Source organism: Diceros bicornis, chromosome 1 (assembly GCF_020826845.1).
Source record: "Diceros bicornis minor isolate mBicDic1 chromosome 1, mDicBic1.mat.cur, whole genome shotgun sequence".
Classification (NCBI taxonomy): Eukaryota; Metazoa; Chordata; class Mammalia; order Perissodactyla; family Rhinocerotidae; genus Diceros; species Diceros bicornis.
Genome location: NC_080740.1, coordinates 1,954,796 through 2,026,884, shown reverse-complemented (window position 1 = coordinate 2,026,884; position 72,089 = coordinate 1,954,796).

The window sequence follows — 72,089 nt, the reverse complement described above, 5'->3', positions numbered from 1 at the left end:
CTGTGTATATATCTGACCTCAGAACCTGGAATTAGCCATTTCTCTAAGGAACCCTGTTTCCTTAGGTGGGAAATGGTATTTAGAGACCATAATCTGGATACAAGGGGGGACTTGTTGTTACTATCTTGGTCGTTGTTTCTAGATATTTTCAGTAGGCAGAAATAGAAAATAAATTTTTTTCAAGATGAAATACGTAATGAGTTCATACTGATATTGCCAACTCAGGATCAGGACTATAGGGATTTTGCTTAACCCTCAATCTTACATCGTATTTCCTTTGTCTTACACCAAGAATTCCAGTTCTCAAAGCCACCAAGGGTGATAGAACAAGAAGAGCAGATAATTTCTCATTTTTTTAATCCAACGATGTATATGAATTATACTCACAGTAATCTCAGGTAAAAATACAGCACTTTTGCCAACAATATGATTACTAACAGCAATTTAAATGTTTTGTGCAGTTATTTGTGTTCTTCCAATGCAGTACACTAGAGAACCAAAATTCCCAGTTGCCAGAGACACCAAAATGATCATGTTTTGTTTTACCCGCAATTCATACATGATACTCAGAACAGCAATAAAAATACTGCTGGTATCAATAGAATTACTGAAAGCAGTTTAGGAATTTTTTTTTTTTTTTGCAATTTTCCTTATTATTAAATGTATCCCAAAGGGATGCAGGTTTTTTGTTGTTTTTTTAGTCTGTTTTTTTTTGTGAGGAAGATCAGCCCTGAGCTAACATCAGTGCTAATCCTCCTGTTTTTGCTGAGGAAGACCGGCTCTGAGCTAACATCCATTGCCAATCATCTTCCCCTCTTTTTTTTTCTCCTCCAAAGCCCCAGTAGATAGTTGTATGTCATAGTTGCACATCCTTCTAGTTGCTGTATGTGGGACGCGGCCTCAGCATGGCCGGAGAAGGGGTGCGACGGTGCGCGCCCGGGATCCGAACGCAGGCAGCCAGTAGCAGAGCGCGCGCACTTAACCGCTAAGCCACCGGGCCTGCCTGTGGGATGCAGTTTTAAAGGCACTTGAATTAATTCCTTTTTATATGATTATGCCACTAACTCAATACAAAATTGGGTTTATTTGTTTTATTTTGTTTTCAGTTTTTATGAATTGATTTTTTATACTTAATTTTGCTTTATAACTATGTAAAATGTTCAGTTTCAAAGTCAAATCTATGAAATAATTTGTATTCAGGGAACTTGAGCCTCTATCCCTTTCTTCTCCCCCCTGCTGCCTCTCTCTCCCTATAAATAACTCTTTTTTCCTTGGTTTAACTTTCCATTTTCAAAATATATGTATATCTCCCCCTCCTACCTCTTTTAGATAAACAGTAGCATATATACACAATTTTTCCGCTTTGCTTTTTTCACTTAACTGGAGTTGACTCCAGTTATATATATATATCCTGGAGATGACTCCATAACAGTACATATGAATATTCCTCCTTCCTTTTTATAGCTGCATAGTAACCCATTATCTTTATTTACTATGATTTATTTAGCCAGTCCATTACTGATTGGCATTACTGAGTTATTTACGGTTTAACTTAGGTTACAAGCAGTAGCTATAACTATTATTTTCCTGAGCAGCAGCAGTAGTCACCTGAGTGGCACTGGCATATCCACTGGACCCTCATCCAGTCCCTGCTTCATACCACTCGCAGGGTGATCTTTTCCGATCTGACCATGTGGCCGCCCCTCCCCCCCTTGAGACCCTTGACTGGCCCCCCCTTGGCTTTAGGGTAAAGATCATTCTCCTTAGCATGGCCTGCACACATGGTCCTGCAAAGCCTGGTTCCTGTTCACCCCACAGCTTTACCGAGCCCCTACCCACCCTTGCTTTCCAGCATCAGCCACGCTGGCCTTGTATCAGGCCGTGCTTCCTTCCTGCAGGACCTTTTCCCTTGCTCTTCCCCTGCCGAGAGCACTTACCGGCTAACGTCACCTAGTTAATGTCTACGTGTCCTGCAGGTGGCATCTCAGCCTTCACTTCCTTCCGGCAGCCCTCTGACCTCTCTCACTAGGTCAGTTGACCTTATGCACCTTTAGCTCGGTGCCTCACTTCTTTGTAACACCTGTCGTCATGGTGATCTTACATTTTTATATGTAATTTTTAGAATTTGTCTGTCTTCGCCACTGGACTCTCTGCTCTATGGAGGCCAGAGCCGTGTCTGTCCCGAACACTGGCACAGATCTGCCAGCTTCCCTGAGGACTTCCCGTGCCCTACACAGAGCGCGTGCTCAGGAAAGCGTGTCCATGACTGCGGGCGTGGCTTCTGTAAGCCGTGTGACGTGCCGGGTGTTATTGCTTCAGTGAAGTCCCGCAAGCTTCTCGAGAAGTTGTATTGTTAATCATCATTTTGATGGCTTTAAGGTCTCTTTTACATTTCTGATCTTGGTAATTTGTATTTTCTGTCTTTTCTTCTTGTTCAGTCTTGCTAGGGGCTTATTAATTTTGATAATCTTTATAAAAAACTACATTCGGCATTACTAATAGTTTTCTGTTGTTTGTAAGTGTATCTTGTCGTTGATTCTCTTCTTATCTACACTATTTCACTGCTAATTTCTTTGGGTTTTTTTCTTACTTCTCATTTTAGCTCCTTGAGAACTCAGGTCGTTGATGTTCAGTTTTCCTTCTTTTCTGGTCTATTCGTCCCCGAGTCCTGCTGGAGCTGCACGCTGCACGTCTTCATGTGTTGTATTTTCATTATCATTCACTTCATAACATTTGCTAATTTCATCGTGATTTCTTCTTTTGCCGTGCTATTTGACAGATGAAAAACTGACATGCAGAAAAGTTAGGCAGTTAGTTTCAAATCACTGAAAACCTGTGAACACTCGAGTGTGTCCAAGTTCACGACCTTCTCTGTATGACACTCTCCCTCCGCACCGTAGGAATGGGAGCAAACAAAGGAAGCACAGCAAACGTGTTGGTTGGGCCTAAAAGTCAGAGTACATTTCACATCGGAGGAGCCTCTAATATTGTGTTATTATTAAAATTAAAGTGATTCTAGAACATAGTTTAAGGCAATATGTCATTTAAGGGTCAAGAAATAGTCTTTCTTTTACTCTGCATTGGTTAGTCTTTTCAAATTTTAAGTTAACTAAACTATATATATCATATTATATGTATGTTATGTATATAGTTTTTTATATAATATATAGTTTGTGTATAATTATATAGCTTATATACTATATATAGTTATAGTTAATACATGTATTCTGTATGCATATGTGTGTATACATACATGCATATATAGTCTGTGTATATGCACACACATACATAGCCCCCCACATATGTATATTTGTACATATAGCTTTTCCCTCATAAATGGAGTAACATTTTACATACTGTACTTCAATGGTGTTTCCCCTTTGGAGCGCCCTTCATGCAAATATGTAAAAATCTACCTTATTTCTTAACTACTGCACAGCAGCCCATAGAAGGAATTTACCTTTCACGTGCACTGTCTTCTATTGGTGGTCCTTTAGGAAGTCTTCATTTTTTCCTATTATAAATAATGTTGCAATGATCATCCTTGAAAATGTTTCTATGTGCAAATGTGTATCTCTGAGCACAGATGCCTAAAAGTCAAGTAGATGAGTTGAAGTTGATACAAAATATTAACATATAATGACCCCTGGCACATTACCCTACAAAAAGAATTTAGCAATTTATACTCCCACCACATCATTGCCTGTTTCCCTACGCCATAGTATAAATCTTTTTAATTTTTGCTCATCAAAGGGAGAAAAATATTTATTATTTAAAATTGAGCATCTTATTTATTTGCCTTTCTTTTTTTTTTTTTAACTAACTGCATTTGTCCTTAAAGTTTGCCCTTTTTTCCTATTGGACTGTTGGTTTTATCTTTATTGGTTTGTAGGAGCTCTTTATATAATTTGGATAATAAGCCTTTGTCATCAATATGTGTTGCAAATATTTCCTCTCAGTCTGTTAGCTTTTGTGTGTAAGTCCATTTATGATGTCTTTAATCATGGGAACTATTCAATTTCTTATAAGGTTAAACCAATCTTCTTCCTTTATAAACTATTGGAGGTTGTCTTGCTTAAGAAGGATCCCTCACCCACAACCTTAAAACTGTTCTTCTAATAATTTTACAGTTTTGTTCGGTTGAGAGAGTATTTCATTCAGGAGATCAATAATAGTTCACAGAAGAAGAAATATTTGAAATTGTCCTGGAAGAATAATTTCTTTTTCAATAGACGGAGATGGAGAAAGGGCAATCTACATGAAGAGAACAGCATGAGCAAAAACGACCAGTGGACCTATAGTGAACATCTTGTTGGAGACAGCTCGTAGCTTTCTCCTCCCTTCTTTAGACACAGTGTAGCTCACTGAACACTCTGTTCTGCACCTCACTTTTATCACTTAGCACAGCTTTGAAATATTTCCATAGTCATCATGAAGAGCATCCCCATTCCTTTTGACCGATGAGGAGCATCTCATTGTGTGTGAGTATCGTAATTTGTCACTCTTCTATTTTTTTCTCATCCTCTATTGATGATTGTTTCCAGTCTTGTGCTAATATAAGTGCTGCAGCAAATCAGTTTCTATTGTTATTTCCCATAGGTTAGAAGCTACCCATAGGAAAATTCCTGGCAGAACTGCTGAGCCAAAGGATACACATGTTTGTAATGATAGCAGAGGTTGAAAATTTGCCCCCTGTTGCTGTTGTCCCCACATGTACTTCTTCTACCAGCTGATTCCTCACAACACAAGTGTTTTCAAATTTTTTGCTTTTTGCCAACTTTTAGGCAAAAAAAAAATACTATCTTTCTGTGATTTTAGTTGCATTTCTCTGATTCTCAGTGAGGCAGACCATCTTTTCACATGTTTGGGGCCATCTAGGGTTCCTTTTCAATGAACTCTCTGCCCATGTCCTTCGCCCATTTCTCTATTGGGTGGTTAGTGTTCTTCTTATTGATTTGTATGTATTCTTTATACACTAGGGAACTTAGCCTTTTTCTGTAATATGATTTACAAATATTTTTTCTTGGTTTGGCAATTGTTTTTTGACTTTACGCACCGTAGATTTTGCCATGGGGAATATTTTTTATGTAGTTATATTTAACTATTGTTTCATTTGTGGTTTTATAGGTCCTATGTTATATTTAGACAGGTCTTTGCCAATCTGAGATTATATAACAAAAACTCTCCTGGGGTTTTTTCTGGTACTTTTAAGGCTCCATGTTGAACATTTGGGACTCATCCAGATGACTACTGAGACACAGATCTGCTTGTTTCTCCCCAGCTCCACAGCACTTCGCTGATAGGAAACTGCAGAATTTTGTAATGACTTGGTAACTTATCTTTCTCCCCAACTGATTTGGAAGCGTGTCAGAGCAGAAGCTTTGATTCCACGTTCTTATTCCCTAACCCACTCTGCCCTGTATTTAATCCACTTCCCCCTCTGCCCCAGCTTCACCCAGTGTCTGGCGATTGAACGGTTCTGCCTTCTGCGTGTCTTGACTGCTTGGCGGTAAGAGCCCCCTGGGTTAAGCCAGGCCTAGCCAGGGAGTGGCTGAAAATGAGGCTGGACATTCCGGGCCTTCTCGTTACACTCAGGCTCTTACCAACTACCAGCGCCCATGAGTCATGCCGACACGTGGAGAGGAGGGCATCCCGATGGGCAGAGAATTATAGTGGAAGTAGCCGAGCCTGCCTGGAGACAGAGCTTCTCAGCTGGCACTGCAGAGAAGCAGCTGCTGCCACAGCAAATAGCAGAGCAAGAACGAGCCCGGCTTGCGCAAGATGGGAAGCTGCAGGTGTAAATGCAGTCTCCCTTCCCGGGCTACCGGCAGCCGCCCGGGGACAATGCATTCTAAACAGGCAGTGTAGGTGGAGTCCAACCAGCTCACAGGCAGGGAAGCCATCACTTGCCAGCAGAGGCGCTCTGGGGTGGGGTGAAGGGTGCTGTCTCAGACTCTGGGGGAAGCATCTGGAGGGCACCCAGCCCAGGGAGAAGTGGCTCCCGCGTCATCTGCCGAGCACTGGCAGCCATAGTAGAACACCTGCCCTCAGCGACACTGTCCTAGGCCCCAGGAGGTCACAGAGTTGGCTCCTGGCTCGGGTTAGTCATATGAAATATGCACATACAAACATGGTGTAAGGCAGCAGAAAGGATCCCTGAGAGGTCCAGGTTGCTCAAAAGAGTGTGTGAAAAGCAGCAGGTGAGGAGGATCAGGAAAATTCAGGAGGAAGCGGCACAGAAGCCCCCAGCCTGGGGGAGGGAGGAGATGAAGGCCACTTTATGAGGCCATTAGGAAGAAAGCAGATGGGGTGGTGTGGCAGGCAAAATAATGGCCCCCGCAAATGTTCATGTCGTGATCCCCAGGATCTGTGAATATGTTACTTTACCTGGCAAAGGGGACTTAGCATGGGTGATGAGGTTACAGATTTTGAGAGGGGGAGATGATCCTGGATTGTCTAGGTGGGCCCAGTATAATCACAGGGGTCCTCATAAGAAGGAGACAGGAGGGTCTGAGTTAGAGAAGGAGATGTGATGATGGAAGAGAGATGTGGTGAGGTGAGAGGGAGAGAGAAACAGAGACAGAGACAGACACAGAGATAGAGATTGAGATTTGAAGGTACATTGCTGGCTTTGAAGATGGAGGAAGGGGCTATGAGCCAAGGAATGCAGGCGCCTCTAGAAGCTGGAAAAGACCAGGAAGTAGATTCTCTCCTTAGGCCTCCAGAAGGAAAAACTCTGCTGACGCTGTGATTTAGGACTTCTGACCTCTAGAACTATAAAATAATAAATTTGTGTTGTTTTAGGTCTCTAAATTTGTAGCAATCTGTTAACACAGGTGGCTTGGATGCTTTGGGAGACATAATTCCTTCTGAGCAGCTCCCATGTAGCCTGGCATTCTGGGTGGCTGTGGCCCACCCCACCCCACATCGTGGGCTGGGGACAGACGGAAGGATGGCGCTGCTTGTGGAGCTGCCTGACTGGCGTTTCCGTTTTTGTGCTTCTCAGAGAGCATGGTCAGCGTGCACGGTGTTCACCCTCTAAGTAGGTGGGAGCTGGGCAGGAACGTCTGAAAACCACTGGGATTTCAAATAGCGATACTTTAGAAAACTGGGCAATCTCTCTCCAATCCCATGGTCAGCAAGTACTTGATTTCCCACAAGATGGTGTTTCAAGTTTTGCCATTTCTGAAAGGAGCTTGGTTCTGTTTAGAATGGTAGTTGCTTATGGATTAGTTACTTCAGACATGGACTCCTCCTGTGTGTATGTGGGAGAGCTTTTTAAAAGTGATAGGAAAAAGGGAAATCGGGTACAGATGACCGGACAAAGGGAGAGTCTCCTGAGCTGTGATGTCAGCGCACAGAGACGGCCGTTCTTGCAGTCACTTATGCATTCATCCAGCCAATGCGTCTTCAGTGAGCATCTGCCGGGTACCAGGCGCTGTTGTAGTTCCTGAAGACGCAGTGACGAGAGAGACAAGCGTGGTCCCCACCCTCACAGGGCTTCCTTTGCAGAGGGGAAAGTGCAGATATGGGAAAGTGGAGAAATGGCATTTTAAACATTCTTTAGAGGAGAATAGAGGAAGGTTCGCTGGACAAAATGCTGCTGAAAGAACTGAGAAGTGGCACGGACTCCCCATGGGAGGAGGCAGCATCTTGAATGCCCTTGAACTGCCCCTCCTCCATCCACACCGGGGAGTGAGAAGCTGGCCGCTAGTGGACATGACATGAGAAAGATTCGATGGCGGTAGAGTGTGGAGAACCTGCAGAACTAAAGGAGCGTGGGATGCTGGCCAGACTCAGCAGTCTCCGTGTGAGGGGGCACCTGGACTGCCTTCCCAGTTCACAGCAGCTTCAGAAACGTTGTTGCCCTGAATCTCCGTGCTTCCGTTTCCTGGATCACAAAACCAGCCCAGGAAGGTTCTTATGACTACCGCTGACTGGTGTTATTACCACCTTGAGCACACTTGACTAAATTACCGTTTCCCGACCTTTTAAACTGTGTGCCCTCCTGTGTAAATACAAAAATCAACTGCCTTTTAAGCATTTGAAACTTCAGAATACATTAATCATCAAGATTAAAACCAAACCAAACCAAACCAAAGGGTTATTGTAAAAGAAGGTTCTGATTTGATCTGAAAAGCATTTTACTTGAGTGGTGACAGCAGAGTGAAGCAATGGCATGCAGGGTGGAGTGTGGAAGAGGGTGCGCTTAGGCCGTTTTGACATGAAGGCCACTGGGCTCGTCTGAGCCACACGTGACCTCCCCGAGACTGTGACCCACATGCCCCTCACTGCCACCAGTGAGATGACCCCGTAAGTGATTATTGACAGCAAGGTATTTAGACCAGTGTATCTGACTTCTCATTCTAAAAAACAATTATTAAATATTCAATCAACGTATTTGGTGCAAAAATGTCACACTACTTAAATATAAATGATCTCCAAAAAACTTCACTAACATTGTGCTCAAGTGTGGCAAGAGGCTAATTGAGTGAGTTTATAGTCAGATTGCCGACTTTGAAGCCCAGTCCCACCATTTACCAGTGAGTGTATTGGATACGCGTCCACACCTCACTGTGTCTCAGTTTCCTCACTTGAGAACTGTGGGCGCCTATCATTTCCACGTTGTAGACTTCAGTCATCCGTTCACTAACTCATTCGGTGTTGACTGTAGACACGCTGGGGTCAGACACAGTGCTAGTTGCTGCGGACACAGCCTGTTTAAATGTCTGATGTATTTCAAAATCTTTTGGGAGGTTTAAGTGGCATCCACAGTTCCAGAGTCAATCTTAGTTTTAAATCACTTAGTTTTACTGCTTTGACATATTTTTGCTGATTTTTTTTGGTGTTTGATAATGCCTTAAAATAAAGTATAATAGACAGTAAAAAATTTCACTCTATAATCCACCCACGGTTGTATTATTTTGTCCTTCAGAGTATGCAGGAGCCACAAAAGATATAAACAAAGAAACAAAAGAACACATAATGCAAAAGAGACACTGGTAAAGCAACGTGTGTACAGACATACAGACGTAAGTTGGCAGATATGTTCCTTGGCAGAAGATTCTCTGGAGTACCCTGCAGACCACATGTCTAAATTAAATAGGGGACCTCAGATAAGGTTTGTGAAATGTGGCAGTATGGCCTTGGCCAATGCATCTTCCTGACAGCAAATCCTAACTCTCTGACGCAGAACAGCAGCTGCCACCGGAAGATGCCGTGACGTGACCGTGGTGGCTTTCTCTTCCAAGATGCCAGTTACATGAGCCTCACCTCTGAGCCAGGAAGGTTAGTTCCTGCTTCTTCTGAACTCCCATCAAAGAGAGCAGTGACTCTCAGATGCTCCGCTCCAGCTCAGCATGCCTGTGGGTAAACCACGGGCTCTGAGCAGGGCTGGGAGCCTGGCCTGGTCTCCTGCCAACACCGAGCTCCTGGTGGAGGCTCCTGGGCATTTGATTTTAAGGTTTTCTTTAGTGCAGTGGGAAGACAGGATTAAAACAGAAAGGAAGTGGAAAAACAGGAAACTGTGGCATATGGCAAACGTGACAGAGGCCAGCAAGACATGGAGAAGTCGATATCACACTCTATGCCACTTTCAGAGAAAGTCACTGCCGAACGGACGTGACCTGACTTCCTGAGACGACTGTCACTGACCTGGGTGAAAACTGGGTATTTATAAGGCATATAAAGCTTTAAACTTAAACTTGTATTGTTTCAAATTCAAGTCAGACCTTAAACGTCTCACTAGAGTTCTCTTAAATATGAAAAAGATCTTTTAAAGATAGTCTAAATTTTGGATTAAGTTTAGAGATATTGTGGAATATAGATTATAACTTCTAATTACATATTTGTGACAACTTATTAAGGTAGTTCTTTTAAATTTTCTATGAATATTTACAGTACACCAGAGACCATTTCCAGCATTTCCCCTTATTAGTATTATGGATACTTGAGACTAGAGTCAATTTTTAACCCTTCACTGCACATATGTGCTTATTTTGTCTAAATGATTATACACTCAGAACAAGTTGTGTTTTCACAAACTATTCTCAAGCTCTACCAGATAACTTTTATTTTCATGAGTGAACCATACTGTCTCTTTGCTCTGGACCTTTGCATAAGCTCTTCCTTCTGTCTTGAACACTCCACTCCTCCTAGTATGCTAACTTCTCATCCATCGAGTCCTAGGCTAGAGATAACCTCCTCCAGGGAGCACTCCCTGGTTCTCCATGCCTGGGCTACACGCCCTTCCCGTAGTCCCCCATGTTGTCTTGTGCTCCTTCCTATCAAAGCCCTTACAGCAGGAGGTTAAAATTACTTACTTATAGGTCTGCATCTGATTCTTAGGCCAGTGGTTCTAAAATTTTTTGGTTTCAGGATCTTTTGTACTCTTAAAAATTATTGAAGACCTTGAAGAGCTTTTGTATATATGGGTAATATCTATTGATATTTATTGTATTAGGAATTAAAATTTGGAAATTCTTAAAATTTTTATTTATTGAATCATTTAAAAATAATAAACCTATTATATATTAACATCTAAGAACATATTTTTATGAAAATAATTATATCTTTCAAAACAAAAACTTCAGAGAGAAAAGTAGCATTGTTTTACATTTTTTGCGATGGACTTTCTTATCTGCCTTTGCATTCAATATGTTGCAGTAAATTGTTTTGGGTTGAAGTATATAAGGAAAAGCCAGTCTCACAGAGATAGTTGGAGAAACGAGGGATATTTTAATAACCTTTTCAGGTAATTGTGGGTATTCTTCTTTGATGCTATGCTAAAACTTGACAAGTGGTAGATTCTTCAAGTTTACTTTCAATGTGTAATCTGAAAGCAAATCAATGAACTTTTTGTATTTTGTTACATTAAAATCCATTGGTCTATTCTCACTTTGAAGGAACTTTGTTTTTGTAACATCATACATTTTGGTAATTTGGAAAAGATTAGTTCACTGAGTTATACAAATCACTCTAATTTGACAATTTCATTATATGATATCAAAAAATCAATTTGTCAAATCACATTCTTATCAGAGACATCTTCCTTTATTGGGCAACTGCAAGCTCTAGTTTTCCCAAACTCGAAGTTTCATTTGAGAGCTCAAGTTGTATTATTGGCAACAAATATTGTCAGTTGTTTTCCTTGAAGTGCCAGGCTCACTTTGTTCATTTTTAATCAAACGTCTGCCAAATACCCAAGTCTGAATAACCACAGTTTGTCTATCAATTGCTCTTTCAAATAAAAATTGTGTTCCATGAACAAGTGGCTAGTTCAGCTGGCAACTCAAGCCACCACACAGGTGTTTTCCTCGACAACCATCATACTTCAGGAGGCGCAAAAGCACTCCGGGGATACCTCCCATTTCATTACACAGAATATTAAAAAGACGTATACTTCAGGTTGAAATTTCATAAAGACGAATCATTTTTCCTGCTTTATCAAGGGCATTCTGCAGTGAAACTGGCATCTCTCCCTGTGTGCACGGGGACAATACCGTGACTCCTGGTGTGTTTGGTTTCACTGCCTTAATTGATGCTGAGGGAGCAGGAGTTGCACCCACCATTACTCACGCACCGTAAGTGCAAAGGCCAACAGTGAAAAAAAGCACTAAGCCACCTTAGTATTAGTAGTAAGTTAGCTTTGACCTGGAAGATCCTCTGGAAGGATCTCATGGACTCCCAGGGGGCCCTGATCACACTTTGGAACTTCTCACTTAGAAGGTGAGTTTCTTGAGAGCAGGACCTGCTGCCTCAGTGTGACCCCAAGACCTGCCTGGCACAGGACCTAGCACAGAAATTAATATATTCAACAAAGATTTGCTGAATGAGTGAATAGCTCTGAATAGCTTAATTTTCTCTGTGACTAGACATTTCTCTCCCCTCTTACAGAGAGTTCTGAACCTAACTTACTTTTCTTTGAGGACTCAGGGTCATCACTGTGAACACTGATTGGCTGAAATACAGTGACTGCCATTGAGACGTTGTCGCTACAATAAATTGTCAAGTCTCTGCTTCCTATGGGGAGTTTACTTCTTGGTTCTTGGGTCTTAGTTCTCAGTTTGTTTGCCTCCTTCCCTGCTGACAGGCTGTCAGCTATGGCTCCCTGATGATGTTTATGTCATAACCTTGAAAAAATATCTCTAACCCCCTCCTTTTTATGTAGCTTCCAATCTGTAAGTTCAAAATAGTAGGTCGAACAGTCCAGAACAGAGTCTGAGTCACCCCTTGAATCGAGTGCATGAGCTTCAGTGCACAGATTTTCTAAGATTCACTTGGTCAACCCAAGGCCTCTTTTAATTTTGTTCCTGATCCTGAGCCAAATCCTGTCTCCCTGAGATTTCAGAATGGCTGAGTTTTGTACAGATGAAGTTTGTTGTATGTGTGATTGCAAAAACTATCCAAAATACACCAACTTACAATTTCAGTTAAATAAAACCATATATCTGTTACAGAGATGAAGGTAAATCTTACTTTGAGAAAATCTTCAAATTGCCATAATGAAAACAAATTTAAATTATTGGAATAAGAAAAGAGGAGCTACAATGACATTGTCAGAAGATCCTACTTAAGCAGAATTTGAACTTCACCCTTTCATCTTTAAAAATTTAATTTTGAACTTGTGGCCTCAGCTTGTCCTGTATTCATTCACATCTAGACATACTGTTTTGTAGGTGCTTACAAATTAATTGTGCTTGAAATTCATTTAAAATACTGCTTTAAAAACTGACATCAATGTTTTCTGCTAATTCTGTTTTAAAAAATATTTTCAAAGAGAAGGTTGTTGTTATTTGAGATAGCTCAGGGCTCAAGAACGTTCTCATAGAATACCGACTGTGACTTCTAAAGGTATGGACAGCAAACAGTAGCCAACACTTTTTTTTAGAGAAAATAAATTTACTTAACCACGTTTGCACGGTCATTGATTACACCACGTCTCATACCTACCTTACTTAGTCCAGAAATAGAGAAAGAAACTTAGCCAGCACGTCTTTCTTTGCAGTGGTAACCCCTGATACTGTGCAAGAAGAGGGACTTGTCTAGGTCTTGGTTTGAATGAGGAGAAAACTGCTGAGTTAAAGCTCTAATTAGCCAGCCTAACAAAGAGCCAAGGGCAGCTGGGCTGTAGCCTTTGCTCTTCCCAGTGGAGAGATTCCCACCACTGGGGAGGGTCACTAATTTCCATGTCCAGAGCCTCGAGGTCTCTGGGAGGGTAGAGGGAGTTGAGAAGGCCCAGCCCTTGCCCTGAGGTCTGCATGAACCTGGGCAAACCTTGGGGTGGAGGGGCTGGGATAGTGGGACGTGGAGCATCAGCCGACTGGGGGTCCCCGGGGTGAGGATTCTAGACATCTACTGGTAGACTCCATTCTTCTCTAGACAGTTGCTATTGGAGGAACTCGGCATTAAAAAACAAAAGTCATGCCTGCCACCGTATTTCCAAAGCTCTGGAGAGGTGGCGTGCCTGTTATTTTTAGGCAGCCGATTGCAGCCAGGTGGCCTGACAGAGACCCACTCAGGTCCTCCTCTGCTCCCGGCCCGGCGACACCGGGGAGAACAGGATGTCTCAAGAGAGTCGGAGAGCCTTCGGGGACAGATTCACCGAGATCTCTTTCAAGTCAGAACAAAAACTTAAAGTCAGCTGAGACGGGGGTTCTCAAAGGCGTTCATGCCCACTTTCAGGCTTCAAATAGTGGGTGTTACCAGGTAATCAATTCCTTTTTGGGGGCAGATGTGTGTACTGTATCACAAGAGTCTCTTTTCCTCGACATCCCCCGTGATTCTGTGCTGCTGCAGCTGGCCCCGGCCCTCCCTCCACACCTCCCGTAGGCCCAAGTGCGTGTGAAGCCCACTGGCCTGCTGGGGTTGGGACTGTGGTGCTGACCCCTTTCTGAGGGGGTTTTTATTTGCCTCTGCCCACGTTTTTATCTTTATTTTCTTCGCCTTCTGACAAAACTTCCCATGACCCCACCCTTATCCAACTCGAGCTCCTCGTTGGGAGGGAGAATTGATTCCTTTTTTTCACATAGTCCTGCAAACACACTCACAACCGAATCACAGAGATGTTGAGTAGAGTGACCGTGGGTAAATGTTGCAAAAAGTGTCTCTTTCATCCAGGGTGGAAGATGTCGCCTTTGGAAAGGGCATCGACCCCTGCAGCTCAGAGCTCACAGAGCCTCTGGCTCACTCGGTTCTTGGACTCAGCGGCTGAAATGGCCATGGGCCAGTGACTTAATGGTTTTATCTGTAAAACGGTGTGATAACAGTACTAATTTCAAATGAGTATTGAGCGAAATTATGAAACAACTAAAGTGCTTAGCACAGTGTCGGGCACAGAGTAGATGCTCTAGTAAATGTGAACTGTGGTTACAGGGGAGCTGAGAGCATCCTCTTATCAACTCAGCCCGTGCTGCAAGCCATGGGCAGGGGGACATTTTTCTCAACCTCGTTTTTCACTGGAATGGATCTAGTGCCGAATGTGACTGAGTACCCACCAGGCCTTGGTGATGGGGTCGTTGTGGAAGGGTGAGTGTGGCTTTAGGGTTTCCCTGGGATGCAGCCCACACTTGGAAGTTCTTTCTAGATTGCTTGTCCTAGGCAGCTGCAGAAAGAGAAAGCAGAGCTCTTGTCTCCTGGCTTTTGCGCTGGTCACCGTGGGTAGAGCCTGACCTATCTGAGACATTTCAGGCCCCCTTAGATGTCGTGTGGGTCCTGTATTTGGGTCTTTCGTTAAGCCCAGCACTTATGGCCATCACCGATTTTCTCCTTGAAATAACCCCAACTTCTCTGAGCTCCCTTTCTCTATGTCCCTGTTTTGACGGACCTTCGTTGTTGCTTGTTTTTACTTTCTTGGCATCAGTTAGGTAGTACAGGAATTCAGTCCAAAGGATTTGCTATTTTTCAGGGACACTTTGCACCCTAAAGAAAAGCAAAAAGTATCTTTTGCCTCTAGGGTTTATTTGCGCTCTAAATAGAACTTGATTTTTAGAAAATGTCTTCTGATTGAGCCTATTTATTCTATCTGTCTAAAATAACATTTCCTATTGTTATTTTTTCCTCCCTGAAAACAAGATAAAAAGCTGTTTAAATGCCTGTCTGCCCCTGTTAGTATAGAAGCTGCAGGAGCCCGGGGGACCCAGGGACGATGTCTGGCTGATTCAGTGTGTGTCTCTAGTTCTTCCATGCAGTCTGGCCCATAGGAGGCTCTCAATAAATGTTTGTTGAATGAATGCGTGCAATTTTAAAGACTCACCCTTCTATTAAAAAAAAATCCTATACTTGAATATTTTGCATTATTTAGCCTTCTGGCAAGTGTGCAAACTAAAAGTCAACAGGAAGCTTTTTTAGATGAAGTGGCAGTCCCAAGGTCCAGGGGTGGCCAGAGATGGTCAATGCTTCTGCCAGGGACTTCGTGCTTGTTCAGTTTATTCAATTCCAGATGCTTATCCACTGGGGAAATTATTCAGTGCAGAAATGTTAGAAGCTATAAATATACAGACTCTAATGAAGTCCAGAGGAATTAAAAATCTAACACCGAGTAAATAAAGCCCCTACTGGAAAGCCAATAGGTTCATTAGGAAAAATTTATAAGATGCAAGAAAAGATAATTAAATCTGAGCTAATAATATGTTTGACATTTTTATAGAAAATGTCTGTGTACACAGCAAAGGAGTTCACTGGTTTTATTAACCTTCATTATTCAGTGTGTTGAGTTTACCAAAATCTAGAAAGTTGATAACAGTAATTAAGCAGGGAAGCATGACAAACCAGAGCACTTGGTGAGCTGCGAGGACTCGAGTCAGTGCTTTCAATCACCGGGCAGAGATGTTTGTCAGCAAAAGGAAGGAGGGAGGGAAGGAAGGTGGGAAGGAGGGAAGGAAGGAAGGAGGGAGGGAAGGGAGGAGGAAGGGAAGGGGGGGGAGGGAGGGAGGAAGGGAAGGAAGGAGGGAGAGAAGGAAGGAAGGAAGGAAGGAAGAGAGGAGGAAGGGAGGGAGGGAGAGAGGAAAGGAGAGAAGGAAAGGAGGAGAGAAGGAGGGAGGGAGAGAGGAAGGAACGAAGGGGCAGCCTCTGCCATCCTGGGTTTCGTGGACAGAGACTTGAAAGCCTGTTGTCCTCTTTATAACCCCAGGGTTCTAGATTTTAAGTTCCTTACAAGTGGTGGTGAGAGGTGTATCCAGCGTGGCTAAGACACTTGCGGTTGAAGACAGTGTGACACGTGGGTGAGGGGATGGGGGCGTAAAGATGGAACAAGGCATGTGGGAAAGAGAAGCTCTCGACTCTTCTATCAACTTCCTGCAGCAGCTTGCTGAATAGCGGACATGCATGCTTCCGTGAATATGAAGATGTTAAGTCGGAGGGAGCCAGTGTCACTCGGTTTTATTTTACTCCCCAGTTAGAGTTACGATTACGAGGAACCTGAAGAGACAATTTCATTCCCAGTGCTCGATGGGGAGGAATACGGCATTGATGGACTGGAGGTAAAAGTTAGGAGAAAGTCAGTTCAAAGGAATACTTTTTTTTTTTTTTTTAATAATTTTATTTATTTATTTATTTATTTATTTATTTATTTATTTATTTTTCCCCCAAAGCCCCAGTAGATGGTTGTATGTCACAGCTGCACATCCTTCTAGTTGCTGTATGTGAGACGCGGCCTCAGCATGGCGGGAGAAGTGGTGCGTCGGTGTGCGCCCGGGATCCGAACCCGGGCCGCCAGCAGCGGAGCACATGCACTTAACCACTAAGCCACGGGGCTGGCCCCAAAGGAATACTTCTTTACATGGAAAAAAAAATGTGTGTTTTAACATGGCACTAATTTACTTGATCATTCTAGTAAAAGAGGAAATAGTCACCTTCAGAGAAAACCAATTTGAACGTTTTTGACATGTATCCTCCCTAACTTGTGTGTGTGTGTGTGTGTCAGTGTGTGTTAGAGTGTGTTGCATATATGTTTGTTATTCTATTTTTTTTGTATGTGAAGATTAGCCCTGAGCTAACATCCACTGCCAATCCTCTTTTTGCTAAAGAAGATGGCCCTGGGCTAACATCCGTGCCCATCTTCCTCTACTTTATATGGGACGCCGCCACAGCATGGCTTGGTGAGTGGTGCGTAGGTCCAAACCCAGGATCGGAACCCACGAACCCCAGGCCACCGAAGTGGAGTGCATGAACTTAACTGCTACTCGACCGGGCTGGCCCCTGTTACTCTATTTTTGAAAATAATTTTCCATTAAGAATGGAAATAAGAATTTTCCATTTTGAAAATGCAATCATGTCTATATGCTATTTTATACCCACGATGGATATAGATTTTGTGGATCTGAAGCTTATAAAATTTGGAGGTCTTCTTTAAGAAAATGATGAATAAGGATATGTACAGGCCTTGGAAGGGGCCGTGCAAGTGAGGGGTCATTAGCATCATAAGCTTCCTTGGCATCTCAGTCAATTTGCCTCCTCGTTCCCACTTCGTTTATCTGTTTTCCCAGTTGACAATACACAGAAAACATCCACAAACTTCTGTACTGTCTCCTGTCCACAGTGAGCCACTGAGAATAGCTCAGCTCAGTATGCGCACATTGAGCGCCTGGTGTGTGCCTGGCTCAGGGGCCACGGTGCGGGGAGGGGGGGTGTCTAGCTCAGATCTCACTTGGAAGGGATCAGGCAGACGGCCGCAGGGTTTCTTGGCTGGAGTCTCCGAATGGCCCAGGCACGTTCAGTTACTTCCTGGCTCCTCAGAGCGAGTCCTGTGGGGGGCATCGCTCACCGTGTTCTCCCTGAGAACCCAGCCCAACCCTTCATCTTGGTAGCTGGTTTCCCTCGACCTCTCCAAACTGGATTTCAGGGAGATAGCTTGTCTTCTCGCAGCCACATGGTCTCCTTCCTTCCAGCACATGTCCCAGGAGCCTTCGTTCTCACAGTACGGCTGAGGGAGCACGGCCATGAGATCTATCCAAAATGGATGTTATTATGTCAGTGATATAAATAATGTAGCTCCAAAAATGGGGAAAATGGATTTGAAGATGATAATTAAATATAGTTCAAATATTGTTTAAAGTTAATCACTTACAGCTTCAGTTTGAATCTTTAAAGCTCTGAATCAGAAGGCAGTTAATCCTTTTCTGCTGCATTTGAAATGCACACCATAAGGCGAAGGGAGTGTTACCCCAGTTAAGTGCAGAGGCGGAGCCGAGCACATGTCTATTTTAATACATTAGCTGGAGCTCTGTAAAAGCAAACGTTAGGATCACCCTCATTTAAGCACACACGGATACATATCTAAGTTATTTCAAATACTCTTTATTCACGTTTGGCATTCATTTCTTAAGATGCTGTAAAAGTGGGTGAATCCTTCTTAGCAACCACCCAGTGCCTTATGGTCTGGTGTGGAAGATTCTGGAGTCCAAGTTCTCAGGAATCCTCAGCTGACACTATTCAAAAGGAACTCTCAAGGGACCTGTCTCATGGGTATTATTCAAACTACCATATAATGAGAAATTATCTCATTTTAAAATACTTCTCAGTAGACAGATTCTCAACTGCTCTCAGTGACTAGTCCAGATTTCAGTAGCCAAACCATAGGAAATTATTAGTCAACATTAAGGGACAGTATAAAAAAAGTAATAGTACATTCACTTAGTGGAATACTATGTGGCCATGAAAAAGGGAAGGCTCTTTATGTATTGATATCAAAAGATCTCTACAATATATTGTAAAATGAAAAAAAGAAAGGTGCTGAATATAATATGTTGTTATTAGTGGGGAAAGGTGGGAATAGATTTGTATTTCTTTGTGTATGCATAAAATACCTCTGGAAGGATACACAAGAGAGGAGAAGACCTTGTGGCTAAGGCAGGGAGGGTGGGAGACTTCCCTGTACACCTTTTTGAATTTCGACCATGTGACTATAGTCATGCACCATATGACAACGCTTCAGTCAAGGACAGACCACACGTACGACGGTGGTCCCATAAGATAGTAGCATCCAGCCTAGGCATGTAGGGCTATACCGTAGAGGTTTGTGTAAGTACAGTCTACGATGTTTGCATAACGACCAAATGCCTAATGATGCGTTTCTCAGAACATATCCCTGTCATTAAGAGATGCATGACTGTATTACCTATTCAAAAGTTAAACTAAAAGTAAAAGTCTAATTAATCATCGCCTACAGAAAACCTACACTTCTTACGCTATAATTCGAATCTGCCCGCTGGGCTTGGAAGTCCAGCGCTTCCACATGCCCTCTGTGCCTTCCCTCAGGAAAAGAGAGCACAGGGCAACGTTCCACCCTGATTTCCCCTCACAAATACAGTCTTTGAGAAGTTTCTCTCTGGTAGCAAAATTAACGGAAGGAAAATTAGGGCACATAGTGTCTTGATCCCTGAAAAGGGGACCTTTGCTTTCCGGATCAGTCATGCAGTTTTCCCTAGAAAGGGGAAGATGGTGACCGCAGGCTTCTCAGGAAGCTACTAGAAGGTACCAGCAAGAGAAGTCCAGCCAGATCCAAAGCATCCTCCAAATTGGTGTACTGATGGGCGGCCCCACAGCCCGGGGATGGCGGGGCGGGGCACTCAGGGAGTTGCTCTGTGACTGGGGCCAAGGAGCCCCGGGGCCTGGACCTGTGAAGGTGGTGGTCAGCCTGTCTAGGCAGAAGTCTGTGTCTTCTGGAGGAGACAGGGCAGGAGGACACACAGGTGCAGCTCACGTAGCCCTGATGCTGAGCAAAATGGTCCCAAAAAGTAAATCTCCACACAGCAGACGCAAACGACACTCTTCTTTTTTAATCTGGGATCTGTGATGTTGAAAAGTCCCACCAAAAAAATAAAAACAGGACTGCAACCATCTTTCTTGGTTGAGAGAAGGGTCTCCTTGAGGAGAAATCAAAGAGCCTTGTAATTGCTCCTATTCTGTTTCGCGGATGTGGCAGCGAAGTTTTGTTCTCAGGACATCTCATCTACCTAAAATAAACAGCAAAAGATGATGGCGTCAATGGAAAATAAATGACATTTCAGTTCATCAATAACTGGACAGTGATAAAAATAGGCACTTAGAAGCCACAGCTACAATGTGCCCTCAAGGTTCTGTGCATGTGGGAGGAAACGGGTTCTCTGGCTGATGTCTGAACACCCCCCGCGGCAGCTGTTCTCTGAAGACCCCCGGACCTCAGCTCCTCTGACCCGCCCCTCGCCTCAGCACTGCGCCGGGGCGCCAGCGCGGGGCCTTGTTGGGTGACACACAAAACGCCACTGGTGCCCCTTCCCCAACCGCCACTCAGCCGCTGACTGACACCTGACCCCCAGACGTTACACAGACCCAGAAACTGGAGTTCAGGGCCATTAGTTGCGTGTCATTTTTTTCAGCGAGAATTTCAGCACTGAGGATTTAAAAAGTTGAGGCTGAGAGGAGTGAAGATCAAGGCAAGGATCTTGGAGAAAAAGGGTGTTGAAGAAGAAGGAAAAGCTCCAACATTCCCGCCTCACAGCAGCATCAAGCCTCCGTTTGTACCCCAGATACGTCTTGAGCAGATCGTTCAATTTCTATACCTCAGCCCCTCACTTAGACACGGGGGACAGAAACTGTCTCCCTCCCTGGGCCGTTGTGAGGATCCACTGAGACACTCAATGCCTGTGAAGCACAAGGACACTGCACGGCACAGAGAAGATGCTCAAGACCTGGCAGCTGTTGCTCACCTGCGGAGGGTGGGGAAGAAGCGAGGGTGGGGCTGCTAGTGGTCCTGCTCGGGAGCAGCCTGGGTCCGATCAGGGATGGGATCACACTTTGTTTTTCCAAGCACAGGACTGGAGACCAAATGGAAGAGCCTGCAAGAGAATGGCTGTGCTGCTCTCGCCGCCCACGCCAGCCCTCGGGAAGGCTGACCCCTGAGGAGGCCGCAGCTCCTGACCAGCCCCTCCCCTCCCCGTCTAATAACAGGAGCCTTCCTTGCTGATCCGCTCCCTGCCACGCCGTCACCCAGGTTATTCCAGAGTTGATTTGCATCCAACGCCGCTGTAATCGACACAGTTATCACACCATAAAATCCAAGGTCACGTGAAGGTGAAGAAGGGCTACAGAATCTATTACGTTCAATTGAAATAATGTGAGTAAATCATCTTGATAAAAAAACAGTTATAGGGAAACACATAAACGGAAGCAACACACCACCGTTTTATGTGACCTGATGCCTCGCTTCCCTTCCGCGAGGCACATGAGCTCCACACGTCTGAGGCAGGATCCTCTTGTTGTCTTCCGTGACAGCAGTGGAGAGAGCTGTTCCTAGAAAACGTTTGGGGACTCACATAATATGTCTAATAAGAACATGGATGGGTTTCAGTCAAATAATTTCTTAAAAGGCCCTTCAAGGCAGGAGATCTCTCTGTCAGTCCTGCGGCTGCCAGCTTCTTCCCCTCGGAAGGGTGAGGACTGAAGGCAGTGAGGTGGTCGGTGGGCTCCTTGTCCCTGCCCTGGCGCCGGCCAGGAAGGGAGAAAGTGCTGTCTAACTTCCCACAGGCCCTCTAGGACAAGCTGGCAGTCGTTCTAAGGTCACCATCTCTTCCACAATGACTGTGTGCTGTGGGCTCTCCAGCTCTCCTGAGCTGATTTGGCTCATGTCCTGCAGACAACACCAAGCCCAGGTCCACAGAGCCCAGAAATGAGTGTCGAGGTGGACACTCAGGGCTCTGGGTCGCCCGGATTGTGAAGGCAGGCAGATCAGCTCAAACAGGGCAACTCGCGTGAGCCCCGAGATTGTCCGATTTTCTAGAACAGTCCAGGTTAGGTGGGGGTCACCCAGGGGAGGTCGTCTTTGCCTCTCTGTTGTGTAGGACTAGTCTGTCTGCTCCAGAATCCCTTCCAACCCCAATCTCTCTAACAAGGTTGAATCTAATGACCTCCTGTATGTAACAGAGCAGCACTATAGAGAATATCTTCTTCTTTCTTATTATATCTTATATTTTATTATAAGATGTAATATATGAGAATACATGATATAATATACAACATATATTATATAATTATATCTTATATCTTATTATTAGCCTTTCAGTGTGTACCAAGCACTTTTACACGTATTTATGAAACACATTACAAGCATATTATAGTCTGCATTGCTATTGCCCCTAAGTATTTATGTGTGTAGCCATAGTTTAAAGGTGCCTAAAGGGTCTTATAGTTTATTTAAAAAGCTGTTTTGATCAATACAGCAGAAGCCCAATATGACACGATTGACAGATACTAGTCCACCTCTGGTCAGTCAGGCCCCAGAAGGACGACAGCTGCGTAAATAACTCTCTCGCCCAGCCTGAGTCCCGCCTGCTGTGCCAGCGCTGCATGCAGCTGCCTCAGCACCTGGGCTTTCCGTAGCCCTTTTTGTTGAACAGCTCAGCAAGGAGTTCAGGTCTGGGGACTCCTTTTAAGGGCCGGCATCTTGTACAGTCCCCTGACTTCAGCCTTCTAGCTTATGGGAACTTCGGATGAAAGGGGTAGCCGAAATCGTCCCCTCTCTCCAAATAGCTGGGGATCCACCATTAATTGTTGGCTTTGAAAGGATTTTCCTTTCTTGATGGCATTGTGTTCCAGGGCCCAGGCATGCCTTTGGCTACAGGAATTTACAATTCCTCTTTCTCAGTCAGGGATGTAGTGAGAAAAACGGCCCAAGGGGCAGCTTATCTGTGCAGCTAGACATCTGACGAAATCTCTGTCGGTGTATTTGCATTTGTACAGGAATTTTCCTGAAAATGTAATGTCCTTTAGGGAGACAGATCCATGGCCTATAATATAGCTGTTACTTTCACATGAATGGCCTCAGTTAGCCAAATGTGCTGAAATGTCTCTAATTTTGAGGAGAGGTATTCCTGGAAATACTCTAGCAAGAAAAAATGTATTAGTTCCTTCCTCCACTTTACTGAGCACGTCTCCTTGGTTTTTTTCACGACTCTTAAAGGGCCACAGAAAGTTTTAAGCTCGAGCAAAGAATCACGCGGTCTGGAAGGAAGGTGGCATATGTGGCACAGACCGCCATCTCTGCTCACCGCACGGAAGGGCCCTCCTGCATGGGGAGGTGACAGCGACACCAGGAAGGACGTTCAACTTTGCTTACGTTATTAATGGCAATAGTGCTGTGCCTTCATTTAAGAAAAAGATGACCAAGAGAACAGAACAAAAACAAAAACGGATGTTGCAAAACATGTAAGCAAAGGTTACATCGCCACTCTGTTTTTCATTTTGCAAAAGAATTTGGCATCTGAATACCTTAAAGTATGTTTCTCTAGCGCATTGAGAACTGCATTCAATTTTTAAAAGATGTTTCACACACAATGTGATTAGAAGACACATTTTAAATATATATGTTATATGTCGATGTTTTATGTATATATTGATATGGAGATGGCATTTTTATTATTTATGCAGACACTGCATACAAAGCTTTATTCCAAATATTTAAATAACACATAGTTTACCTTCTCTAAAGCTGCACTGAGTGAGCAAGACAGAGAAATGTCCCATGTTCCAGCAGGCTGGACCTCATGACATTAGACAGCGTCTACTTGACCCCACACCACGGCTGACACACCAGATGTATCCGTGATGAGCATTAGTGCGCTGCTAACGAGGTCCTCGTGCGCATGCGGCATTGATCTGCTTGGGTTCCAGCTCACTAACCCCAGCTGCTCCCAGCATCAGGGAGAAGATGCTGAATGAGCAAAGGAAAGAAGGGGCAGGCGGAGGGGGCCAGGGCTTTCCTCTTCACTCGGGACGGCTTACGTGACCCTCAACAACAGCAACAACAAAAACTGCACAGCGAGCCTGCCTGTGGGAGGGTGCTGGAAAATGAATGCTTGATGCCTCCTTGGGGTCCCACTGAGGTCCCACAGTGTCAGAACCTGGCCCGGGCCCTGCTTTTGTCTGTGGCCCCTCCTCTTGCCCTGGAATCCCAGGGACCTTCTTCTCTTCGTTCCCTCATAGGCAGAAACGGACGGAAGGTGGGCACTAGAGACCACAGCGTGGTGCAGTTCTGCCAGCTCGCTGCTGGTGCCCCAGGGTCCTCGTCTCTAAGTGGACAGTATCCACCTCCCTGAGTGGTTCTGATGGTTACATGAGGTAATGCCCAGCACAGAGTCACCGTAAAATCAGAAAATGTTCACTGCTGCTGTTATCATTGGTCTCTGAGCTGACGAGGTGAGGCTACATCCAAGGCTGATGGGGACCCCAAAGAACGGAGAAAATAGGAGCTCCGCAGACACCAGTGCTGATTTGCCTCAGTTTCTCACAAAGGGGGGGAAGAATGTGGGGGCTCCTTCCAATGAGACTAGAAGCCTCCAAGGGCTGGAGTATCTACTGGTGCTTTCAAGGCCCTGCATTTGCCACCTGCCATGTTAGCCTTTAATGTTTTATGTCTCACAAATTAAAAAAAAGAAAAATGTTTTGAGCTGGGTATTTGTTCTTTGAGCGATTTTGCGTAGGACAGCATTAAGGGAAAAAAATGCATACATACGTATTCGCAACCAATTAACTTGCTTGTGAAAATGGATATGAGCAAACCCAGAAATGCAATACATTTTCCCACTTAAAATAAGAAACTGATTTCTTGATTTAACATCGCGAACACTGCACTGTTGTCCAGTTATCCAGAAGCCTAGAGACATGCATCTAAAAATAGAACCAATTTTTATTGGGTGATTACTATCTATATCCTACGTAAAGATGAAAATTTTCTTTCCCTCCAAGTGGTTAAATCTGGAAAGATGCTGAGACAGAGGCGTTTCATGTCTTATTGATGTGACAGGCTCTATCTCAAGAGGTGTCTAATGCTGTGATAGATTAAGAACACATTTATTTAAAAGTTCACAGCAGACACAACAACTGGCTTTCTTCATCCTACTCAAAAAATGCATGCAACACACAGAGGAAGTCCTGAAGGCCGCAGGACCGACGTGAGCCATTGTTTCATAACCAGCGGTCTCCCCGTGAGGTCCCTGCCTCTGCTTCGTAGGGAACCCTCGGCTCTCTCCACCAAGGTTAGACTGAGGGATGTCCCTCTACCAGCTGTGCCTCTTGCTTTCATGCCTCTTCCCCCATTTCTCTGTTACTCAGAACCCCTCCAGCCTACCAGTTCTCTGTGGCCCAGACATAGTCTGTTTGAGGCCACAGTTCAACTTCCCTATAGCAGGAGAGATGTGAGGGTTACAGCCTCCCAACGCTCCTTCAGTTGGGCATTGGATCTAATGCTTTCCAAACAAGGATGTGTACTGAGCCGTCTAGACTCTTCTAGACTCTTCCTAAGTCACTCTTCTTTTGATCACAGGCCTCTCTTCCCTTATCTAAGACTGACCTCTAAGGCCACTGGCCCTTCTTTTTAGAAGCTCCATCCCAGCCCCATTTCCACCAGAGGCCTAGGTGAGCTCTCTGCGTGGTAGTGTTAACTCCATGTATAATTCCAGCATCAGTCGGGGCAAGATCCAGCTATAACTCCTGACCTCTTGCTGATGACCTTAATGGTCTGTGGGCACAGAATGAAACAGGACTGAGGAAGAGCGTCTGACTCTAGTATTCGAGCCCCCAAGTCCCTCTTGCTGGTGCTGTTCCCTTCAGCCCCTGACCTCTGACCTCCGGCCCCAACCCCACTGCCTGCCTGCTGCTTGCGTCTTCTGACTTAGCTAATGGTTTTGTCTGCTCAGACCTTAGTGAGATTCTCAGTTCTGGCCTCTTGTCCCTAATCCTATGGGTGTGGTCCCCCTCTTCTCTACTAGTGGAGACTTTTCCTGGCTGGACTCTAAATCTACAGCTCTGGGTTTGGGTGAGAAATGCTCCCCTGGTGTGGTTATGTCTGAGTGGCAAGACTACAGATAGTTTTTAATTTCTCCTAGTTTTACGATTCTAATTTTATTTTTTAACGATGGGCACACATGGTCTTATGCCCTTTCCCCTTTGTCTTTTATTTATCTTTTATTTAATCACAGAAGGAATATATGAATACTTTTTTGTTATTAAAAGATATCTAACAACACAGAGGTATTTAGCATAAAAGGCAATCACTCCAGTTCCTCCAACCCCCATTCAATTGATCACCTCCAGAATTTGTTATCAGTTGGGTATGTACCATTCCAGAACTTTTCTATGCGTTTACCTATAAATATATGAATACATCAGCTCTAAACTCAGAAAAAAAATGCAGGTTAACAAATGGTTATCTCTTGGCAGCCGTGTGGTCCACCATCTTGGTTCGTCTCCATTATAATCTGTCAGTCCTGAGACTCCTTCTCTCTCCGTTCAAGTTCCTCCTCTGCCTTCCTGGGGCTTGATTGCCCTTCTCTGGATCCCGTCTCCTGGCCACCCTCCACCCTTCTTCAAAGCCACTGCTTCTCTCTAACGTATCCTTAGCTTTTCACAACCTCACCCCTCTGCTATCTCAGCACATTAGATTGCTCTTTCCCTGTTCATATCACTACCAGATCCTTTCTAAGGAAGGGGTCAGGAGTCAGCTGTTCAAGGATTAGACAGTAACGTATAGGTAAGTAGCCACCATCTTCCTCTGGGTGTCTCAGAATTATACCTTTTAACATACTTAAAACAATTTGCATTTCATCATACACTCATTGTAGAGTGATGCCTCAATCTTGAAAAGTTTTAGGGGACATGAAAGACATTTTTACCACAACATTTTATAACTGTTGTTAGTGATGTCAAGTAGATTTCGACTCCTAGTGACCCTGTGCACAGCAGAGTAGAACCCTGTCCAGTCTTTTGGCGCCATCCTCTCACCTTCTAGGCTTATATCAGACAATGTTCTGCTGTTATTCACAGGGTTTTCATGGCCAATTTTTTTGGAAGTGGGTGGCCAGGTCCTTCTTCCTAGTCTGTCTAGTCTGGAAGCTCCATTGAAACCTGTCCCCCATGGGTGACCCTGCTGGTATGTGAAGTCCTGATGGCATAGCCTTCAGCATCACAGCAACCACCACAGTATGACAACTGATAGACGGGTGGTGTGGTTCCCCGACAGGAAGCGAGCCTGGGCTGCGGTGATGGGAGCACCAGATCTTAACCACTAGACCCCCAGGGCTGGCGTATTTACAATTTACAAATAATAAAACTCTATGGTCAGTTTTCAGCCCCAAGGCAGACCTTGTCCCCTTAGGCACCTAGTTGAACATCTGATATGTGGAAAAATCCAACCCAGAAGCAACAGCTAAAAATAGACTTCAGAGAAGCAGTGAGTCATGGCCTAAATGATCAAGTACACTAAGCGATATATTAAATAGAACAAACTGGCCGAGGGAACATTGAGGCTGGCCCATGGTGCTCTCCCCATCTCCGGTGGAGATGTCGGAGGGGCTCGGGGAGTTGGGGACTTTTTTGGTGACTTTATTGTTTGCTTGGGTTTTTTCCTCTTAAAGATGTGATCTGCACCACCCCTCCAACACACACACTTATTTTAGTCCTAAAATAAAGATTAGTCAAGACTGATGTTTTTCTCCCTTAAATGGCTATAAACCTATCTCAGAAATAGATAAACAACCTGGCTCTGTGGGCTTAGCAGGACACAGACATCCATACTAATCCCTGCTCAGCCAGGTGCTTGCCCCCGGGTGACCCTGACATGGGGCCAGCCCACTCCTCCCAGTCTCCAATCATTCCCTAGACAGTCAGCAGCGTGCGAGGTAGGCCAGCAAATGAAACATGGGAAAGCCGTTTGCAAGAAGGAAGGCTTGGTGACACAGGCATGATCAAAAGAGACAGGTCAGCTCAAACAGAAAGTCTAAATCCTGACTCTGGCTCCACCCCCAGTCACAGACCCCAGGCCCCCACGCTAGGTGGCGGGCTCTGGGCTTGCAGTTGGGGGAAAACGAAGATGAAACAGTCCATCTAGCTGTGCAGATCTGACTGAACCATGTGAAAACTCAGACAATGGTACTAGGAAATAACTAATATCACCACTGAGTGTCACAGGATGTAGTTTAAAATATCTCCTCTGTGAGATTTCCCACCTCCCGGCCGTGCCCCTTCTCAGGACCGCACTCCTGTTTCCCGTGGTGACATTTGATTCTCGGCACTTGGTGTTGCTTATGGTGTCTTCACACAGGCTTGTCTTCCCAACTGGTTCCTCACCTCCCTGTGGGAGAGTCACATCTTTCTTAATACCTAACAATTCATGGACATGTAATGATCTCTCTTTTCTTTTTACAGTTTTGAAATGTAATGCATGTAGCATACAACTCACCCATTTCAAGTATACAACTCAATGGTTTTACTATATTCACAGAGTTGCGAAACCATCACCACAATCAATTTTAGAACATTTTCATCACTCTCAAAAGGAACACTGTACCTTTTAGCCTTTAACCCCCAATCCTCCTAGCCTCTGGAAACCACTAATCTGCTTTCTGCCTCTATGGATTTGCCTGTTCTGTATATTTCATATAATTAGAACCATACAATTTGTGGTCCTTTGTGTCTGGCTTCTTTCATTTAGCAAAATGTTTTCAAGGTTCATCTGTGTTGTAGTGTGTGTCCGTACTTCATTCTTTTTTATGGCTGAATAATATTCCACTGCATCGATGTACCACATATTATTTATTCATTCATCAGCTGATAGACATTTGGATTATTTTCACTTTTTGGCTGTTATGGATAATGTTGCTATGAACATTTGCATGCAAGTCTTTGTGTAGACACATATTTTCATTTCTCTTGGATACATAGGGGTAGAATTGCTGGTCAAATGGTAACTCCATGTTTAACCTTTTGAGGAGGGGTCAGATTATTTTTCAAAGTGGCTGCACCATTTTATACTCCCACTAGCTGTGTATGAAAGTTTTGATTTCTCCACATCCTCACCAACACTTGTTATTATCTGCCTTTTTGATTCTAGCCATCCTAGTGGGTGTGAAGTGGTATCTCATCGTGGTTTTGATTTGCGTTTCCCTGATGGCTAATGATGTGAGCATCTTTTCATGTGCTTAATGGCCATTTGTATATCTTCTTTGGAGAAATTTCTGTTCAAATCCTTTGCCCATGTTTTAATTGGGTTATTTATCTTTTTATTATTGAGTTGTGTTCTTTATAAATTCTATATATTATCAGATATATGATTTACAAACACTTTCTCCCATTCTGTGGGTTGTCTTTTCACTTTTTTGATAGTATCCTTTGAAGTACAAAAGTTTTTAATTTTGATGACATACAATTTATCTATTTTTTCTTTTGCTGCATGACAAATTTTGATGTCATATTGTAAGACTCCATTGCCAAATTCAGGGTCATGGGGATTTACTCTTATGTTTTCTCCTAAGAGTTTTATAGTTTTAGCTCCTACCTTTAGATCTTTGACCCATCTTGAGTTAAATTTTGTATATGGTTATAATGATCTCTTAACACATAACTATTACCTGTCTGTTTACTATGTAATCAAAGGAAAGTTCAAGCTGAGTTTTATCATTTATTAATCATTCAATAGGTATTTATTGAGGGCCTACTATGCCCCAGGTACTTGGGACACAAGAGTGGGCCAAACAGTCCGAGCTGGGCTGTCCTCAGCCCTTAGTGTGGTGGGAGAGACAGGCAGTAGTGTTATCTCACAAGCAGCAGTAAGTGCCACAAAGAGAAAATACGAGGTGGTGCCTGGGGACCCAATCCAGTCTGGAAGGCCAAGGAAAGTGTGACCAGAGGGGGGAGGAAAGGGCGATAGGCAAGTGTGGGGTGGAAAGAATGTTCTCCTCAGAAGAAACAGCACTGAGAAGGAGAGAGGGCGACGGGAAGAGACGGGACTGGAGAGGGAGGCAGAGACGGAGCGAGCATGACCCCTTATTCCACACTTCCTCTGTGCCAGTGCTGGAGGCTTGTCATATGCTTCATTCTTTCCAGGAGTTTTCCTTCCAACCCTAGGAGACAGGGTCGTTATGCGTTTCTTGAATGAGGACCATAGCTCAGAGAGGTTAGGTGACCAATAGGCCCTCCGGGCTAGCAGGTGGCAGAGCCAGGGCACAAACTCAGGGCTGCATAAGTCCACACCCTGCTCTGGGGGTCTCTGCATTGCCTCTGCTCGGGACTGGAGCCATCTTGTCAGGGGAGCTCCGAGCTTTAGGTCTAGGAAAGAGTGACCTTCACTGAGATATATTAGCAAATAGTCCTGGAAGAACTAGTCTGGGAAAAGGAGGCTAGAATGCACACAGACAAGGCCAGAGTCTCCTGGCCTGTGTCAGTGTGAACATGCCAGCTGCCCTGTGGTCATTCGGGGAAAGCCTGGTCACCCTCCTCGTCAGTAACCCAAGCTTAGCTGTTGCTCTTACACACAGAAGACCTATTCTAAGACAAGGCCCCCTGGAGTCTCCTGGCCTCAGCTTGGAGGTCAAGTGCTTCTCTGGAGGTGTTTGATGTGAGGTCATTCTCTACTTGCTCCAAGGACTTCAAAACCTGGACCACAACACTGATCCACCTCATGATGGTTCTTGCCTTGACCAGAGTGGCTGATTCTTCCCGTTAAAGAAGCCAATAAACTGCCTGATTGTACTCTCCTCTCCAAAGACATCTCAGTCTCTTAAAGAGCAGGATGCAGGTGCGGATCTGGGAGTCTGAGCTCAGCAGGAGCCTGGAGAAGACGGATACAGAGGAAACTCTAGACTCCGATGAAATTTCTCACCTGGTTACCTGGAAGCAAGCCGCGGGTATGGCGGTGCAGCCATAGTGGCAGCCAAATGCCCTCCTTCCCTGCGAGTCATAGGCTTTCAGCTTTCGGATCCTGTCCAGCTGGAAGCTCAGGCAGCGATGATAAAGCAGAGCTACAGCAAAGCTTTATGAAAAGCAATCTGTTAAAAGCAGAGAAGGAAAGTTGCTTGTCTCAGACGACAATGCTTCTTGAGGTTTCTGGGCATCTCTCTCCACCATGAGCCAGCTTTTCTCTGCTGATCTGTGAGCTCAACAATGAGACGAGGGATAAACTGGCCTCGGCCATGAGCTTCTGCTGTGAGTGTGTGGCCGAGTGCATGAACTCTCACTGCACGTATGACTGGGCCTCCCACCGCATCCCTTTATCCCGGCTCTTACTGTTATTTTATGTTTTATTCTATTTTGCACTACAGGAGAGTCAGTGTCACAATCTCAAAGTGCCAACAAGGGTTGGGCAAGTCTCATAAAGGGTTGAAATGGGCTAGGAGTTAGGCACGAGGGAGCAGTGTAAACTGAAAAAACATCTCCAGGGAAACTAGATCACCCCTCTAGAAGGGGCAGCAGCTGCTCAGCCCCACATCATTGTTGCCATGCAAAAGTTGAGCCAGTGTTAACAGATCATATCATTTTTTCAAGAGAATCAGAAATCCTGAATTTTGTTGAACATTTCTGCATTCTAAGGCGAAGTGGGGAGTAGGCACGTTGAAGAGCGGATCCAGCTTCATAGAAGAGTGGCTTGCAACCCTGCACAATGGCGTGGGCCTTGAAGCACACTCTCAGGAGCCAGTGAGCTAAATCTGCATTCTGTGCTAGCTGTAGACCTTGAGTAAATTATCTCATCTTTTATCATCATCATCAATTAAAAACTCACCCACTGAGATGTTTTGAGAATTAAATGTGCTTAGCATAATGCCTAACCTACAGTAAACTGTTGGTAAAGACTATTTCTACTCTGCTTTGATTTCCTGAGAAAAGACAGTCCTCCATCTTTGAAGAACCGGTTTGCAAAGACTCCTAGTGCAGAAAACTGCCCAGCAACAGGCCTGCTGGGAGAGGCGGAGCTGCACGCTGAGTGGAGCAGCCACTCGCTTTCCTGCAGCTCTTCCGAGGCCAGAAGCCCTGCCCCTCCCCCACCAGGCATGCCCAGAAACTATAGATCCTGCCTTAATTACCAGCAATTAAGCCGGCTTCAGCCTGCAATGCGGGATCAGGCCCTGCACCGTGGCCTCCTGAGGCCCTTCTAGGAACACCCTCAGCCCTCCCGGAGCCTCTTTCACCCCAACCTCTTATTTAGTCCCTGCCCATCCCACCTCCCCTGTGCACACCTCCCTGCTGTCAGAAACACCCTGAGCCCGGGAAACCTGAAGGCCTGGGCAGGAGTCCTCCACTAGCTGCGTTCTAAACCTCCGCCTTCAGATGGGAGTTCTCAAGGGCAAACTATAGCCCACAGGGTTCTCTTTGGACTATATAATGAAAAATGGAGGCTCCTGTCCTGGCCAGTAGGTTTTCTTCATTTGCTAAAATACATTTGTAAGAAGGAATTTTCTTACAACCAGGAAGGAACTACTGATACATTCACTCAAGTGGAAGAGAAAATTGAGAAAAGAAAAATAAAAAGTCTAGCACAGGAGAAAGGCAGAGGAGTGGTGGCAAACGTGTTTCTGTAGAGGAAGTCCCTGTACATAAAAGCCGAGTGAGTCAGTTTCAGGGTGGGGGATGTAGGGGAAGGCCGGCTGTCCAGGGAAAGGCCAGCTCTCCGGACAGGCCCTCCTGGTCTCAGCTGACACCTGTGCAAACTGTCAACAGCTTGTTGGGAACCTCAGGAAGCGGCGTGGAGGCAGATTCTTTAGTGGAAGTGCCTTCTGGATCTGCAGTGCTCTGGCACACAGGCAGGTAGTGGGGTGTGAACAAGGGAGGCTGGTTTTCCCCTCCCCTTGGAGCCCGGCATTTCGGACTCAGGCTGAAACAGCTAGGAAAGTCCTCTTTCCCAGCTGGTTTGCAGCGTGGGTCTCAAGGCCGCTCTTCCTCGCCCCTGCGGAGACTAGGCATGTGGCCCACACCTGCTCTTGGCCCTGGGGCCCTGGGGCCCTGAGGCCAGATGAAGCTGGTGCTCAGAGCGGCTGAGCCACCTCCAGCTGTGACCCGAGGTTACAAGGAGCCTCTGGGAGGGTGAAGCAGGAACTTCCATGCTCTCCACTGCACAGATGGCTTTTTTCTATTTACAGATCAGGAGTCAATGGCATTTTGCCATTCACTAGTTCAGTAGCCATTAATGCCCATCAGCCCAGTTAAAAAACATACACTTAATTAGGATTTAACAAAGTTTTAAAATGAAGATTTAGTGTAGCTTCCTCACATATATAAATCCTATCTCTTAGACGCGTCTCTGTTTACCTAGATAACTCAGGCAGGGAAAACTCCCTCAGGCTCAGTCAGTGTGATTACCTGCCTCAGTAGACTCTCGTCCTTTCTTTTCTTTTGTAAAAGTTAACCAGGTTATGGCACAAGCTCTCACTTCACTGAACGTCTGCACGACTGGTCGCTTTGCCCCTCTGTTCTTTCCCCTATCATGCAAGCTCACTAATTGTATTCTACCAAATGCAGGTCTACAGCCTCACTGAGCATAAAGTCAGCCACACAAAGACAGAAATGACATGTAAATGCATACCAAGCCCTTTCACGTCCTAATCTTTCAGAGATCAAGACAGACCAATTAGAAGCTTGGTAAAATTAATAAAAAGTAGTGGTCATATGCTGAGGCCTGGGAAGTTGGGGTGATACCTATCAGCAGCGCTATTACACTTCCAGATATAAAGTCCAGCTTGGGAGTGTCAGGTGTAAACTCTTTGCACAGGAAAATTCACGCACAAACCAAAGCATGTTTCTGAGGGAGCTTTTTCACTGGGATGGAATGGGGTCACGTGATGAGAGAGAATTCAACTGGTAGAAAGCTCTGTCAGAAATGTTAAGAACAATCCCACAGGACTAGCCCTCTCTCATTTTATCCCATCCCAGATTACAGTGGGTCCTGGATCTCTGCTACTTAGGACAAATGGGCTTGCTCTCTATCTCTATTTCCTTAGTTGCAAAATTAAGGGGTTGGACTAGATACTCCCTGAAATGCTTTCCAGCTGTAATATCTTGAATTCTAAGACAGCCATTCTTTATTTGTTCTCCAACCTCCCCAGACCACCCTGTCTCTACCTCTTGTGGTTGCACAAGCCCAGTATGAGAATGAGTCAGCCCATTGAGAGAACATTCTTCCTTAACTATCGGTGTTTCAGCACCACGGAGAGTGACACATGCGCTGAACTACTCTCACTCCACTTGACCTTCAAACCCTTTGAGGGATACGCCTATGTCAGAGTATATTCATAAATATATATATATACACACACAATTATATATTATATTATTGATTATATACTATATATTATTAATATTGTATATTATTAGTCATATAATACTATATATAATATACATTATATAATATATAATATTTGTATTGGCTATAACATATATTATTATTTATAATATATAAATATTTATAATTGCATATAATATATATCCGAGAAAAGCCATTAACAGAAATGCAGCAACTTTAATAGACATATCCACCTCTATCTGCTCCCTGAGTCTTAACCCAGTTATCGTGGTATAACAGAAGCATTTTCTTGTGGAGCCAAGCCCAGAGGCCACTGCAGAATACTAGGAGGCAGTGGACGTAAGCTCCTCCCAACATAGGAGCCTCTTTTATAGTGTCATTGACGGGCGGCTGTCGGGCTGCTTCTTGCTTACCTCTAGGCACAGAAAGCCTGGGACTTCACTGCGGATTATAAAAACGATCAGGAAAGTCTTTCTTTACTGAGCCGAAAGCTGCTTGTTAAGAACAATTCTCCTGCATTCACGTCCAGACTATGACCACTTCTTACCCCTCCACCACCAGCCTCCTGTCCCAGTCACCTCATGTGTCATCTGGATTGTTGTAATAGCCTCGTAGTTGGTCTTCTGCAGCTGCCTTGCCCTTCAGTCTATTCTTCACAAAGCTTCCCTTTTAAAGGAGTAACCCTTTAAAAACCTGAGTCATACTCATGTCACCTTACTACTTTATACCCTCCGGTGCTCACCATTGTTCTCAAAGTAAAAGTCAGATTCCTTACAATCACCAGAAAGGTCTGTCATGATTTGCCTCTCCTCCACCATCCATCTCTGACCTCATGCCTCCTCCTCCCTCCCTCCCTCACTCTGCTCCGGCCACACTAGCCTTTTTTGCTGTCCTCTGACAGCCGCGTACACTCCTACCTCAGGCGCTTTGCACTTGCTGTTCCCTGTGATGAGAATGCTCTTCCCTCAGATATCTGCATGGTTCATTTTCTCACCTCTTTGCCCAAATGCCACCTTAACAAGGAGGTCTTCCCTGACCATCCTATTTAAGGTCCCATGCACTCCCTACCCCTATTTCACTCTTAGGCAGCAACTGGAAAAAATGCTGGTAAATGTTTAACAACCTGTATGGTGGTGGGAAGCAAGCTTCTGATTTGTGGCATTTGCTGATTTCTATGATGTAAATAATCCCACCATGGCCAACTTCAGGCTACCGATGTGAAGTTACTGAAGGCAAAGTTGGGAAAAGCTAACGATCGACTCTCGTCATCTGGCATAAGCCAGCTCAGCACACTCCTGCAGATAAAGGAGGGAAAGAGGATGCGGCATACTGCTGGGGCTGAGTGTGATGGTGACCATGGGGTTGATTCAGGAGAACCCCAAAGGAAGGACAAACTCATGGGGAAGGAATTTTGCTACAGTAACAGGGAGCATTCAGCTTTACTTCTCTCTTTCTAGATGCTTTTGGAACACCTAAACTTGGATGTTCTGTCCAGTCCTTGAATGCCATACGTTAAAAGCCAAACCCTTGACTACCCTCCCAAAGCAATATTTACTGATTTTTCTGCTTCTGTCCAGGGCACCACAATTCTCCCCATCTTTGACCTCTTGTTCTTCTTTGCCTTACGCGTGTACTCCCAGCAGTGCTGACCCTCCAGTCTGATAGGGCCATCATGTCCTGGGATAATTTATCTCCACAGCCCATGAGGACGTAGGAATGCTCCTAGACAGCCACGTTCGTCAGGAACTGTCCATTGCTCTTTTCTGTCATCTGCACATATTCCCTACTCCTGCCTTTAAGGGCTCTGGGAGCCAGTGAGTCCGTGTCATCCCTGCACAGTGCAGCTGGACTGTGCTGCATTTCCAGGGCCATCTAACACGGTTGCCATGGCCCCAGAATAATTGTTCTCATCCGTCACTTCTGCAGCACGTTGATTTCTTAATCTTTTGGAGGTTATGGATTCTCACTCCAGAAAAATATAGTTGTGCATGTTCCCGCAACATTTTGCATATAATTTAAGAGGTACATGGACCTCCCATGAAGCCAATTCGTTGAGTCCGTGGATGTTCATGGCCTCTAGGTTAAGAGTCCTGGACCAGATCATCTCTAATGTCTTCTACCAGTTCTAACACACTGTGTTTACTTTAAGTCTTTTATGCTCCCCCCAGCTTAGGCAGCCTCTGTCTTTTTCTCAGAGAGAGAGAGTTAAATTCTTCTTTCGTAATTGGTCCTCTGCAGTCAAATAATGGCTTGTAATTACCAAATTAATAAAGCCTCTTTATGTTATTCATAATGTGCTCACAAACAGATGGATATGATTTTGTAAACTGTGTTTCACTGAAGGGTATGACTAATAAGTTAATACACAAAAGCTGAAAATGAGTTATAATATTATTGCAACTTTTCTGTCTTCAGAATGTTTACTTGCAATAATGAAATGCAAGTAAAACACAGCCCCAAATAAGATGCTCAGTCTCATTTTTAAAAAGAGAAATGAGCTGTTGCAGTTGTTTTTAGGCACTGATTTTGGATTTCTTTTTCACATTGTGGTCTTTAGGATGTAAATATATTACAAAATTCAGCAATTTTGTTAAGAGATTATTTTTACTTATCTTGACTAGCTCCTTCACGCTATAACATTCATGTAGAGACTTCAGTATTATCATCTGCTACTCTAAGACAATTCAGGATTTATTTTTAAAAAAGAACAACCATATAAATACTCACAGAGAGACCCAGTGACAAGCAGCTACTGGTCATTTACTTCCCGGTTACAGGAAACTGCGAGGTGAAAATACCTGACGTCCTCTGCTCCCTCCTCCCACCCCCCAACCTCCAAGGCCAGCAGGGAACGTTGCCTAGGACAAAAGAAAGGCTCCTGGCACACACGGGCTTGTTTATTTGCCTGATATTTATTTCGCATGCCTACTATGTGCCACGCACTTGAAAAGCAGTTGGGATTCGGAAAGAACAAAGAGATGCAAACACAGGCCCTGATCTCATGGAGCTCACACATGACGGGTGAATACGTAAGCGTAGGTGAGAAACCTGTGAAACTAGTAAAGTACCCTCCTTTACCCCTCGGCATCTGTGCCATCTTGGAGAGTTGAGACAACTGCTGCGTTCCAGAGGAGGGAGGTTCCAGCATCAGCAGTCATGATGGTCTTTTTTTTTCCCCTTCCAATATCCCAAATGGCTAACAAGTGTGTCAACTCCTAATGTACTATTACGTCCTTATCTTACAAATAAGCTATAGGAGACATATTGGCCAATGAGGGAAAAAAAAAAAAACCAGCTCGCACTCCTGGCTTGTCTAGGGAATTAGAAATATATTTGGTCTGCTGTGTTTCTGGAGCAGTAGCAATGCTCAGTTGATTGGGCAAAGAAATGCTATGTACATTAGTTTGGGTCTGCCAAGGAGCAGATGCCAAGATGGGAATAGATGTGCAAGAGATTTCTTGGAGGAGAGGGCAGGGAAGGCAAGGAGAGTTTTCAGTCCACAATAGAGGTCTGATACCTGTAGCAGCAGAGAAGGAGCAAAGGAAGATTGGGTAAGAAGAGCCTCAGACCACAGTAAAATTTCAAGAAAGACTCAAGCCTATGAGGAGTCCTTGAGACAAAATGATTCTTGGAGGATTCCTGCATTTCACAGAATGAGTCTGCCTTAGGACCCTTGCCTGGTGGCTGGAGCACTGAGGGGAGCATGGCCTTGGCATGAGTGTAGTGGTGGGTCCGGAGGCCAGCAGCTAGGGACACCAGTCTCCACAGCAGGAGGTCTGAGTGGCGCATTTCCACAGCCACCACGATACGTAGTTCTGTTGACCTTGAGGGAGTCTCTCGCCTGCTGCAAGCTTCCATTGCCATGGTACAAGCTCTGTCCTCGGCTATTAGCTGTTTCAGAGAAGCAGTCTCCACTGGACATCTCAGCAGCAGGACTGGGTCACATCTGATCCCTCTCAGAAGCACGAATTCCCCTCTTCTCCATACTCAGATTAGACATCCAGAACATTTTTATTCTTTGTTTCTGAGCACATTTCCTGATATTCTGAGTGGGATGGAAATGTCAGCTGCAATGAATGGCTACCCTGGTCTTTTCCAGTCACTAATTTCAAGTCAGTTCTGCGACAAAGTCCTCTGAGTGGCGAGGATATCTGGATGACTGCACAGCCAAGAACAACATTCAATCAAGGGGCGTTGGTTCCCAGAAGCTTCCCTCCCTTTGCCTCATGTTTGGCAAAGAATTTATTTTAAAAACACTTTCCCCAGAGAAACGAACACAGCTTTTGGTAGATACCACCTCGACCACATCAGAGACCCTGCAGCCTGGAATTAGAAAAGCTAACACAACCCACTCTTCTTCGGTGAGCTTATACAGGTGGACTGCTCAGCCCCAGATAGTTCCAAAGTGACTTTATTTGCATCTGGTTTTAGCTTTGCTTAGATTGCCTTACGGGAAGAATGCTGTCCTGCATTCGCCCTCGTTGTGGTCAGATATGTTACAGATGTCTGGATCTTCCTCAATGCGTGATATTAGCAAGAAGAATCAGGCTGGAGAAGACAGAGACAGGCTCCACACAGTGGTGGTGACTTTCACATTGATTGTGGGCATTTTTCTAGAAAATAATTATTAAAGGACAGACATGGGAACCGTAGAGATAACAATTAGTCATCACTGAGAGTCAGATGGGTTCAGTTTATCAGTCTGTCTGTAAGTTACTCGAAAATTATTTATTTCGTCTCTAGTATTGTGACCCAATAGACATGGTTTCTGTCATGTTGGCTCTTACTGTCTAAGAAAGGAGAGAGTTGCCCAAGCAAGCATTCCAAGCTGACCTCAATGCCTTGGCCAGACCACTGGTTTAGCGAATATGCTATGCAGGGATTTAACAATGTATTTGACCAAGTATCTCATGACATTCTTGAAGGCAAAACAGAATAGTGTGGGCCGGGTAGTAGCATAGTGCCATTTTATACTTGGGTCCAAAAAATGAACTGTTTAAGCACAGAGATGAGGACCTGTGGGCCAAGACAAGATTTCTTGGAAGAAACTTGGGGAGTCTGGGAAAGAAGAGCCAGCATGACTCAGCACTTCTCCATAACGTTCCAACTTGCTGCATCGGACGGAGCCTACAGCAGTGTGTGTGTGGGGGGAGGGGTGCGTGGCAACCGGACCTGCCACAGCCAGGGGTGCTGGGGTCTGGGGGTCGGCCAGGCCACCTAGGAGAGACCGGCAACTCCATTAAGCGTGGTCTGATCCACAAACATAGACTTTTTATGTCTCAGTCTAATTAGAGGGTTGTTATCAAAACACACGGCTGAATGTTTTTAAAATTGTACTTTCAGGGCCGACCCTGTGGCACAATGGTTAAGTTCGAGTGCTCCACTTTGGCGGCCTGGGGTTTGCAGGTTTGGATCCCAGGCGTGGACCTACACACCACTCATCAAGCCATGCTGTGGCGGCGTCCCACATATAAGGTAGAGGAAGATGGGTATGGATGTTAGCCCAGGGCCAATCTTCCTCAGGAAAAAGGGGAGGATCGGCAACAGAGGTTAGCTCAGGGCAATCTTCCTCACACACACACACAAAAATTGTACTTTCTTGGCACAACACCCACAGGGAGAGGCCACAAAACATAATACATGTCGAATTAAAGTAAACAACAAGAAACAAGATCTCACAAATAAATTATTTGTTATAATTAACAATTAAAATTAGGTCCAAATGCTTTTATTTTATTGAGAACAAAAACAAGAAAAATACTGAGCTACATAAATTAAGGGCTGACCAAGTGCCTGTAAATATGCTAAGTGTTTAATATGTGCTGGCTCCTTTAAGACGCTCTGCGGCCCGTGAGGTCAGTGCTGCTCTTACCCCACTGCCAGGAGACGCTGCGTGTTGACCAAGGCTAAGGAGAGCTAAGTCAGAGCAGGACTCCAGGTCCGCCTGGCTCCAGAGCCTACGCCTGGTGGCACACAACAACACTGCCTCTTGCAAGTAAAATTGTTCTTATAAATAATGATGTGAACATCAACCTTTTAAAAATGAGAAGTGTGTTTTAATCAAATATTTGTGGAATAGAGGAAACATTCCCATCAGGTGAAGCATCAAGTCTACTCTTTCTGTTTATTTTTGGCATAATCAGAGAAAGTCTGATTTCAGAGACATTGTGGAAAAGTGATGACAAGCAGCTCCTCCATGGTTAGTGATTGTCCGAGACTCTTAACAATTTTCTCTAAAAACCATCAATTGCCTTATTTGTATCCTTCAGTCTCAATTTTTTTTAGAAACCTGAGTCCACAGTTACTTATTTTTCCTTTGTAGAGGTCTGGATTTGTGTTGATTTAATTCAGAAAGAGTTTAAGAATAAGACCCGGCTTTTCATTTATGACTTTCTTTTCTTAGAATCTGACCCAAGGGAAGTGGGTTTTTGTGGTGTGTGTACTCAGTGTATGACAGACCATTGTGCTCCATCTCTGCTGCCCTCCTGTCGTCCCCATTCTTGCGTCCTCTGCCTGTGGGAGACAAATGCTTAGCTCTGCTCCATGGACCTCGATTTCCTTAAACCAGATATAATAATCTTCCCTTTTGTCAGATACCCACTTCCCCCACCTCGCTTGCAGCCTACGGCGGCCATGGGATCAATTTTCACAACGAGATATGTGGGTGAAGTCTGCAAGGGGGGTTTTAGGAAAGATTTTGTTTTCAGATAAAAGGACAGACACAAGAGGAAAAGCTTTCTGGAGCCATGCCCTGCCTCCCTTCTACTTGCTTCTTATGTGAACATGTTGCCTGGAAAGGCAGCCTCCATCTTGTGACCCTGAGGCAACACGCTGAAGACACCTGAGCAGAAAACCAGAAACGCCTGGACCCTGGGTCTGGTCACTGAGCAGCTGAAGTGAGCCCTCGTTGCCTACCTCCCATCCACTCAGCAGGTAAGAAAACCAAGTTTTTAACTGTGTAAGCCAATGTTAACCAAGTTTTCTATTTCTGGTATTAAAAGTCTTCCTAACTATTATACATCACAAACATAGGTTACATTTACGTACAAGGTACCCCCATGACACATGTCAACGCAATGTTTACTTGGTCAGTGCTGTCGAGATTAAAAGTCACATGCTTTTGCAATGGTGATTTCTTCATCCTCTTGGGTGCGACAGGCCACTCCAAAAGGCTGGTTATCACATTATAATAAGAACAACTATGTAAATACACTAGAATCTTTCATGTGTATTCGATATGAAATACATTTTAGAAGAACACCTGCAGCTGGCGTTGATTTTTCCTCCCAAGATCACCTGTGAAAATCTGAAGGCTCCTGAAGTGGGAAAGGCTGACCCAGCAGGCTCCTCTCTTCCCACCTCAAGCTGTCCCCGTGGCTATGGCTCAGAGCCTGGGTGAGCCTGCTGATCACAGAGTGCGCTGTGCAGAGTGCTCATTAGGGGAATCCAGACACGCTCAGAAAGGCAGTTCCTGAAGGTTGCACTTAAGACGTAAGCTTGAAGCAATGACAGACATAATACTTGTGAGTTCTCAACGGTCGTTTAATGAAGGCCCCCATGACATCTCAGAGGTGCTCCAGACCAGACCACATGGCCCAGGAGGGAATGGGTGGGTGATGCAGACCCAGGATGATGAAAGGACCAGGACACGGGCTGCTTCCTTCTCGCCCCTGGGGAAGGCTTTCGGTGACTCCCCAGTGAAGGAGGATTAGAAGTTAGCGTCAGAGCTGAATTACTTGTTAGTTGCTGTTAGACACAGTCATGCTTAGTAAATTCTTGAGCAAAAGTACATTCACCTCCTTTTACAGAGTATGGGGTTAGCCATTTTCAATTAATCATCTTTTTCTCCTTTGTAAGCTTTCAAGTGAAGGAGCCCCTTCAGGGTGATATCTGGAATGTGGGACCCCGTTGATGATTTTAGTCCGAACTCTCTTCCCTAGAGTGAGCAGAAACACCCCCTCCTCCCTCCTGTTTAGTGGGTGATGTTTATAAAGCACCTCCCAGAGTCGCTCCGGTAACACCCACAGATAATGGCTTTCTCTCCCTACTGGGACAGAATTCTTTCTCTGCACTGCTTATATTTCCCATGAGTAACTGTCATTGTCATTAATGAGGAGGGTGATGGTCACACCAGGTTCATCTCTGGTCAGATCCGACCTTAACATGGGAGCAAACTGTGAGGAAGAGAATAATAAAGTTCTTCCAGCGAGACCGACCTGAGGAGCGTCTGGTGCACCAGGGATAATTAGCCTGGGCTAAAGAAGTCTCAGAAGAAACCTGTCTGATGGACATCTTTAGCTCCATGAGGGCTGTTGTGGTGAAGAGGGCTTTGACCTGTTCTGTCTGGGCCCCAGAGGGTGGAAATAGGATCGATGAGTGAAAGCACCACAGAACTTATTTTCTGTGTCCACCTGCTCCATGGTGTGGTTCTCAGGACCCCCTGGGCTAACATGATGGACTGCTGACAATGTGGGCTTGGAAATTTAGGAGACATGGAAACCAGGCAGATTCGTGTTCTAGCCCAAATAAGACTATGAAGATTTCACCAAGATTTTATAAGCCACAAACTTGAACCCTGCTCATAATCCACCCCCTGTCCTCACCATGACCTGTGACAGAAGGGACAGGAGAAGTCCCTAAGCCTTGCTTGTCTGGGGCCCTGTCTCAGCCTTGACTGCCAAAGATTTGTAACGCTAACACAAGGCTCAGCGCTACGCTTTGAAGAAGCAAAAACCCCGAATATTACATACGCTTGGACTGGTTCCGGGGGGGCCGGGGTGTTTGCCGGAAATAACAATGTTATTTTAAAGCAATTTGTTGGAGGTAATAGGAAAAAAAAAAAACTAGGGAAGCCATCACGTAAATATGAGGATATTCATAGCAATTCAGAACCACGAGCCTTGAAGAAGTGCTGTGAGCGGAGGGATGTGAATGCTTTCCTCCAGGCTGAGTTATTATCCCTCCTTGTTGTTGACATGAGGCCAGTGGATTTTGGAGGTTACGCCCCCCTCCCACAAGTTTTCTTTCTCTCCACCAGAAGTCTTTCTCTGCTCTGCTTCACTGCTGGGTGTGCTTCCTCCTTGAGGCCCAGAGATCCCCAATAGCCCTCACCCCACCACCGGGGCTTAGAGGAGCACTAATGGCTCACAACGAGAGAGGAGGTAGCGCTCTTATGAGGACGGGGTGGTGACGGAGGAGGCAACCTTGTGTCCTGAGATCCCCGGGGACCCCGCTGCCCCTCCCTCTGAGCAGTATCTGAGCACTATCCTGGCGCCTATGAGGAAGAACAAGGTGAAACCTTCCCCCCAAGGGAAGCCTAGGAGTTTATTTAAAATCCTAATGAACATAACCTCGTACATAGAGTCCTAGAACACAATAATAATGATAATAATAATAATAAAGGGGACTACAGTCAGAGAGTAACTTTTTCATTAACAGCTTTATTGAGGCATAATTTTCATAGCATAAAATCACCCATTTCAAATCTACAATTCAATAATTTTCAGTAAGGTTACAGTTATGCAACCATCACCACAATCGATCTAATTTTTATGATTTCCATCACCGCCAAAAGAAATCTCATGTCCATTTACAATCACGCCCCATTTCCACCCCCAGCCCTAGGCAACCTCTCATCCACTTTCTGTCTCTATGGGTTTGCCTATTCAAGACATTTTATAAAAATGGACTCACACACTATCTGTATGACTTCTTTCACTGAGCATAAAATTTTTGAGTTTCATCCATGTTGTAGCATGTATCAGTACTTCATTCCCTTTTATTGCCAAGTACTGTTCCATTGTATGGCTAGACCCATATTTTGTTTATCCATTCATCAATTGATGGACATTTGGGCTGTTTCCACTTTTTGCCTGTTGTGAATAATGCTGCTATGAACATTCTTATACAACAATTTTGAATTTTAAGGGTTTATCGGAAACATCATCCTATCTTTCTTCCAATGGGCTAAAAAATGGTTATGAGGATCCGGATTCTTCCATCTGAGGTTACCACTTGAACCTGTTTCCTTCCCCATGTCTTCCTTCACATCTACCCTTGCCTATTCTTTTGCAGCAGCATCCAGTAACAAACTGCCTGCTCATTTTCCAGAAGGCTTTATGGAATCCACCAACATACCTCTTTAAAATATCTCATTTCAGGCTGCACTCCAACTCTCCAAATGTTCTAATCCACTTCCTTTCATTCTGTCCTAAGATCTCCATCCAACCCCCTCTGCCCTGGCCTTGTGAGGCAGAGTATAAAGATCTGTTTCCAGGACATGGAGACACAAAATAAGGGCCTGGTTCTTAGTGATTTTTAGGTGCAAAAAGATTCTGGATAGGGACAACCATTAGGTAAAACCAGGCACACCTTCTCTAAGGGTTTGCTCTTTAGCTAACTCAGTCGCTTGAATTATCCCAGCAACTGTGGTTGGGAGTAGAAGATTCGATTCTACTTTAGGAAAAAAATCACTAATTTAAACTTGAAATGAGTTGAAAACTGAGCAATACTGCTATAAAAAGAGTGAGTGTAAAAACATTTCCCCTTTTATTCAGATCTCAAAATATAGTACATATTCACGCCTTGTATTTCCTACAAAGAAAGGTAAGATTTTCATTTACCCCAATGAAGACCTAGCTCATAATATCCAACTGGTGAACTTCATGGCCTTGACACTTCAGGAAATTGGACTCCAACAGCTAAAGGAAAGACTGGTTTTTTATTTCATGCCTTGGCATATATACATGTATGCATGTGCAAAAAAAATCAAAAATTCCTCAAAATGAGCACAATTATTGACCTTTTTTCTTAAGGAAGGATTCCTTCAAGTCCTCTAAACGGAACCACCTATTCAGCCTACAGCCTCAAGGATGATCTTCAGGGTTCCTCACCTACGTATGGAAGGAAGAGGTTAGATACATTTGCGGACAGAGCTCAAAAGTGGAGGAACAGCCTGTGCAGAGTCCCTGTGACCTGACCCAGGACACTTCCTCCCAGGTCGTCTTTGTGCTTTTAGGATTTCCATTTCCAGGAGTCAGCGAGTATGTCCCAGAAGGTGAGTTTTCCAGCAACCCTCCAGAGCCCAGTTCCTCCCCAAAAAGGGAGCAGTGTCCCCAAAGCCCTTATTTCTTTAATTAGCTCATTCAAGGGATGAGGCTGGTTATTAACAGTCAGTTTCTCCTTTTCAGTATTTCTAGGGCTGGAGACTTTCGTGAGCACTGACAAGGGAGGGAACAGAGTCTAATTTTTCCATCTAATCCTGCCCCACCCCCTTTGCAGCAAGGGTGCGCCCATAATCAAGATCATTTACTACAGGAGTTTAACTTCTCGTATTACAGCCTGAGGGATGATCCTGCGGGAGCTCGGGATAGCCACCCCATAATATGCCACTTTGCCGTAAGGATTATTCTGAGCTGAAAGAGTTAAGAATCAGCAGATACAGGAGGAGTTCTCTGCCTTCCTCTTTTCTGGCTAAAAGCAGAGCATAAATTTCCCTGGTGAAGGTGTCTCCTCCCCACTTTCCCATATCAGGAAGCAGAGAGCACTCATCGCTGGAGACGAAGAGTCGACACCAGACACAAGTTGGCACAAACAGACCTAAATAACCCTTATCTTCTATTAATTCCCCCAAATATTTCCAAGTGACTTCCCCACAATCTATTGTCCTTTGAGGCCCCAATCCCCTTCCCTTTGTTAAAATGGTGCATAAGCCCCCAAGTCCAGCCGTTTCTTTGAGTTTCACTTCTTTTCTGTGAACTTCCGTGCATGTAAAATACTAATAAAAGTTCTATGCCTTTTCTCTTGTTACCCTTTTATTCCTTTAAGTCACAGGCCTCCGTTTACTGAACCTAAGAGGTTAGAGGAAAAGTTTTTCCTCCTGGACAATTTCCAGTCTAGATTCTGAGCATTTGTTGCTCAGGCCAGTGTAGCACCTGTGCAAAGGTGCGTCCAACCTGCGTGCCTCTTAAAAGGTCTCCTCCAGAGAGCTTTTCAGTGATATGACCCATACAGTGACCTGAGCCCCTCCACAGGGCCCCATCCTGTGTGAAGGAGTCCTTTAAATTCTACTTTAAAGTGTCCAGATTTTTCTGCCTCAATCTGAGTCAACTCTGCCATAATTCAGTCCAAACTGCACAGCTCTCAGGAAGCACCGCTCTTGTTTTGGTAGCTGTGGCCCATCAGGGGTCCTGTGGAGTAACCTAAAGGAATACAGATATTATTATCTCTTGTGACATGGGAGTCAGAAAATCCCCTTCTAAAAATATATATAAATTGTTGAACTATCATATTTTCCCAAATCTGGCATAGTTTTCCTTCATCCCATTACTGTTTAGAATAACAGTGTTACTCTACAGCAATTAGTCTGGACAATAGAAAAACAACAAACAAAAAGAAAAAGGCTGCCGTTCCACAGATGTGTGGGCAGCTGTAATTGTGCAGCGCTCTCCTGCCTCGAGAAATTAGAGTCAGATAATGAGGGAGGGAGGTAGAATATTTGAGAATTTTTTGCTTGGCTGAGTTATTAAACGTCTTGAAAGGATTATTTGGCTTCTTCATCATTGTTAACATTATTCCTCAACAATGTGGGTCCAGAAAAGTGTGAACCACGTACCAGTCAGAGGTGCCCTTTTAGTAAAGTTGGGTCTGGGGGGCTCGTGACTTTCCATCAGCCGTGGTTGTTAGAGAGGGAATGATTGAACCTCAAGTCGCCGGCATGCGAGCTGGTGACGGGAGAGATCACAGTCGGTGGCTGCATGGGGAGCTTTGCGGGCTGGCTGATGTCTGCGGGCTTCTGAAGCCCCGGCTTCCTGGGCCCTATTGAGCCTCAGGTGGCAGAAGGAAGACAGACGGGAACGGTCAACGTGTTGACTCCACTTGCTGTTCATTCTCCGAGTTCTCCAGGGAATTCAGTGTGTTTTTCCTCAGCCTCATTGATTGTGCAATTCTGGTTTCTTATAATAAACTGCAATCTCAACAAAAAATATTGATGGAACAATTTTTGTCCCAACCCTCTGATCAGGCTCTGCTAGAAACTCCATGTTTTATTCCAGCCTGCCTTTTGTTGCCTAATGAAGAGGATTTGCTTTGGGAAGACACAGACTGTCGTGCTTTGATTTGATTTTAAGAATTCTAGGCGGTTTCATTTCTGTCCCAGGAGTTTGACTGTTCTCTGACTTAATCATGCTTCAGAAAAGGAGCTCTGTGAATTTATTCTGTAAAGTGTTTCTAAAGCTCTCAGGCTGTAGTCAATGAATAGCTGAAATTCAGAATAATGCAAACATCTTTTCTCTCATTCCATTGACCAAAGGCCTGTGTGAAGATTATCATCTGATTGACTGAGACAAAAACACATTAATTGTCCCCAAACTAAGGTTGGGATGGCACTGTGGACCTGGCAGCCCTTTTGGGAAGAGAGTGAAGAACCCCTGCTCTGTGCCTTTCTCTGGTCACGTGTCACATTTCTAGGCAAAGGAGAAGCGTTGCCTGGAGAACGTGATCCTTTCCCCCGGGGCCTCCCTCCTCCTTCAGTTCTGGCTCCCCAGGGTCTCTTGGACGCATCCCTGGGCTGCCTCTGTCCAGGCTGCAGCCCTCCTGAGCAAAGGCGTTTTCGGGGAATACTGGCTTGGATGATAAGCCAAAGGGTCTGTTTATTTTGCCTGAAGGGACTTGGGGGAGGGAACAGGGGCATCTTAATCTGCTTTTAAGACGAGCACTTGGTTATTTGTTTTCCCAGGAGATCTGACTGGAGAGGGCCGGTTAATCCTAAAACAGGAGCGATTTAGATGAAGTATTAGGAAGAACTTTCAGATGGAGATATTGAACTGCCTCTCTCATGAAGCGGAGTTTTCCCAGGAGAAAGAGACAGTCCAATGCTGTCTTGAGGTGGGGAGATGGACTGTGTCACCATTTGAATTGACTTCTGGCTGGAGAGCTCTGTGATTTCTTTCCAGATATGGTTTCTATTTTTGGAGCAGCAGAAAGATTTGATTTCAAAGACAACAGGAAAACTGCATGTGAGTGAACCTCTGGGACAGGGACTCTTCACCTGAGGTCCCTGGCCTCTAACGATGGGCATCAGTGGCCTATGCTCTCCGAAACTCGGGGTGAAATTGTGTCTCTGTGGGCATTTGGGGGAGAACGTTCATCGCAAGGGAGTCCATCGTTAATGAACAAAACTCAAAAGAAAACTCGTGCAGAGTCATTGCTCCAAGAGAAGAGTTTGCTCAGTGAGGTTGATAAACTCCGCTGACCCCGCTGTTCCTCTGGAACCTTTGCCATGTGGCAGGAAGATGAGGAAGATGGCTGGTGGGGAGTGGGACAGGGCCCCCTTCGCTGATGGAGGGCCGAGGTGCAGGTGTCTCAACCCTTGCTCATTCACTCATTTGTTCAACAGATCTTTATTGAGCACCTACTGCGTGCCAGGCCCCGTTCCAGGCATTGCAGATAGAGCGATGAACAAACAGATGAGATTCCCTGTCTTTATTAAATATGCATCTGGGGATGTGGCAGATAATAAACAACAACCACACATGGGTATATTATATCATGGAGCCTGGTGAGGGGGACTCACCGTGTGGAGGGGAGGAGCAGGGTGGTGGAAGGTGGGCAATTTCCACTATAACAGACAGCCAATCTCAAAGTGAAGGTGTCATTCAATCAAAAACTTGAAGGAGATGAAGGAGTTAGCTTTGAAGATGTCTTGTATCTGGGGGAAGAACATTCCAGCAGAAGGAACAGGCAGTATGTTCCTAAGATGGAAGGGTAAGAGATGTTTGATGAATAGCAAAAAGGCCAGGAGGGCTGGAGCAGAGAGAAAAGGGGAGGGAGGAGAAGAAGAGGTGACCGGGGTGGGGGCAGGAGGCAGAACATGTAGGGCCTGGTGGTCCATTAGAAAAACTGACTCTGAGTGAGATGGTGGCTCACTGACAGGTTTTGAGGAGAGGAGGTACGCAGTCTGACATGCACTTGATTGGATCAGTCGGGCTGTTGTGTTAGGGTAGACGATAGGGAGCAAGGCAGAAACAGGGAGGCCAGGAGGACGTGGTCCAGAGGAGCGGTGATGACTTGGACCAGGTGGCAGCAGTGGGAGCCGTGACAAGACTCAGGATTCTGGGTGTATTTTGAAGGGAGAGCCAATAGCTTTTCTTTGTGGATTGGGTGTAGGACATGGGTCAACCCTTCTCAGCTTCTCCTCTTTGTGCCTTCTCTTCACGGTGCTGGGTGGACACCATCTCAGCTCAGAGACAGGGACCTGTCTCTGTCCCAGGTTGGCCCATGGTCCACATCTGTGCTGTCCACACAGTAGCCACCAGCCACACGTGGCTATTGAGCACTTAAATGTGCCTAGTCCAAATTGAGATGTGCTTTAGTGTGCAATACATACTAGATTTTGAAGATTTACACAAAAAAGTAAAGTATTTCATTCATAATTTTAAAAATGTTGATTACATGTTCAAATAATATTTTGGATATATTGGGTTAAATAAAATATATTATTAAAATCAATTTCCTATCTTTCTTTTTACTTTCTTAATCAGCAAGTAGAAAATTTAAAATTGCATATGTAGCTCACATTATATTCTAGATTTCAATTGGACAGCACTGGTCTAGGAGATATTTGAGAGACCAATGGTTACATTTGAATCAAGAGTCCCTCTCGGCTCGTTCTTTCAAGAATGGAGAAGCTGACTTGAAAGTCTTGCCTAAGAGTAATAAAGGGCCATCAATTTCCAAAATACTTGCCTGTAGAACCTCACATGCTGTTTTCTTTGAAAAAAATGAGCTATTTGCTCATGTGCAGAAACCCTGAGGTTGGCCCATCCAAACCTCAACAAGCAATGACTGGTGCTGCCTTGTAGGCGCCCTTGAGAGGTCACCGCTCCAGACTGAGTCCCCCCATCAGCAGCAGCAACGCACCATTAACCCCCCCAGCGGAGATTCCTTAGACCCAACACCATGAGCTCCAACTTGAAACATCACTTGGTGTTGACCTAATGCCTTCCCGTGATGCCGTTGGAAGATGGCTGGATGGCGTCTGAGCAGCTCTGTTAACACGGGCACAGGCTGGAGCTGTGCGTTTCTGAATCCTTTTTCCCACTTACCTTGTTGCTTAGAGAGACTTGCATACACATTCTTCTCTATTCTACAGAGAGGGTAACGCTGAATGCTGTGATTGGTAGAAATGGTTTTAACCCATTGAGTCAGAACCTCGGAGGAGGGAGACTGGGGACTCACATTTTTACCAAGCTCTCAGGTGACGTTTATGCTCCTGAAGTCAGAGAGCTGCTGTAGAGAAAGGGCAGCAGTTCCCTCTGTCAGTCAAGAGGCTTACACTCGGCAGCTTTGTTTCTTTCAGGCTTAGTCTAACGTGTCCTAAATATACACACATGTATATATGCTTGTGTGTGTGTATTACGAGAGAGAGAGAAGAGAGGGCGATCTAACAATGGAAGATCAATATGAGTGCCCGTAACAACAAAACCCTCAACCTATTTTCATTTTCTGGGAGGAAAATTCCACACTGAGTCACAGGCAGGCAGCTCTGGGCAGCTCCCACCTCGCCAGCACAGACTCTTCCGGCTTCTCCTCCTCCTCCTGACTGCCCCCTGGAGCTGCCCAAGGGTGCAGGGGGAGGATCCACTCATGTAGGGGGTCCCTTTTAAAGCTCTTGTCTCCTTCCCTCTCCCCGAGGACCCTCCCCCAAGTCCTGCCAATTTCTTTGCAATTCTTTGTGTCTGCAGCCCAAAACATCTTTGGGGGATAGGAAACTGTCCACTCTCTGAGTGTGGTCACAGGGAATCCAATCCCACCCACTGTCCTCCTGCTGGGCAGCAAGGCTGGGACCACAGCCAACACAGCACAACAGCACAAGGCCACAAGGCGTGTGCTTCTCCTGCTCTGACCAGACCACTCCCTGCTGCTCCCCCATCTCCCTGCTCGCCTCCTTCAGATCTAGAGTCTGCAAGAGAGACGTGACTCGACTTTCTGTGGTGAAATTGACCCACGGAGCCAAGTTCCCAAAGTTGGTTTGTTTACCTGGATTGCATTTTTCAAGAAACAAAGTAATTCACGGGGGGTCCTGAGGGCCTTCTTAACCAGGAGGGCCTGAATTGGAGGACTGTTCTGCCTGCCTGTTTCGGTTCTGTGTGCTGAAAACGACGTTCGTATGTGGCCTGAGTGTGACTTGAGAACAGGGACACGTCTCCCTGAGCCCGAGAAGACGGAAGCCATTCCCACTGGTGGTGGGGTGGGGGGTGGGTGAGGGTCAGGAAAGGGTGGGAAGGGGTGGGGGGGCACTCTGGCTCAGCGAGGAGGGGAGCCAAGTGCTCCTGAGCCCCAGGAACCCCACTGTTCTCCGTACTGCAGAAGAGGGGCTTGCACCTGGATGTATTTTCAATGGGGGACAAAGTACAGAGGAAGGGGCTTCTCCTGGGACCCTGAAGCCATTCATTCACAAGACGAGGGTTTGTAGATGGGACATGGCCCACATTTTCTTTCTTTCCATTGCAGTCTTCCCCATCAACTAGCTCAAGACCGGTACGTGAAACATTTCACGTTTTGAGAGATTATCCTGCTTTTAGCATTTCTGACAGGCATCCTGCGAGTCCTTCTGGAGTGGCAACCCGTCCCTTTCTTCTGTTATGCAAATGCGCTCACCCTGCTTTCGTTGTCAGGGAGAGGATCAGAGATGAAAGACGTCCCTCCTAACCAAGCTCTTCTGTCACTGGTGTGTTAGAAATACTGTGAAGCATCCAAGGGGAGACAGGCTTCTGAGCGTGCTCCTGGTTACAAACACGCCATTTCTTTCCCCCTTCCTAGCCTGTCTGGGTTTGCACTGCTCTCCTGCAGAGGCCCTCTCACGGCTGTCGCTTTGGCTTAGGTCGGGTTCATTTGTATTTCTGAGCTCTCTGACTTTTCATATTTGACCTTTGCTGAGACAGAAAGCCTTCGGGAAAGCTGGCCTGTCAGGGGAGAGGATGGATGGCATGGGGCTGGCGTCAGGACAGCGGTTTCTTACCCACAGCATCTGCATCAGGTTAATTTGTAGCGATGATACCAAATTTAAACTGCATAAGATTAGGATATTTCTCAGAACCAAACCATGTGTTTTGTTTTGGTTTTTCTGCCTTTAAAGGCTAAAGCAGGATTTTCAAGACTTGTGGAAGAGAAGAGGTTGGGGGAGAGACAGATGTGCTGGCAGATCACCAGAGCGTGGAGTTAATTACGTCTCTTGTACAAACCTGTCAATATTTTTCTTCTCACTTTAAATCCACACTCTCTCTCCTTGTCTGTATTGATGATATTAACCCATTGTGACCCTTGAGAGGAGGCAGGGCTTTATCTGGGGAGAGAAATACAAACACAAAATAAGCAGGGCTACCACAGCAGAGTGGGTCTCACACACAATCACTCTGAAAATTCTGGCTGGATGGGAGGTTGGTGAGAAGGCAAGAAACTGCTGACTCATCACTGTTTTCCCGTGAGGAGCCCTGTCCTTGGCTCGTGTTTATGGAGTCTCAGGGCTGAAGGGGAGCCTCAAGGACTCCCCTGCCCCCGTTTTTCCCCCCCTCACGCCCTCAGCAAGCATCTTTCTCGGCCCTGCTTGGCCCACCGGGCCTGGGACCCTCTGTGCTGCTGGAGGGGGCTCCATTTGAGGGGAGATCTGTCCTCCTGGAGCTTCCACCCTCTGGGCCTGGTCTCTCAGGGCTCCGAGGAGATGGGGATTACTCATCTCTGGAGCCTGTGACCACCAGGCCTCACGTCGGGCCAGAAAGCCCCTGGAGCTTACTGGAAATGAGGGAGCTGGAGTCCCGCCGCGGACCTGCGGAATCGGACTCTGCGTTTTAACAAGGTCCACTGAGCAGAAGCCGCGTCTGCACGTTCGTCTGCACATCCTCACTTGCCCGTGAGGCTTGCGAAGGGCACTGGCTGACCCTGACCCCTGTGCCTGACTTGGGGCCCCAGAACGTTGGTGCACAGCATCGCTGGGAACTAGTGACCTCGTCCAGGGAAACTGGACTTCCACAGCGGAGGTAGTGCTTTCAAGGTGGACGCCTCGAAGAATGGCAAAGACTTCAGGTGAGTGCTCTGAGGACGTCCCCTTGAGGAGGTGACCTTGGAGGAGCCCTGAGACTCGCCCCCAAGACTGGGAGACAAGCTCAGGAAGCCTCCCGCCCTCCCCCTCGCAGGCCCTCAGGCCTATCTGCTGGGAAGAGATCCAGCAGGATGACTAAGGGCTCTGTCAGATTCTGGAGCCTCTGTCAAGTTCCCAAGCTTGTTGTTATTGTTCTCAGTCTCTATTTACTCCTGTAATTTGTTTCAAAAAAGATTAATAGTAGTGAAACCACTTTTTGGGCTGACTTCCCAAAGACGGCAGGAAGCAGGGAAGCGGCCAGTTCACATCACCCACAGCCCAGCCTGCGGAGAGAGGGGCCCGGGAGCAGAGGGGCTGGTGTCAGTGCAGAGACAGGGAAAAGCGGTCGGGAGCCCAAGGAAGGGGCCCGCGAAGGCCTGGACCATGCCTCAGTGTTGAAGGGGCAGGAGGACCACGCTGCTGACCTCTCTGTTCCCATCCCGGGGGCCTAGTGAGTTATGGTTAAACACATTCCACGAGGGATTGGAAGGTGTGCAGTATAGTCATGGAAGCCACGGCGCTCACCATGCCACCTCGGTAAACCCCTTAACCTCTCCTTGTTTCGTTTTCCCACCTGGAAAGGTAGATTGTGATGGGCACGCACTTGATGGCGCGCTGTGAGGATTAATGAGAATGTACCAGTGGCGAGCATGGTGGCCTCCTCCCAGCGTCCATTCCACCCCAGCTGCTGAAGGCTCTAAACCCCACCTCCTCCACAGAGATTTGTTAGGGGTGGGAAGGTGTGAGCGAATGTCCGTCTCTCCTGTTGGGCACACACGTGGAAGCACTCAGCCCTGACTCTACAGCGTTCTTCTAATGGCACCTACAAACAGAAGGGCAGAGAGACGGATGGACCTTTGGGCCTCTGCTGATACCGTCAAGCCTCTGCATGAGCCAGTCCTAAGAGCTGTCGATCTCTGGACTCCACGTTATGTGACCCAACACGTTCCCTTATTGTTTACCTCCACTGAAATAGAGTTTTATGACACTCGCAGCTGGAAGTAGCCACACGGATGCAAAGCTGTATGTAAAGTGCTCAGCTTGAAGCCCAGCACATAGTAAGACCTTGAAAATCGTTAGCACTTCTTCTAATTGTTATTACAGACAGTGTACAAGACACATACAGACCTCTGCTGGAAACAGCATCAGCCCAGAATGGGTACAAAGGATAAGACATCTCCTTCTCAAAGGTTGAAAACCATGTAGCAATCTCCTGGAGCCACTCAACGGGAAAGGGTTTCCTCTTTCTCCCCACCCTGCCCCCACTGCATCCCCTTTCACTTACAGGAAAATCTCTGAGAAAACCAGCCGATTGAAAGGATTTAGTGAACATTCATCAGCATGGATTCCCAAGCCGTGCCCCAGCCTCAAGACAGCTTCAGGCCCTCCCCTCCCTGGTCTTCATATTCATACGATGGGAAGAAGGGTAGTGTGCCAGCCGTGGGACAGGGGCTAGACCAAATGGTATCTTTCTGTTTGTTTCTTTTCATTTCGAGAAACTTAAAAAAGATGGGAAAAAACGAAGAACAATATAACAAGCACTCATGTTGTTGCATTTACTTCCTTTAATAAAATAAAAATTACAGAAAATAGTTTGAAGACTCTGAACAATCCCTTTTTCAGCTGATGAGTATGAATATGAATGAGTTTGATTCATATATTTTTTTGTGTGTGTGAGAAAGATCAGCCCTGAGCTAACATCCATGCTAATCCTCCTCTTTTTGCTGAGGAAGACCGGCTCTGAGCTAACATCTATTGCCAATCCTCCTCCTATTTTTTTTCCCCCAAAGCCCCAGTAGATAGTTGTATGTCAAAGTTGCACATCCTTCTAGTTGCTGCATGTGGCACGCGGCCTCAGCATGGCCGGAGAAGCGGTGCGTCGGTGCGCGCCCGGGATCCCAACCCGGGCCACCAGTAGTGGAGCGAGCACTTAACCACTAAGCCACGGGGCCGGCCCCTTGATTCATATTTTTACAGCCTATTTTTATTCATGAATTCATGAACAGAATATATTATTTTATCTGTTTTAAAAATTTGCATACATGGTAGGTTATAATGTAGTTCTAAAGCTGGCTCTTTCCATTGAGCAGTACGTTTTGACTTACCCGTGTTGATACACGCAGATCTAGTTCATTATTTGTATTCAGAGTGGAGTTTCAACATATACGTATAAGAGATTTTATTTATCCATTATCTCATTAGTGGACACGGTTATTTTCAATTTTTTTGCCATCAGAATTGTGGTAGCAATGAACATCCTTGTACATGACCCATATCTTTAAATCTCTTTCACACTGAAATCTAACTTGAAGCCTAATGCACAAAACATTTAAGTCATCAACACATATTAATTAAGCCTAGTTGGTAGTAGACTAAAAAATTGGACTAGGGAATCTTAATTAGTAGCCCAAGACTTGCACAGAGACACGGTCTCTGGCTAAGGAGCTGTCAGCACAGTTGGGAGTATATACATGTAGCCAAGAAAACAGAGCTACCAATGCAAGTAGGAGATGCTGGCACCAAATTAGAAGTACAGCCTGGTGCTATTAGAATTTAGAAGATATGAATTTACAGTAGAATGTTATTCTGGATCTTGAAGGATGAGTAGAATTTCAGCTGGAAAAGTGGGGAGGTTATTCAAGGCAGGTCAATGATGTGAGCAAAGGTGATGAGGTGGGAGAACCATGAAGTCCAGGCTCCAGGGGAAGAGAGACACCAGGACTCCAGCTCCCATGAGGAGTTACAAATTGGATTGGTGAGATTCAGGACAATGCTAGGACCATACTTGGGTGGCGGGATATAGCAATTTAAAAAAGTTGGTGCACTTGGGTGTGGCTCTCTCTTCTACCTTTTCTCTCCACGTGGCTGGATGGGAAGACCAGGGATCACTGCGGAGTGGGAGGAGCCCTCTTGCTTGCTTCCTTTTCTCTCTGGCCATGCGTAGTTGGGTTCTCTGCCTTATTTGCGTTGGGTTAGTGGCTGGTGCTACGCTTTAACTTTGGGCTTAGAGGAGGAAGAGGCCCCTTATAGGCCTTGGGCCTTACCCCCAGTTCCAGCCCAGTTTACCAGTCAGTGCTGAAGACTGGGTAGACAAGTTGACAGAGAAATTTTGTGTAGAAGATAAAAGAAATTGATTTGAAAGGGTAGGTTTTGAGCAGATTGTGCTGGACAGTGAATGCCAGACGGTGGAGTTCTGACTGATTCTCAAGGACAGTTAGGTGCTCCTCAAGGATTTTTGAGCAAGAGAATATGGGATCAAGGGATGCTCTAGGAAGACCAGTCTGAATTAGAGGGGAGTGAGTGAAGAGGCTGTGGAAGAAGTTCAAATGTGTTATGATCTGAAATTCCATTTCTGGAAGTGGCAGTGGAACTAAAAAAAAAGGAACTGCTGTGAGAATTTTCAAGACCTGTTGAATAATTGGATATGGAAGAGGATGGAAAGAAACGTGATTGAGATATTTTTAGTCTAGATAACGGATAATTGGTCAAAAGAAAGAGAAGGGGATCTGGGATTGATTGTTGTGGATCTGAGCCATTCACGTTTCAATCAGGTGACGGCATCCGTTAGGCTATGAGAAACGTGAGCCTGGGCTGAGAGGAGAGATGAGAAGGTGTGGGTACCAGTGAATGGAGAAATGTCTGCAGTGTTGCCTAGAATACTCCACCTAAGAATAGCTGCACCTATTGATTGCTGGCTCTATGTCTGTCAGCCACCATTCTAAGCCCCTTACGTATACCAATTCATTTAATCCTCACAGCAACCCTAGGAGGTGGGTACTGTTGTGAGTCCAATCTCACAGATGAAGAAACTGAGGCTCAGAGAGGGCAAGTACTTGGCCAAGGTCCCAAAGCTGTAGGGAGGTGGTCGATCAGGGCTGCAGACTCGGGTAGTCTGACCTGAGAATCTGCTCCAAACCGCACTCCAATCCCTCAGTCCTCAGACAGCTTTGCAAATGCACACAGCACTGTCACAAGCATCGGACAATTCACTGCTGCTGAATGTCACTGTCTCTTCTGGAAGATATTAAAAAGTAGGAGAGCAAGAAAACTCAATTATTTTAAAGATTACTCAAAGAAAATGAGCCCTTCTTATGATTGGTGCAGGTGATAGGTAGTTGAAAGGGTTAAAAGAAGTTATTTTGTGGTTATTATTTCTTCTTCTTGAAATAGCCGTTAAAAGCCCTCTTTCTCCCTGCAGACCTGGGGCGGGTGAGATGGCACCTTAGAGTGCACCCCACACGCCTGCATTTTCCTGCCAAGGTCTGTTTGCGTACCTCTCAGACCGTGAGGCCCTGCAGGGCTGGGTACTTCCTGGCACCTGTTTAGGAGCTTAATACGTTTTATTGAATAAAGGAATAAATAAATAACACAGCACCTACACATGTGCTGTAGCATATCCCAAACCTTGGATACGTGTCAGGGAAAGTTTCCTGCACTTGATGGTATCCAAGCTGAGTCCTGAAGGATGAGTTCGGTCTAGCTGTGAACAGCCAGGGGAAAGGGTTTCTGGGCAGAGGGACCAGTTTAAGCCAGAGAGAGCACGGTATGCTCAGGGAGCTGTCACCTGTCAGCGTGGCTGGAGGGGAGAGCAAGGAGGGAGGCAGGACGTGAAAACAAAGAGGAAAACAGGGGCCATGCTGCAGGAGATTTATGTACCTTGAGAAGAGTTTGGACTTGATCCTGAGAGCCATCGAAGACTTTTTTTTTTTGCCTATTGATATTTTTTCTTTTCCAGATTTATAAAAATTGAGGAATAGCATACATATGGTAGAGTGCACAAATCTAAAGTTAGGGGGACCAACCATCCCGGTTTCCCCAGGACAGGACTTTTAGTTTAACCCCAGGACAATTCCAGGTAATCCGGGACAAGTTAGTCATCTCAGTTAAGTGATTGCTCAATTTTATGGACGTAGATCCATGTACCACCTCCCAGATCAAGCCCTGGAAAGCCTCCTCATGCCTCGCGTCAGTCAATACTCCTCTCCTGAAGTAACCACTACCCAACATCTCTCACCATACATTAATTTTGCCTTGTTTTGAACTTTATGTAAATAGAATTATTCAGTATTCAGTCCTCTTTTGAGTCTAGCTTTTTTCATTCAACTGTATGTCTGTGAGACTCATCCTCATTATTGCTATAGGTTGTTCCTTTTCATTGCTGTGATATTGCATTGTGAGAATATATCTCAATTTGTTCTCAATTCATTCATCCGTTCATCTGTTAGTAGGCGTGCGGATCTAGTCCAGATTTTGGCGATTGTGAGCATAGTTTGGTGAGCATGGGCACTCATGGCTTTCGGGTAATCATCCGGGAGAGGATTCTAGGGTTAGGGGAGCACATAAGTTTGGCTTTAGTAGCAACTGCAAAACTGTTTCCCAAAGTCTTTGTACCATTTTCCACTTCTAGCAACAATTTCAGGAGTTTTTGTTTCTCCACACTCTCATCAACGCCTGGTATTATCTCTCTTTTTAATTTTAGCCATTCCAGTGGGTGTGAAGTCATATCTCATGGTTTTAATTTTCATTTCCCCAATGACAAATGATGTTGAGAATCTTCTTATTGGCCATTAATATATATTTTGCTAGTGTCTGTTCCAGTCTTTTGCTCATTTAGAAAATTGTATTGTTTGCTTTTTATTGATGGTAAGGAGTTATTTATATATTCTGGATACAAGTCCTTTGTGAGATATGTGTCTTGCAAATATTTTCTCCTGATCTGTGACTCCCTTTTTCATTTTCTTAATAGAGTCTTTTAAAGAGCAAAAGGCAGAGTTCTAATTTTGAGACACAATTTATCAATTTTTTTCCTGTGGTATTTTTTGTGCCTTGTTTAAGAAATTATTGCTAAACCCATGGATGTGAAAATATTCATTTTCTTCTAGAAGTTTTATGTTTTCTCTTTTGCCTTTATATCTATGATCTATCGCAAACAAATTTTTGTTACTGTGTGCAATAGAGGTTGAGATTCATTGTTTTATCCCATGTAGATATCATGTAGTTTCCACACAATTTGTTGGAATTACCCATTGAATTATCTTGGAGCCTTTGTCAAAAATTGATTGACTATATACGTGTGGGTCTGTTTATGGACTCTAATATGTTCTGTTGCTCTATTTATCTATCCTTATGCCGATACCGCACTGAATTGATTTCTGTAATTTTATAGTAAGTCTTAAAATCAGGTAATGTTAAGTCTTTCATATTTGTTCCTTTTGTTTCCAAAATTGTGTTGGCTCGTCTATATGCTGTGTGTGTCTATATAAATTTTAGAATTTTGGCAATTCCTATTAAAAAAAAACCTGGGGAAAATTGGCATCTTAAGGATATTGAGTCTTCCAACCCATGATCTTTTTATATCCATCCATTTATTAAGGACTTGAACAATTTCTCTCAGTAATGTTTTGTAGATTTTGGTATAGAATCTGATGTCAGATGTATTCCTACACATTTTATTTTTTTATGCTACTGTAAAATGGCATTTAAAAACTTTTTAAGCTTCTAATTGCTTGTTGCTAGTATGTACAAGTGATTTCTATATGCTGACCCTGTGTAGAGTGATATTGCTAAATTATTTATTAATTTTAATAGTTTTAGATTGATTCTTTTGAATTATTTATGTAAATTATCATCTAGTCTGTAAATAATACCAGTTTTATTTCTTCCTTTCCGATCTTTAGACCTCCGTTTAACTCAGCTCCTTGTCCTGGCTTGGGCCTCCAGCGTCACACTGAAGGGTTGTGAGGAAAGTGCACGTCTCTGTCTTGTGGCTGAACTCAGGGGGAAGCACGTACTATTTTGCCATCAAGTATAACTTGTGATGTAGAACATTTCCTTTTATTCCCAGTTTGCTAAGAATTTTTATTTTTGTCAAGAATGGGTGTTGAATTTTGTCAAATGCTTTTCTTACACGTGTTGAGATGATTATACGATTTTTCTCCTCTGTTCTATTAATATAGCAAATTACAGTGATTGACTTTTGAATGTTAAATCAAACTTACATTCCTGGAATATAGCCATCATGTGTTGTCTTTTTTATATATTGATGGATTTAATTTATTAAAGTTTTTTTTAGGATTTTTGCATCTATGCTTATAAGTAAGATTGATCTATAATTTTCCTTTCTTGAAATGTTGTTGTCAGGTATTGGAATCACCTGATGAAAGTAACGCTGGTTTTATAAAATGAGTTGTGAATTATTTATTTATTTTTTTCTGGAAGAATTTATGTAAGATTAGTATTATTTCTTCCATAAATATTTGGAAGAATTCACTAGTGAAGCAATTTGAGCCTGGAGTTTTCTATGTAAGAATGTTTTAAATTAGAAATCCAAATTATTTAATAGATGTAGAGAGACTCTACTTGTGTAATTCTACTGTGTTAATTTTAAGAAATTGTGCTTTTCAAGAACTTGTTCATTTCTTCTAAATTGTTAAATTTACTGGCATAAATATGTATACTTTAAATATATCAGCACTTAAACAGTAATTGTAAATATAATAAACCCAAATTAAAGACAAAGATTTTCAATATTTATTAAAAAATAAAAAATAATTATTTTCTGAAAGACAAACTTTACATACAAAGATTGAAAAGGAAAAAAACCCCTCTATTTTCTCTATACACTGAACACTTCTGGCCACCCAACATATGGGTTCCTTCCCACACCAACCAATTCTCCAATGCCAGCTGAGTGTCCTATAATTCAATTCCGTTCTGACACTCTCTACCTGGAGGTAGCCTCAGATGCTACAAGTTAAGGGCTCAGTCCAAGACTGCCCCCCACTTCAGACGCCAATCACAGGTAGCGGGTCCCCAGTTTACTCACCCTTCTGTACAACTTGGCTACAAACTAGAGGTTCCCATGACCCCCTCCTCAGGTTTGATAATTTGCTATAATGGCTCACAGAACTCAAGGAAAGATTGACTTAAATTTGCCAGTTTATTATATAGTATAAAGGATGCAATAAATGATACAAATGAACACTCAGATGAAGAGGTTCATAGGGTGAGCAGAGGAGCTTCTGTCCCATGGATTTGGGACGTGCCACCCTCCTGGCATGTGGATATATTCGTCAGCTCCAGAAGCTCTCTGAACCCCATACTTTAGGAATTTTTAGGGAGGCTTCATCACATAGGCATGATCAATTATTAAGTTAATTTCCAGCTCCTCTGTCCTCCCTGGAGAATGTGGGCTGGGGCTGAAAGTTCCAAGCTTCTAATCGTGGCTTGGTCTTTTTGGTGACCAGCCCCATCCAAGAGTCCACCAAGATTCACATTTTTAGCGCAAAAGACACTCCTGTCACCCAGGAAATTCCAAGGGATGCAGAACTCTGTGTCAGGAAGAGGGGTAAAAGACCAAATATTAGAACAAAAGATGCTCCTAGCACCCCTGTTACTCAGTAGATTACAGGGGTTTTAGGAGCAATGCGTCAGAAACCAGGGGTAGAGACATATATATATATATATTTCTTATTATTTCACAAGGACATACAAAGATTAAAAGTAAAAGGATGGACAGAGGTACACTATGCAAACCAAAGACTGGTGCGGGCACATTAATTTCAGACAAAAAGACTTCAGTCTAAAAGTATTGCTAGACATAGACTGCTGGAAAGATTAATAAAATTAATAACTCTCTAGCTAGACTAATGCAGTAAAAAAAAAGAGAGAAAACACAAATTTTATTACGACAAAAAGGTCAATTCAACAGGAAGATTCTAAATTGTGTGAAGTGAATAACAGCTTCAAAATATGTAAAGAAAAAGTTGACAGACTAAGAAGAGAAAGAGACAAATGCATGATCATAACTGAAGATTTTGATATAACACTCTCAGTAACTGATAGAACAAGTAGACAAAAAAATCATTAAGGAAATAGAAGCTTGAACAATGTAATTAAACAACTTGACCTAGTTGAAAACTGTGACAAATTCAGAACATATTCACGTACTGGTGGAACATTTACTAAATACCACATGTTGGGCTATAAAGTAAAGAGACATCATTATAGATCCCACAGACATTCAAAGAAAATAAGAGTACATTAGGAAAATTTTATGTCAAGAAATCTGACAATTTAGAAGACTTATTTTTAAATATGGAGTAACATGGTCAGACTTTCATTTCGGAGAGATTACTCTGGCCGCAGTGTGGAGAATGGATTGGATGGGGGCAAGACCAGAGACACTGAGGATGTGAGGGGCCTATTGCAACAATCTAGGCAAAGATAATGATGACCTAGCTAAGGAAGCGGTGGTAGGGAGACGGAAGAAGGGATCAAATGAAAGAGCGAGTAAGAAAGGAGAGCTGAGAGCCAGTGATTATGTGACACTGCCAAGCCAGGGTGCTCTCCACCAGATCCAGCAGCCCAGGCCTCCCCTCGTTATATGACTTGCTCTGTCTGTTGCATCTGATACCAGCATAACCATCCTCATATCTGCCTTTTTGAGCCACCACAATGGCCAGATTCTTCCAAGAAGCACTTATTGATGTAACATTTTATAAGATTAAGCTGAACCCTCATGAATTTCCTTAGTTTGGCTCAAAGTTACATACAGTAGGAGACGGCTATTCCAAAAATCAATACACTTTCCTCTTAAAATGGATCTGGGTTCTGTGTCATAGTGGCATTGGCAACCTGCTGGGCTTTAGCACCTTCTTCCTGGGATGGGCAGGCCCAGGTTTGGTGAAAATGGCTTCTTCAGGCCACTTCAATACCCTTTGTTGAAAGCAAAGGATATGGGAAGCCTGGCACCCTGGATCCATCTGGTTTGCTTTTAGCTCCTCCTCTGAACTATAAAACTGTCAAATGTTGGAACTAGAAGGAATTACAGAAACCATTTAACATAACCCACACATTTTGGAGAGGAAGAATCAAGGCTCGGAGAAGTCAAGTGACTTGCAGAGTCATCAGCCGCTTTCCCATCGATCTGGAACTAGAGTCCGGGTCTTCCCATGCTCTCTCCTCTGCACCAGCACCTCTGCACCAGGGCATGGAGATCCAGCCATCTATTCTTACCACTTTATGTTTTATCAACTTCAGTTTTTGCTCCAAATGACCATTTCTCGTTCAAAGCCCCTTCTCTGTTCACATCCCGTGTTGGCTCTTCATCACTGAAGTCTCCTGCTGAAGGGAGCCCAGAACCTGCGCTGTGCACAGCAGAGAAGAGGTGCTTGGAGGGATTTCAACGACCCAGGCAGGGAAGGGCCTTCCTCTTTCTGCTGCTTTTAGGTGCCTAAAGTTTCTAAAAGGCAAAGCTTTTGATTACACAAGGAGAGTTAAGGCCCACAGTGCAAATGCCCCTGGGAAGGAAAATGTGGTGGCTTCAGGTGACACTGAAAGCAAATAACGGACGTTGGAGCCCTTCCTGGAAGCACTCGGTGCTAGTCAGAGGGGAGACAGTGCCAAAGAGCACTAGGGTCCTCAGGGAGGACAGAGGGACGCTGCTTGCAGTAGAAGAAAGGAAGGAAGGGGGTGTGTGTGTGTGTGTGTGTGTGCACGCGTGCACCACAGGTGTTGTGGGTGGAAGTAGGAGCTTCCAAGGACAAACTGTTTCTACAGTTTTGTTTTCTACAGCTCTGTTTTCTACAGAGCGACAACTCTGCATCACAGCGCCATCCTGCCTTGACCCCATCGCCAGGCCAAGGTGCCCGCATCCCAATCCTGGGCCTGCATGTCTGAAATACTTCCATCCCAGCGGCCCCCACCAAGGAGTGTGTGGCAGGGGAATGTTTTCAAGCCAGTGACACTCCGTCAGCAGTGCACTGGAGATGGATCCCCAGATTAACAGCAACTCAGCCTTCTGCCTGCCCACCCCCCGACCCCCACACGCAGGCAGACGCAATGCTTCCATCCTCTGGGTTAGTCCTGGCAATGGCCCTGGCAGGGTGGGCACTAGGCCATGACTGAGTCTTCAAGGGCTGCCCAGGTTCTTTGCTCTCCCCTCTGGGAGAGTCTTCCACAGAAGCAAGGAGCCAGGCTGAAGACCAGCTGCACAGTCTTGCCCAGGGCCTTTTCTGGGAATCTGTAGCTTGGCAGCTGGATGTTGAAAAGGATCTAATTACGTGGAAAAAAAGCAATTGCATCCAAAGTTGGGGGCAGTGGTTTGCTGGTACATAAAAATGAGAAGAGCAACTCCTTGGTAACGAAGGACTTCCCTTCCAGGAGCCGCCTTGGGCCCTCCTACTCCCAGGACCTGCTCTGCGCTGGGCAGCAGCTGGTGCCGGGGCCACGTGAGAGTGGCGGGCCCTTGGCAGTCCAGCCCTGAGTACCAGATGAATCAGCACAGGAGGGGCCCAGGGTTCTGTCTCGTCACCCTCTTCTCTAGTCTGTTCTGTGTCGTGAGAAAGACAGAGCCTGTGGCAAGAAGGCCAGGAGATGGAAACCCATTCAGGTGTGTGTGTGTGGTGCGGGGGTGTGTGTACCTTGGGCGGGGGGATACTTGTAATGTTGGCGGATTTTATTTTAGGCAATGGACTGTAGCAAACACATTCTCTTTGCTGGCTTTCTTCTCGCACACTGACACATCCGGGTGTGCTCGCGCTCACACACTTCCCCTGCAAAGGAAACTGCTCTTCTTTTCCCTGAGTGTCAATCTGAGGGCCTTCCGGTGCCTCTGTTCAATATCTTATTCTCCTGAGATCCACCACGAGGAAAGGTTCAGGTATACCCTCAGGGCGTGAGAGGCTGCAGAGGAGCTGGCACAGCTTCCTCCCCTCCCCTCTCTGCTCCTTCAGTGGCCTCCCCTCCCCTCTCTGCTCCTTCAGTGGCTATGAAGGAGAAGAGGAAGAGGCAGTCTAGGGGGCTGAGTGCTGGATGTAGTGTGCATCCAGGGGTCAGGCCAGGCAAACTAAGTGGCTGAAGTTCTGCCTGGAAGGAGAGGCTGAGTCAACAGCCTAGGCCAAGGTAAGAGGGTCAAGGTGAGAGGGTAGCTGGGAGGGGACAGCTGTGGCTGGTTTACCTCCCAGGAGAAAGTCCTGCAGGTAGGCCAAAATGGTGGCATCTTCAGAAATGGTCTTCCGCATCACCATTGTCCACTCTTGGCCTTTACGTGGCATTCCAACTCCCCTTCCCCTCTGCCAGAATCCAGCAAAATGGCTGTCAGGAAATCAATTATTTCCAACCTAGTACAAGTTTAAGCCAATGTATTCTCTTTCCCAGAGTCATTTGCATTGTAAGCCTTGGCCCCACTGCAAAATAAAAGCCATTTCACCATATGAAGGACTAACATCAGCCCACAGAGGGGAGAGAAATTTCAGGGCAAGAGTGTCTTCCAGACTTTGGAACTTTAGCTTCCTTCCAACTCCGGTATTGCTCAGGAGAAGAACAGGAGCCTGCTTCCAAGGCTCGATTGCTCCAGTTGGAAACCTCTCCTCCACTTGCCTCCGCCCGTACCTGAGGTTTTCACGGTTCGTCTTTTAAGGTTAAAGCATTTCCCTGCAATGCCACGGTTTCCTGAACTGTTCCCGAGGGCAGGAGCAATACAGCGACTGGACAAGGGACATCATATGAATTTTCACATCACGGTTACAGCTCAGACCAGACAGGATACAAAACAAGTTCATTTGATGCACAGGAGAGGAAAGAAGCACGACGTGGTAGAAAGGGGCTTAAATTTCAGGTCAGAAGACCTGAATCCGTTAATAGCTATGTGGTCTTGAATAAATAGCTTATCTTTTATATCCTCATCTGTAAAAGGAAAGGCCAGCTATTTTTCACAGGATGGTGGTGAGACTCCGAGAGAGAGAGAATGTGAAAGAATTCTTCAAGTTCCAAGTCCTACAAAAACGTAAGTTTCCGTAACATTTGAATTTGCAAGACGTAACTCCTTCTTTTTGCTGATGGGTCCCTCCAAGGCACTGGTCCGCGCCTCTAGAGAAATACATTGTCTATTAGCCTGCAAAACCACGGATTGCAGCTTCCTTAGGCACTTCGAGCTGTTGTCCAGCAGCAGGATCTAGAGGTTTCCATGCGTGCTGGGCCTAGGCTTGGATACCGGCCCCTTCACAGTAAATGGGAACTGTATTTGCTTTACATCAGGACCTGGAACTAAGTCTCAACTTCTTTTTAGAGCCTTCCAGTCACTGAAAGTGGTAAAGGAGTCCAAGAGTCAATGTTTTTAATAAATCAAGTCATGGACTCTGCCTGATGTCATTTTGATAAATCGAGTTTCCTTACAGCCTGAAAATGAGGCTGCTGGCCCCATCTTGCTCTAGGTCTCACGAAGCCAGACTTTCCATCTTAGGTGAGCATGTAATATGCTGGACTGCCTCTCAGCTTTATGGAGTGTATCCAAAAGGGTCCAGGCTGCGGTGCTTAGTCTCAAACTGCAGCATCACTGGTCACCTCAGCCTCTGTCTACTTGGCAACCTTTGCGTCTCATTTGAGAAGGAAAGCCTGTTCATGTGGTCGGGCAAGAAGCCCTGAAGCTATCCCATATGGAGTCTGGCTTTAACAGCAGAAAACGAAGAACAGCTTTCAAGCCAATTGACTGCATGCAGAACTCAGAACACGTGCGAGTGGCCAGAGTCACAAGGTCAGATCGCAAACAGAGATGTGTGCCGGGAACGTTCCAGCTTCTCCTTCCTTTGACCTTGGCACCAGCCGTGGTACTAAGACAAGTCAGTGATCTTTTGCTCCATCCTCCGTTTCCTTCTTTCCTTCATCTCTGTGCCACCCTGTTTCCAGAGAGTTGGGGGCGGGTGCCAGGTCTCCTGTAGTCTCATTTCTGCCTGAGTGCTGGAGACCAGAGCAGCAGGCTCGCAAAGTCTGGGCAAAGACTCCACTCATGTTAGAATGGCAACCAGGCCTTAATCTTCTGAAAGATGCCCCATGAGCCACGAGCTAGACAGAAGCTTGGGTCTGTGGGGCTGAGCTCCCTAAACTAAGAGCACTCTGCCCGTGTTCCCAGATTTCTAGCGCAAGTCTGGAGAGCAGAGGTGGAGACCCTTTTCCAGAGAAGAAAACTGAGTAATGCTTTGCCCCCAGTTCCTTTCAGGACAGTGAAGACCCCAGACCTGCATGCTTTGGCATGGCCCCAGGCTGCGTGTTGTTCCGAATGGAACTCCTCAGCCCTCTCTCTACGGCTTCCTGGAAGGCTTCCTTAGAGACTCAGATGAGAGAGGACACAGGGGTAAAGGAGGGCGACCTGTCCCAGTAGAACAGCCATGAAATAAGGCCCGGCTGCTCCAAGATCTGCCTTTCTGCACGGTAACCAGCTCCAACAAGCGACATCGGAAAAAGTGTACTGAAGCCCATCATCCATTTGTACCTTAATAAAGTGCTGGAACTAAGGTGCTGAAGAGAGTGCCAGCCGGTTTCGGAGGATGAGAGACGACAGAACAGAGGTAGAGATGTAAGTGTTTTTAGGGGTGGAGGGGACAGAAGCAGCAGAAATCTATCTATCTATTTATTTATTTATACATATATACATGTGTATGTATAAATTGTTCCAAATTTAATTGATTCACTTGTTCATTCAAATATTTATTGAGTGCCTGCTGTGTTCCAGACATTGTGAGCAAAACCAGAAACAAACACTGCCCTAGTGGAGCTCACAGTCTGCCGGGGGCACTGAACATTAGCCGCCTAACCACACAAACAGCCCAAAGATGATAAACTGTGATAAGCACAACGCAGGACACAGGGAGATCCCCGGTATGGGTGCAGGGCTCAGGGTGCACCGGCTAGTGAGAGCTGACTGTTATATTTCCAGGAATGTGATAAGCCAGTTGTTAAATGAGCCACTAGTAAAAATTAAATTATATAAACTTATAATTAAGTAACATGTTAAAAACAAGATAAATATTTAAAACTCATTACTTCCTAATTATTTTACATTTCACTATTCTCTATGCTCTGGAGGCTATTTATGTCTCCATATACTGTAGAATGATCTCTCCCTGTGTGTCTGTTCCCAACTCCATGTTCAGTGACATCGTGTCGGTAGCTTGAACTTCGCCATGATGGGAGTATTTATACCACAGAAATCGGCAAATGCTACAAATCGGTGCCCTTTTTGTCCCAGAGAGCTGGTTGTTCAGCATTGTCCAGCCCCTCACGGCATGAGCCCCTACGGCAGAGAGCAGTCATCCACCCTGGAGGCGGAGGTGCAGAGAGGTGAGCGGGGAAGGCGGAGCAGATGCGAGCAGCTCTCTATCCACACTTATTCTTAGCTTTGCCTGTAAAACACAGCCATCGTTTTGTTCACAGGGGCAATTTGCTCAACGAAAACCCCGCATGTCTAACCTTCTTTGGGGTTGGAACCACACGACCCAGTGCAGGCCTCTGGGGAGGCCTTGCTCCTTGCTGTGGGCACTGCCCTTTCCTCCTGATTTCTTGCTCTTCTTCCTGTCTGGAATGATGGCTGGAGGTGGAACAGCCAATCATACCACGCAGGGACCAGGAGGATGAAACCTCCTCAGAATGGCCAGGAGGAGAGTCAGAGGGAGCCAGGACGTGCATGACACTCTGGGGCCGGCAGCCCCTCGGACCACCGCTTCTGAACTTCTTCTTGGGTGGAAAACAACTCCTATTTGGTTCACCCCCTCAGCTGGGTCTCTTTCCATGCAGGCAAATGCAATCTCTTGCTAAGACAGAGACAGAGACTTCCCTTCAGAAGTGATGTTTGTGCTGATTTGACAGGAAGAGACAGGAGCTAACCTTCAGCTAAATGGAGTGTTCACTTTGTGCCAAGGAAGCAGGTCTGCTGTGCTGCACAGCTCTCACATTGGCTCCCCTGAGCTCTCGGCCTCTCCCTGCTAAAGATGCCTGGAATTATCCAGGTGGAAGGGATACCGTGAGGAGGTGGCTAAAGCAATGGCAGTTTTGTCTTGTCCCAGGGGTCTCACTTCACGGACCACTTGCGGTGGTGGTGGCGTCCACACAGCCGCTGGAAGATGAATTCAGGCGGTAATCAGCCAGCCTACACAGCAGCACCCTCTCTCCCTCCCGCTCCCCACCCTAGTCCACCAACAGCTTCAAATCTTGTTTCCAAATCCTCAGCCCCGGCAAACTAGCCTCCCCAAGCTGCTTTGCCAGGGGGCAAAATTCTGTATTTGAATTTTGAATTCAAATACAGAAAATCTTCACTTAAAAAAAAAAAGACTTCAACCGTTTGCCAGGGTTTTCTGTGTCCTGCTTACAGAGCTTTCCTGGGAAAGAGACTCGTCTCTATAGAAACTGCCACGTCACAGGGCTCTGCACAGCAGCTCTGAGACAGGCTGCTTCCTCCAGAGCAGGCTTCCTCAGAGCCTCCACGGAAGCGTGTGCCTGGGGACTGGGGAGAGGGCCTGGGGTCACTGTGGCTTTAAACCAATCTCTTTCCCCTTTCCCCACCCTCTGCACTGTAAACAGATGGAGGAGGCAATTCCAGTAATAAGGAGCATTTCTCTCTGTATTTCCACTCTTCTCTCCCGTGGAGAGATTAGGTTCCTACCACACCCACTCACGCACGCACAGACACGCACACACATATACACACACACACACACACTCTCTGTTCCAGTTAGATAAGTGGCAGCTTAAACAGAGCACATTTGGTGGAACACTCAGGGATCCATCTTGTTTATGAGGACTTGAGGATAACTCAGACCTATGTCCCAAAAAGCCCTTGGGTCAAGCCAAGGCAAGTTCACGCTGAGGGAGTGTGGGGTGTGGGACCCTCTTCCTTATCTTAGAGAGGAATGCAAGGTCATCTAGGCAAAATTATTATCCTCCTACGCTGAAATACAAGTGGTCCTTGCCTTATAAATAGGTGATTATATAGCGTATCATCAAAATCAGGACATCTGAGAGGAGCTCTCAGTAATTATACCTGGAGAGCAGCCACACACCAAGACAGTCAGGGCAAACCAGGCCTTCCACCGACCACTTATCACTTAGGAATATGTGCTTTACACACAGCACACACAAGAGAATGGCTTCCTGCACCCTGTTCTCCCCTGAAGGCCCTGCTGCTCCAGAAAATTGAGAAATTTGGAAAACCGGAAGCTTTTGAAAACCATGTGGGTTCAGAAGTGAAGAAAGGAATGATGTGGAAGGACTAGAAGACAGCTTCTCGAGAAGAAAGACCCTTTATAGACAGTATTCCACACGTGCATCTGGGGATGACACCACCAGCAGTGCATGAGGGCGCCTGTTTCCACATGCCTCGCCAACACGTCTTCAATCGTTTAAGCCGTTGTCTCTCCACATGTTCTTCAGAACTAAGTCATTTTTCTTAGGTCCGGCCCCTCCTGCTCGGTTCACAGCCAGCCTTTTGTCTCCTCACACGCTCGGTGCTGCCTTGATGAAGACAAACACAAGAGTGTGGATCACCTTAGGCTGGGTGAGAAGAAGGTGCCAGAGCGCGGGAGGGAAGGAGCTGGCTCCTGTGACAGGCTGTACGATCCCGTAAGGCAGATCCCACCTACCAACCTCCTTTGTCAGAAATTCTGGCCTGTTCATGCTCATTAGTTTTTCCAAGCAAACTTGAGCAGCAGCTAATTACTTCCAATTTTTTTTTTCCCTAAAGTATTGTTTTGAGGTATTAACATAAAGGCTAACTTAGGGGAAAATGACATCTTTATGTTGTTCAGTCTTCCTGTTTTCTCACGTAAGAAATTGGTCTACCTTTCCATTTCCTTTGTCTTCTTTTCTGTTAGAATTTTTTTTTAATACAAATTCTTGGACCACAACTCTGGACAATCTGATTCAGTGTGCTTGGAACTGGGCCATGAAAAGAACATGGGGCCAGAGGGAAAAAGCCCAGGCACTCGGAGGACGAGCTCCGCACAGCTTATCCCACATCGTGAGATTACAGCTCATCTCACAGCTGAGAGTCTGCCTCACCTCCTAAAGTTGGGAGGCAAATATTTTTCCTAAATTGCATATTAATAATCGTGGGTAAAGCAGCCTTTTATATGTTGAACTGGGAAGCTGGCCAAGACTGTTGACGTGGAGAGAGACTGGGCTCGGGCTCTGAGGACATGGCTTAGAGATCTGGCTGTGCCGCTCGCTAGCTCCAAAACTTGACTTAGTTTCTCTCTCTCTTTTCCCCTATCTGTAATGGATTAATAATACTTCCTACCTATCAAATGAAATCACATGTCCATTTACATTTCAACAAGCTGTAAAACATGACACAAAAGTGAGATGTCAGTGTTGCAACCTTTTTCTAATGGGAGAGTATAAGTTACAAACCTCTGACCTGTAGCTCTTGAAATCCCACATGCCCTGGAGTGCGGGAGTCTCACAGACTGCAGGAATTCATGCCCATGGCCCCACGAGCTGGAAGAAAGAAAAGCCATCATGGCGAGGTATCTTTACGGGGAGCAAGTGGAGGAGGACTGCCTGGGTGCCCAGCTGACTCAGTTTAGCGGCACAGTGCTGGGAATCCCAGAGCAAGAGAGCTTCAGCCCAGTGTTGTCAAGAGCAATACCTGTGTGGGGTGCTGTGTTATTTAAATGAAATTCACTCGTGGGAAACTAAAGCTCAGACTCTTCCAAAAATGACATCTCCCCACATCCCTCACTTATTGAACGGCTCAATAAATGACCCCCAGCGTTCGGCAATCCAAAGTTCTACATTCTGCTAATTGCTGGGCATGTGAGCCTCATTTCACACCCTTCTGGTGGGGAAAGTATCTCCCCAGCCCACCAGGGGCACATCCAAATGATTCGCAAGAAATGGGAAGTGTCTGGTGACTGGGTACCAACAAGTGCTACGTGTGATGCTCCACGGCCAAGAGGCTCAGCGATGGACTGACTCCATTGGATTCCTGGGGTGTTCGAGGGAGAGGCGGTGGGCTCCTCATAGACCAGCCACAAACGTGAGCAGTCTCCTTCTCTACGTCCCCTCTAGCTTCACCTCCTTGGTCCCAGGACGATTTATATCGTATTTGTGAAGGGTCCTTAAAGCTATTATTCAACCCTTCTTTCT